We start from the raw sequence: 71,890 nt of genomic DNA on the forward strand, positions 1-71,890 counted from the left end.
GGAGGTAGCCTAAAACCCTCATAGGGTGGTATGTTACTATAAAGAGTGTCCTCATGCTCTGGGAGGAGATTTCAAGCAGCCATGACTTTAAGTTCTCACTTCCACGATGCCTGCAGCAAGACCCACTTAAGAGCGTCTTTGGAGCCATATGACAAATGTTGGGCTGCAATACAAACCTAAATATGTATAAGTTCACTTCAGGACTAAAACACCCACGGCTAAAGAAACTGTTCAAATTGTCAAACAATGGAAACGTAGAGGATGACAAGGCTGACCTCCTCAAGGAGTTGCCAATATTTTTGTGCCATGAAAGTTCAATTGCAGACAATATGGATTGTCTTCCAATTGATAACGGCCCGCCACTAGAGGATATTTCAGAGCTGACATCAGACATCAGGTCTAACATAATTGATGACGTTGAGGTCTTTTTGATCAAACATTTCATAGAACAGACAACTCACAGTTGTGGCTGTTCTCAGCTGCTGAGGGATGAGTCTGACAACTTGACCAGGCCGCACCACTACTTTCTTGTGTTAAAAGTGGGAAAACTCTCCGGAAACCTAATACTACTATCACATGTTGCCTTTAATTTCACTCAGCAACTAGAAAATCTCTTTCCTGCCGTAATAGAGAGTGTGGCGCATGTTCGAGTAGTGTGTTGTCTGCCTTGTATCACACAATTTCAGGACTGGGTAGTTTAACTTTGTTTAGAGTGCCACATATGATTTTAAAAATGTTTTGCCGAATACGCTTGTGTTGGCATGTTCGATTTCTTAACCGGAACTAGGACAAAATGTGGTTGCACTCTCCAGTGGCTGGTAAGCAACTAGAAAAGTTTAAGTGTGAATAGTGTATTAACGGAGGCTGTTGTTAAATCAAAAACAGAAAGTGCTTAGAAACTGAACGGTGCACCTCGCAGTCCACTTATTTATTTCCCTTATTTCCAATAAATGTGCATCACGGACCCCTTGCAAAACTATTTATCCAGTTTCTGCAGAATTTCTACAACAAATAATGTATAGAGGCAATAGATTCGAAAAAAAAAATGCATCCACTTTTGTCTCTACTGTCTATAGTTTTTAGCAGCTTTTTTTAGGCCATACTTCCTTTCTGATCAAATGTATTTCGGGGAATGTTTAGGGACGTTGAATCTTGTCAGATTTTGAATAGAGTTCTCATTGTTTGGTAATGGCTCTCCCACAGTTTGTTTCAGGCTATGCCGATTCGTGTGTTTTATATTAGCCGGGAATTAGGAATTTGTACTCTCCGCTCTATGTTTTGCTCTCTTATTATATTCCTATAACTTGTGATAATAGCGATGTCTTATTTATTTCTGCACTTACTTGCTGTGCCCGAGTCGTTGTGAAAGCGAAGGGATCACTCAGCATGTTCCCCGTGGAAAGTTTTTGTTAACTTGGTTCCGCTAAAATTCTATTACGAAGTGTACGATATGCCGAACTCCTTCATAGTCACTTATTTTTTTTTGTGAATATATTTTTCTTATAAGACATCCAGTGCGCCTGAAGTAAATCATGTATATACGAATGCGGTCCAATAAAATGTTTTCGAATCACTTTCTGTTGTTGACCCCAAAATGCTCCGCCAGTCAGGACTCAATGTGGAGATTGTGTAACCTCAATAGTAGAAAAAGCAAACAAACAAGATATACATCTCTGTTTTGTTCAGTAAAAATTTTGTTCGACACATTATGCACGTATTCTATTGTAAAAATTAAATAAAAACTGTGTCAACGTTAGAAGAAAAAAAAGAAGCGGCTGCAGTAGCCGAGTAGCTCCCGAGAGCCTAGCGAGGAGGGAGGCGAGGAGGAAAGAGAGAGAAAGAAAAGAGAAGAAGGGTACCGGAGAACCGGAGCAGAAATGCCCAAACCAAAACCGAAACTAACTTGACCGGAATCGGAAGCAGCTTATGCTTAATGCCGCCTGCTAGGAGCGCTAGCTGTCACTGGTCTATCTGGGCCGCTGGGGCCTATGGCAGTGTCCGCTCTTTAGCTTGTGTATATTACTCAATGGGGATGCCTTGTACCGTATGCTGCGATCAATCGTATGACGGTGCATGCGGGGTGTTTTCATCTCAATTCATGCGAGGTGTCTGGGGTCACATTTTTAATTGTGAGGAAAAAAAATGTTTCGGGATCATCGTTGAAATGAAAAAGAGCGCAAACGGCAAGCTTGGTGAATTCCTTTTTTTTGCGTTTTTGACTGTTTCATTACTGAAGTGGCCGGTACAACAACTGACGTTTCTCCCACCGGTTCGGTAAATTGAATGTTTGACAGCTCGTTAATCTCTCATTTAACAAAACAGGGCGCGAATACTTTTTGACGCGATAGTGTTTAGGAGGATGGGTCGGAAAAATATCCGACGTTGGCACCGGCGTCTGCGAGAAAAAAAATCCTATAATGCAACGCGCGCAGACACGGTTGACATCAAAGGTTGCTGTGACGCCATGAGCCTATTGACTGGCTAAATATTCCCGCTAAATGTAGCGGAAAGTTCTCTCGCCAAATTCGGTGGGAAAATTGCAATGACAACACGTGACATTTTGTGACGTCAAGTAAGACGTGACGCTACCGAGTTGACCACGCACACACGCTTGTACGGCTTGGGAACGAGCGCGGGTTTAGTAAAAAGGCTTTGCGAACGGGGCCCGGAAACGCCATCGCCATTCCACTCTGACAGGCGAATCTTTAGTGTCCTCCAAGTCTTCGTGGCACTCTTGAAGTTCATTTTATTAGGTTTAATAAATGTAGTGGTCTGTATTTGTAGTTTGTCCTTTTTGTCGTTCTTCATCTCGGATTAAAATCATTCGTAACGTTAACCAAATCGCCTGTTGATTGCCCTGTTCTTCTAAGAAATGAATGTTTTGGAAAAAAATTTGTTTTTTACTATACTGTTAAATTTGTTATATTTGTAATTTTGCCAAAGCTTGTTATTCCTCACGTGTTATGAGGCCGCTACCCGAAGCAGTATGGATGATAGAACCGTAAAACAAAAATATTATAAAGGCGATACGCGTAAAAATATAATTATTCGTCACTAAAAATAAGTCATGCAAGCCATAACAACGACTCCAAAAACGCGTAAAATCGACAGAAAATATAATATAAAAATAAAACCACTAACAAAAAGATTATCAAATATGAAAATGTTCAAAGCACGGTTGCGCAACCGTTGTTGACAGACTCGACTAACAAGACATTTTTTTTATTTTTTTTTTTTTTTTTTTTTATTTAGGGGCGGGGGGTCCATGGTCCGAGTGCTTTACCACCAGCGAGTGCAAATTGCTCCTCCAAATCCACATTCAGGGAGGGCGTCGAGGTATCGAATCTACCGATTGGTCAATTTTGATAAAGACGAACAAGGCGCTTCATCTTTCATGTTGAATTTTCAAGATGTCTTGACTGTTCGAAATTTCCATTCTTTCAAAATACCCGGATGCAATACAAACATTAATGCTGGACTCTATTCCTAAACTAAAAATATATATTAAGTATTCCTCGCAATGTCTCCTAAAAGTGGGAAATGCTTATACTCTTAGTGTATTATTTTTCACCATGGGAGCACACATCGAGGTGCGGTTACGTTGACTTCGGTTCACTCCGCCTTTATATTTCGTATGAGCAATTTATTACTCGGAGCTTAGGTTTAGAATGCACGGATTTACCTTGTTCATGCCAGTATAATGTTGGAAAGCATTTGCACCCTGCAAAACCTCTTTTCCGTCCATGTTTCTGCCTGACGCTAATTACATTTTGTTTTATAACCACTTTTAGAAGAATCAAGGAGATTAAACTTTAAAGTAGTTTTTTTGAACAGTGTATTTCCCACGACACGATATGTAGTTTAAGTATTAGTGTAGTACAAACAGACACACGAAAACAAAATCACACACCGTCACATGGGTGTATGCCGCCTCCGGCCACAGAGCCCGCGAATTATTTTGACCGCAAGCATAAAGATTACACGGAGATAAAACTAATTGTTTCAATGCTTGCTCTCATGCCCGAATCCCACTAGAGCGACAAAAATATACAAACGACAGCGACGAGCCTCGAATACATGCAGCACGCTCCCTCCGTGCCTTTGGAAGGCGTTTAGTCGTTCGGTGCTCATGAAGTAGCACGAGTGATTCGAAGCCTGCCAAAAATACCCGTGCGTGCATGATGCTTCGGTTCGAGCAGAGCCTACTTTATTCTACGAAGCCTGCCAATTCACAAAAGACTCCGGTTTGAGGCTTGTCGCTTTTGTTTATTTTTGTTTTTCGCTCTAGTGGGACTCGGGTATTACCATAAAAAAGACACGGTAGGATAAAATAAAAAATAAAACATACTTTTCCCATTTTCTTTTTTTTTTCACTTATAATCTTCATTTCTTTCTGAAAAAAATTTCAGTTTTTTACTTGTATTGCCGTGACATCTCAAAGCTTAAAGTTGGTGATTCCCAAAAATGGGCTGATTACGATGTCTCCCATCATTTCTACTTTTATTTACATCTGCTGTCTTCGTTCATTGCCACACCAAAGCCATATGGTGATTCGATTGACATAATTAGGCAAGAGTGCATTGGACATCTGCTAATTTAATTGGTGCGAAATTCCGCAGATAAAAAAGGACAGCAAGGGGGAAAAGCTGTAAGACGGAGAAAAGCCTCTCAGGCGGACGGCGACTGACGGATGCGATGATAGACAAGCTTCATATATCCTATGGCTTGGCTATCAGGAGGAATCTTGGAAGCCTGGAGAATATTGGGAAGGCTGTCTGGGCAACCTACTTTCACGTCTCATCCACATACAGCAATCCAAGTAATGGACTTCGTACAAAGCATGCTGCCGCCTGGCGCACCTTGAAAAGAAATGAGGTGAATGATGGAGCCTTCGCCTACAAGAAATCTCTCCCAGCGAATGTTTTTGAGGCCGTAAAACAAGTTTATCAGCAGATTTCGAAGCCCAAACGAATCATTCAGCAATGTTGTCTGGGAGCGTGCACCAGAAAATACGTTTCTGGGATTAAAGACACTTAGGATTCCCACCTCAGATGCCGTCCTTACATTTAATGATGAGGCCACCACCCGAGTGAATGTGCACCAGTCATTTGGCTTCTCTCCAAAGCGCTACAGTGTGCAATGACTAAGTGAAGTCGGCGGCCGTCGAATTTACTTTGCGGACAGAGCCTCACGGCAGAGGACATGAGAGGCTCGGAAAGCAAAACGGCAATCGGAAAGAAAAGTGACGGGTGATGACTACCTGCCATGTGGCTATTGATAGAGTGACTCTATGATCCTCGGTTTCGGAATAAATTTGTAGTAGAAGCATTTTCTAACTTTGAAGCCGACTATCTAAAAACACAATTGTTTGTTAGATTTGCACAGCTGTCTAAAAAAACTACAATTACTATAAACATTATTCCTGCCCCCCCCCCCCCCCCCCCCAGTGTTAAGTTTATACAATGAAAAGTATCGTGTGCTTGAAGTGAAAATAATGACACGTGGATTTTCATTATACATTTATTACTTCTTTTTACACTTCTTTTTTCTGAAAACATGTCGTGGGACTGCCACGTAAATCACGTTATCAGTAAGTTATCTTGTATCGTCGGGTTGGTTAATCGAAATCGCCCTGTCTTGCCAATTTCTGTGCGACTACTTATGTACAACTCCCTTTTCTACTCATACTTAAGTTATTGTCACCTCGTATGGGGCACGATCACGTCAACAAATTTAGGTAAGATATTTTTACTTCAAAAGAAAATAATCAGAATTGTATGTAACGCTTCGTATGACTCTCATACTGCAGACTTTTTTACGCGCTTTGCAATTATTACTGCACATAATTTATATAATTACAGGTTAAACGTTAGTTTTAAAAACGAAAAAAAAAGGAATTCTCGCTTTCTAGCTGAACTTTCAGCACTGACCAAAAATATTCAGGCGTATCCCACTCGTCACACTGAGTATTAGAAGATGATCCCTCACAGAACAAATTATGGTACGCAAATGCTCAAACACACCCTACCGTTCTTACTCAACAGCCTCACAAGTAATGATTTGGACCTTAGCTGAATACATGTGAAATTTGTACTGTCCTTATAAAAAATGTAATAATGAATGGCTGTCAAGCCACTGTATTTCAATCTTTATTTCCCTTCCCTGTTTTATAACTTGTTCGTTGTTCTGCTGCCGTCTGTCTTGCCACTGTAGGGGGCCGGAGACTCGTCAAGCTGTTCCTTTGCAGCTTTTTTCTTCGGCCTCCCCTTCATCATTGATGAGAAATAAAACTTATTATTTATTATAATATAATGCATAAAACAGTTAATATATTATAGCTTAATGAAATCGCTAAAATATATAGCTTTAATAAGTACACATCCGCCGTTCATTGTGTTACCTTCCTGCCAAAGCAAGAAGGCACCACCATTTATGGTTATCAGGCTATGATAAATGTTTACATAATTACACTTTGAGCAGCCTAGGCGTTTTCAAATTGTACTAAAGTTGTACAAAGCTAATTCTTACCTCGCGTAAAGTCTCTAGCGCACTGAAAATCGCATTTTCGTCAGAAATTGCTGCGTCTACTAAACATCAGTAGGGTAGATTGTTGGGCTAGTCGGTTTTGTAACTTGGAAAGCATTTTAGCGCTCAAAAACAAGGACAAAAAGACGAGAATCAGACACCACAGAACACTGTGGTGTCTGATTCTCGTCGTTTTGTCCTTGTTTTTGAGCGCTAAAGTGTTTTACAAGTTGCAATAAACACATATGAATCATACAAGATGTATAAAAAAATACAAGGGCCATATAAAATTATATAACGACTATATAACATATAAAACAACATATATGAACCATATAAGCAACTTGTGAAAAGTTTCTTATACGGTTCTTGTATAGCCTTATATATAAAATATAGCTCTTTTAAAATACTTATATGGTTCTTACACGGTTCTTATATGTTCTTATATATTTATTAAGGTTCATATGTGTTTGTTGCATACAGACATTTCTGATACAAATGAGATTTTTCGATAGGGTAATTATTAATCGATAGCAATTGAACCTGCCAAGCGTTTCTTGAGATCAGGGTGTGATGTTTCGAGTTGAATCCGGACAAAATTGTTTCTGACAAAACTCCCGGTGACAATTATCGCGGTCAATTTGATTCCGGAGAAAATAGTCTCGGAAAAAAATGTCAGAATTGAATTTTACGTCGTTTCCTTGTAAACTAAATATTTATTTTTAAAATCAAGTTAACGAGGGAGAATTTTTTAAATAACGGGTTAATAAAAAGTAACCATTTTAAGGTTTATCGGTTCAATGTAATATAATGTTAGCCAGTTGATGAACCAAGCAAAATAGTGAAACATTGGCTGTATGTTTGGTCATTGTGCCAAACGCGTTTAAATGTGGCCTTTATAGGGTGGGCGGTACACTTAGTCGGGACGATGCCGAAAAGCAGGGTGACCGTTACACCTTCAGTGCTTGGGGTGGGTGCTGTTTTTATTTCAGGCGGTGCGGAGGACAGGGTTGTGTATGGAAACAAATCACGTCACACGATTTTATCTTTTCAAAGTTACTTGATTATCCAGACTTGTACCGTACGCATTACAAGTAATCAAATTACTTGTAATCGATTACTTTTTGGAGTAATTTTGTAATGAGTTGATTACTTTTATTCGGCAGTAATCAGAAGAGTAATCTGATTACTTTTTGAAGTAATAAAATTACTAGTAACCGTTACAATTCGTCCACGGGATCCGCCCCCCCCCCCCCCCCCCCCCGGCACAAGCCTTTTTTTTATGAAATGACAAAAATAAAATTAGCTTTTTTTTTTTCGAACGAAAAAAAAGAAAAAAACATTTGCGGAGCTGTAGGAAACGAGGTCAATCTCTTTCTATGTACAGTTTCTGTGGAATGTCCGTTTTCTTCTTTTTTTTTTTTTCGAGCTGGGACTGGGAGTGGAGAGCCCCAGGAAAGCCACAGTGCGCGACAACGGCCGTTCAGGGTAAAGTTTGAGGAAGCAGAATGTAGCTTTGTGAGTCCGTTCAAACTAGCCCCCTCACGCACACACACACAGAAATAAAAAAAATAAAAAAGTCTTGCTTAGGGTACCTACTCGCAGTAGGAGAGCCAGAACCGAAGAATGCCTAAAGCGGATGCGAAATATAACAAAGGCAGTTGAAATATTTCCCAATTTCCCCTCGTAGTCTTTGTGACAAGCAATGTTTAGAGTTGAGAAGTGGTCGGGGCGATCTCTTCCGCTAATGGATACTTCACATGATCCGTTTCCAATCGTGGAACTGCTGCTCTTTTGTATAACGTGCGAGCTCATCCACATGTGAATAATAAAATGAGCGACGCAAACTTTGAGCGAAAACCCTTGCTCAAGCTTACCAGACTTGTTCGTAACGCGTTACAAGTAATTGATTACTTGTAATCAATTACAGTTAAGTGTAATTTTGTAACGCTTCAATTACATTTGTCAAGCTGTAACGCTTGGAGTAATTCAATTACTTTTTTTCTGTAATCAATTACAACATCAATTACACAATTACCAATTACATTTTTCATCCCACAATTTTTTTTCTCACAAAAACCAGCATAGTCACTCAGCCATGGAGCAAAAATGATTGACATTTTTTTAACATCTAAAAAAGTAAAACTAGGATTTTACGCCACGCTCTTCTACAAGCGCGCCACCAGCCTTGGCTGGGGAGTTCCGGATCTCGTTGCAGATTGCTGATAAAGTCGACGGGAAGCGGGAACTCGCAATTGACTTTTTAGTGGGCTTTGTTCCTTAGGTCGACGCGTCAGCTACACGACAAGGTCCGGGTCTGAAAACAAAAAAGGGAACAATAACCAAACAAAATTGTGTACGCAATATTTTACTGTGTATTTGTGTATTTCTGTCATCGCAATAAAAAGTAACGTGAAAGTAACTTGAAAAGTAATCAATTACTTTGCAGTAATTGTTCAATTACTTCTGGGAGGCAGTAATCAGTAACGGTAATCGGTTACTTTTTTGACTGTAGTAATTGTAATTGTAATCAGTTACTTTTTTTCAGTAACGTGTACAAGTCTGTGATTATCTCAGTTGAGGACTATTGGGGGAAGCTGTTATCCGCGCTTAATCCCGCCAGTCCGCCTTCCGTCGTTTCAATAGCTATTTAGATTTTCTTTGCAAAACTGTCTTGTATAGACTACGGTGAAACGTCACGTGGATGATGTGCTTTGAAATATATACTTATCCCCTATACTACGCGAAGTTACCATAAGAGCAGTCACTCCAAAACGGTGGGTAATCTGACGACGGGAGGCGAGCCGTAAAAGAAGGGGGGCGGGGGGAGGGGGGAGAAAAGAGGGGGGGGGGGGGGCACTGCTCGTACAAGTAGTGCGTATGGAGGACAGTTCCTGTACTGATCTAATTTAGTAGCATTGTCTCTTTGCGACGCTGCGCCCGCTTCCCTTCAGCGCCATCCGGATACAAAGCATTTGCGCTGAATTTTCTGGGTTACCGAGAACGAGAGAACGCGCTTTCCTGCCCTTTCAACACCTCCTCGTTCCGGACGCACCAAATGTTTCTGCTTCTCTTTTTCTTGCCCTTTCCTCCCCTCTACGCTCCCCGCGCTTTCTCGTACCACCTGAATTTGCTCCTCCCGTTTCTGCATGCTGGGCCCTTAGCTCAGTCAGCAGCGCACTCGGCTTCCATGTCGGTGACCGGGTTTCGACCCCTGGTGCCGGTTGTCCTTTGTTTTAAGATTGTTAGGCGGTTATGGACTGACCGACCTACACTTTTCAAGCTTACGCGGCTCCTGGTGTTTCTTGACTATCTAAAGCTCCCGCTCTAATCAATGCACATCTGTGCGCACTTGTAGCACTATTAGTGTGAAAATATGAAATATTCTGTAGCGTGATTTCACTACAGATTATCAGAAACTTGTAGTGCGTGTATAATTAAGGTGAAAACCCACTTTTGGATTCTTTGATTCTGAACCAACCAATGGCAATGGATTGCCTTCCAGACCTGTGAACGAACGCAATAGATCGTGTATGTTCACGCTTTGAAACAGTGTGGTATTCTTCTTTCTCCTGAAATCGAGATATCCCTAACCGTTCACTTGTTCCTCGATGCGCGAGCTTTTTGTGGAACGCAGCCACGCTGCGCTAGTTCACGTGTAAAGGGATCAGTTGTCTACGCTATGAGTTCGCGTATCCAGCAGATGTGGTGAAAACAAAACGCGAAAATTGTCCTGAGCTAATAGCGAGGCGCATGCATAAAATAAAACCGACGCGTCGAAAAATTGAGATCGCTGGTGTGCATTTATCATCCCGGGGATCTCGAGCTCTATTGCAGTTATTTCAACGTGGTGAGATAAGTATGACGTTTATGATGTTTTGACGTGTACGTGGTTCGCGCTTTACAGTTTTCCACAAAATCGTGACGATGTAATATACGTGGGTTTCCAGAATTTTAGCTTGAAGAATTGAATGCCTCTATAAGTAAAAAAAAAGGACAATTTTGTTTCGGTCAGGTGTATCATTTTAGGTAACTGCAATTTTCAATTTTGACCGCGAGTTTTGAAAACACAAGAAATGAGCTTCAGCTGTTGTAAGTTATCAGTTTGACAAACACAAAGTATGACTCTAACAAAATTCCTATGCTTAGAGCATGACAAGAGCAATGCCAATGTTAGAGCGTTATTCACATCATCAAATGACCAAACTTCATTTTAGCACTGAGTGCAGGGACAGCTAAAATGACTGCAACCTATCAATTATTTATATTTTATGGATAACTTTCACAAAGTTTAAGCAATGTAGCAATATTAGTTTGGTAATTTGTGCGGACCAATTACTTGTGTGCAAAATATATGAAAAAATATTCAGGGGGTGGAGTGTGACGTTTGGTCAAATATTGTGTACCTACGCATATCGCGCGTGCTGATGAAGACTGGTAAATAGCTACAATTTACACCCTTGAGCGCATCGAAAGCTGAAGCTTGCAGCTGTGTTGCTCATGCCTTAATGTTCGCATTTTCATAGTATTTTATTACACTCAGATGTAGTGTGAGCTGTTTTCCTGGTTGCTTGAAATAGAGCAATTGAAATCATTTAAACTCTGGTTGCTAAAAAAATCCACGTTCTGACGGTTGGCAATATACTCGGTCAAAGGCTTACGATAAAACGCGCGCAGACAGCGAACGTTCGCCACGTTGCTATAAAGCGTCGCAATCGCTCTTGCAAGACAGCTACGTTCACCCACGCGAGCGGCCACATGTGAACATTCTGTGTTTTTATTGTGGCACACGGGGCCAGTAGCGTAGGATTGTCTCTATTTGAGCTCAATCGCGCTGTAAACTATAAACAAAATCAATATCGGTAAACAAGCGTATGAGGACGCTAAGAGTGGTTGGAATTTCGCACTTGCAGATGGCAAGCCAAGTTTCACCGTAAGTGCAAGACAAGCGGAAACTAAACATGCGAGCATGCTGCCTCCAAACACTCGTTCGTAGCACAAATGCTAGTGTTCGGCAGTTGTCCATATAATGTTGTCGAAACACGTGTCGTGGACAACATTTCATGGACGCACGCTTCATTTAAATATTTGATGGACATATGTTTCGGCCACATTATAATGTTTCGTGGAAAAATGTTTCGTGAACACATGCAACAGCAACTTTTTTTTCGCTAAGTGTATTTTATTGAAAAAACGGCCTCATTTAGTTCGCCGTAAGGATACGGGAAGAAAAACAAATTCACTCAGGCGGATCATATATGCAAAATCAAATTCGCTAGTACTAATTATTTGTCTTCCAAACACTCAATACTACTCGCGAAAAACTTTCACACCACTCCCGGAAACCCATTCATCTCAGGTCCGAGTTTGCAGCAGTCTTTATCGAAACCGCCAAGGGTTCGGCAACAAACACCCATCCGGATACCGGCGACGGAGATAATGTGTGCGGACAAACGCTTTCGACGAAACACAGAAAGTTGTGCTCATAAAACACTCGCGGGAACATTTCAATAAAACGAACACATCAAACTCTCGTTTGATATGAGACCACACTGAATATAAATTTTGTCTCGATTTCTGTGACCCTGCGAAGAATATATCCAAACATACATCATTTATAAAACAAAGCAATCAAAATTTGCTGAGCGTTTTATCAACGTTGGCCTCCTGTACGGGTTCCCATGTAAGCCGGATCTGCACCTATTTTTAACAAGCAGAGCTGCTGCGCAGAGATTTCTACAACAAAGCGTTGCAAGGGCGTCCTATTCCTCTGCGCACAAACTCTTTTTCAAACAAAATAACGGTGTTGATGCTGCGTTCTTTGTCAACAGCTTTGGTGTATACAAACTATACCAAAAACAATATACACGTTTATTGCATAAAATGTATGTTACGACATCTGAAAAAATAAAGGGAACAATGACTCCCTAAAAGTGATGCAAATTTAAGTATAAAAAATTGAGCGTCTTGTGCGTAAGAATTTCCTATTTTCCCAATTGGTAATAATGTCGAATTACGGCCCATTTCAGTGTCATCACACGAACGACATAAAACGAACAAAAGAACAGCTTGGTATCATGGGTGTGCGTCGCTCGGCTAGAAGGCAAGTATTCTAGTAGGTCATAGCAGAAGCATCGCAGCGAGGCTCGGTTCCACACCATAATACACTGCACGAGGGTCGAGCTCTATGTGGTTCTTTGTTTCTCCCATTCCGAGACTCATCTGTAGTTACCACACTAACGTGACCCATATATGATCCTCCCGCGCCGCCGAGGCCGTCCCGGAAACGATGGCCTTTGCTTTTGAGGGACTCGATCAACACAGGGTCCATGCCTTCTTCAGCAGTAAGTGGGTCGCTGAAACAAAAATATACGCAGGTTTCCTTTAAATGGCGTGACAGGAGCAGTCTCTACCTCCAAACAACGTAATCCGCACTAAACCGTTCCTACACTAGTGACACCAGCACCTTTAATCGCACTTAGGTCTAACCTGAGTCATACATAGCTGCGGTTAAGGTGCTCGTTTAACTCGCGTATCAGCGGTCGATAGACTACGCTTAATTTAAACAGAACACAGCAGCTTCAGGCAAATATTGTTTACATTATCCTTTAAAGCGCAGCTCTCAGACACCCTTTCCGGCTTGAGCGGCGTCGGCGTCGGCGTCGGCGTCGGCGTAGGTGCGCACGTTTCATTATGGGACGTTTTCCCGCTAACTTTTGCCGGAATTTTTTCCACTAAACTTAGCGGGGAAAGTTTTTCACTAAATATAGCGGTAAAATTGTTCTGCTAAACTTAGCGTGGAATTTCTTTCGCTAAATTTAGCAAGAAATTTGTTGTGCTAAATGTAGCAGAATAATTTCCCTGGAATTTCCTTGAAATTTAGTGAAAATTTCCCGCTAGAATGGAGAAGGAGCAGAAGAAGAGGAGGGGAGGGTACGGAGGGGGAGTTCCATACCCTCCTTCTCCTCAAGTGCGGCGCTCTAATTCGGCATTACGGAGAATTGTAAACGTCTTTCATTTTTTGTCTTGGAACGAAAATAATGTGCCAAGTGCACAGGTTAAAAACTGTGCATTATACTTCACTTTCTTTTCATTGTGATTGAAATTTGGTAACAAATAGGTATTCATTTTCGCGAGTCATAATTCGTTATATTTTTATGAAAGACGCCGGGAGTGGGGATCCGCTGATCTCGCTCGCCAAGCCCGCGCTCTTCGAATCTGGCGCACCCGCCGACCGGCCCAACTGCTGGCCGAACATCAGTGCTACACCCTCATAATCATCAAAATAAACCAACTTGACATCATCTCAATCATGTTACTCCTCACTCCACCCAACTGTGAGATGATGTCAGCTCGGTGTAATGAGGTGATTTCAAGGATGAAGCACTGGTGATCAGTCAGCAGCCAGTTCAGTCGGCGGGTGCACAAGATTCGAAGAGCGCTGGCTTGACGAGCGCGATGAGCCGAGCCCCACGTCGTCTTCTTTACAAACAATATAATCTATTTATCACAGCTCGGGCATTGCAACTCGTTCAGAAATACGAGGTATTTTTTTTCAATTTCAATTTCAATTTCAATTTCAATCACAATGAAAAGAAAGTGAAGTATAATGCACAGTTTTTAACCTGTGCACTTGGCACATTATTTTCGTTCCAAGACAAAAAAATGAAAGACGTTTACAATTCTCCGTAATGCCGAAAGAGAAGCTTTTAAAAATTCAAACTTGAAATAAACGAATAATTATTCGGGGGTCGCGTGGCCGAGAAGGTCAGACATCAAGGTACGAAAAAGAATGATAATTAGCAATGTAATGGTGGAATATTCACGCATAAGCTTTTTTTAAAGATATTCGCTCGGTAAGGCGCGTTTAAAATTAAAAATATCTAAGCTCAAACTCCTGCTCTGTTGTAGCCGCTGTTGAAAGAGAGGACAGTAAATTTGTTTCTCATTTGGCGAAGTTAGTTTGACTATATTCCACTAATCGTTATACTAAAGGAAAAAGGCACCGAACGCTGATCGCCCGAGAAATAACCACAGTGTAGAGCGTCTTGACAATGATCACATAACCTTTAGATAATGCAACGCTGTCAGATCGCCTTACAACAACTCTATGACCACGCCCACTGCGCAGACGCGCGTCATTTCCGGGCGAGACTCCCGTCGCCCTTTCTTGTATTACTACAGCTACTAGTACTAATAATATCTTTGCTAGGTAAATTTTTGCTATAGATTGTATGGGCCCGTCAAAGCCACAGGGTTTTCCGAGTTGAAGCCCAGCAGTCGGTGTCTTGCTATTATGTTTTACCTCTTTTTATTTATTACTTATGCCTCATCATGCGGCAAAACGCAAAATAACATTGCGAACCACAGACGAAAAATGCACATGTTAAAGCCACTTAGGAATCCTTAATGATAATAATCTCTGGAGAAGAAGAACAAGGGTGACAGAAGACAAACATACATTTTGCAAACACAGCCAGGTCACTGCTTCGCGAACAAAAAGAGATCCGCCTAGTCCTGGTATCGAACCAGGGACCCCTCCATTTCCAGCGGAGCGCTCTACCCACTCAGTTAATCGGGAGTTAGACGCGAGTAGAGCAAACGTGTTTTAACAGCGACCACCAGACTACGTAACACCAACAAGAGTGAACGGCCTGCATTTTAAGGTTATGATGATAATGCAATCAATGCAAAGCTGCAAGCGAACTGGTTCGATGCCAGGAACAGTCGGATTCTTTTCAGACGCTTACCAATCACCTAGCTGAGTTTGGAGATGCATGTGACTTCGCCAACACCAGCATCTTGGCCGTTGAGACCAATCCCAGACAGACGTTTTATTGAATCCTGGCACTTACAAACGACGCTAGAAAACATAAATAGATCCCCTCTGCACTCTGCCGACCGTCTACGTGAACGGACATCGCCACCTCACCGATGCAAAACGATATACAAATCTGTAGAAGAAGAAATCGGAATACTGCTACTCAACGGCCATAGCAGCAGTCAACCCCTGAAGAAGAGACCGAGCAGGTCTCGAAACGCAGGGTTCCGCCTTTAAACGAGGATTTGATTGGTGTATATTTTATTTATTATTAAGACAAAATACACATCGCGCTTTCCAATTTCGCGTGCCTTTTCCTTATCTGTATCCTTTTCACTTTTTACCTTGCCCCAACTTCGTTCCCCTCGCAACTTAGGAGAGGGGAGTTCTAAGAGGATGATCTTCCATGCACAAAACGTAGGTGGTACGCCGGCCTTTAAGTTGACCGTACTTAATTAATTTTCTGTTGTCGCTCTATATACGTACTCTTACGTCCGCTGACATGTAGTAGGTTATACCGAAGGATTCGTTTGTGTATTTTCAAATTTATATTTATAAAAAGGAATCGCTCATTTGTGAAGCACCTTGTTTAAGGACAGACATAAGGTGACACTATATATCGCCACCCGAGAGGGCCAATAATTATATATATAGGTGTATCACGCGCTATACTACGCCAACATGAGGGTATATTGCCAAACCACGACCATAAACGGGCCGTTGTAGAATCTTACATGAAGAGACCAGGCCATGTTATTAAATAATGCCGTATTTGGCCCTTCTAAGGACGACCTCATTTTTCAGCTTTCGGCGCTGCCGCGACGGTTATTCGTATGTTCGCGTCCCGTGGGATTTGGTTTACCAGCCAATAGCTCGTGGGCAGCTTCTTTTCGTTCTTGTTAACTTTCCGCCAAGGACATTGCCAAAAGCTGGTGACAATTATAGTTACATTGATTCCACGCAATAGTATGGTTGAAGTTGTTATTCTGAAGCTTGCTGGTTTAGAGTCTAAATCGCTATGTTCGAAAGAACTTTTATTTTTCTGTACTTTTTGAGGGTGGGTGCTTACTTACATTCTTCAAAGATTTTTTTTCGAATTAAAAAAAAATCACTCAACAAAAAAAGTATTTACTAAAGTACGCCAGCCACTTCACTTCAAACGTTCAATGAGTATAACACAGGCAACTTACTTTTATTTTATTATAATTTTTTTTCCAACCGCCCCTTACCTAGTCGAATTAATGCGTAATACCTTACTCTTAAGGAATGTAGAAAGCAGTGCAGCGATATATTTTGAGAATAAACTTTTTGTTTGAAAATATAGATTTCTTCGAAAATCTCATTCTTACATCTTGCCAAAAAAGTATTTTTCACAGAGCGAACAGTAAAAACAATAATTATCTGTATGCTTAAGTGAATACCGAGGCAGGAAACGTGTAGAATAAGAGACGTCTAAGAACAACTGGACACGGATAATTTTTTTTTTCATTCTGGATTAGCGATTTGTCCGTACATAAAATATAATCGCCATATATCTAGATGAACTAAATTTAAATGAATAACAAAAACATAAAATCAAATATATACCAAATATAACCCTGCGATACCCCTGAAACTAATTACTCACTTTTTTTTTTCAAACTGCCATACACAGGGAGGGTCTACGTAATACGATAATTAAGAAAACATCTGATAATTTAACATTTCACTTTTATTTTTAGACTTCATACATCTAGAAAACATTCAAAAACAGAAGAAAATAAAAGTAGAGAGCGGTAAAAATTGATATATATTTAGGTCATGCACTTACTCGGGGTGCGTGGCAAGTTTCAAAGATCCAATTTTTATTCGTAGCTTGGAAACAGCTTCTTGAGGGTCAAGGCCAAGGTCGACAATGCCCAGGATTACCTTCGAAGAAAACGAAAAATGACAAATATTAAGACTTGTGCTCCCCTGCCAATTGAGAAGTTCCATGCACGTGTTTTACTGATTTAATTTATATGTCATATCAAAATATTTAATTTAGTGTGCACATCGTTAAACGATTTTTAAACTGAATAAAATATATTAGTACTAGCATGCAACCCTTCACATTACCTGCAGCAGAGCTTGCGGTGACATGCTTCCCCCTTGTGATCCCATAACGGCCAGCAGTCTTCCCGAACTGGAATCCGTGACGACAACAGGCATCAGAGTGTGGTACGGCTTCTTGCGTGGACCTACGCAGTTGGGGTGCCCCGGCAAGGTGTTGAATGCCGCACCTCGTGCCTGGAATAAACCTCTATGTAACTTGTAGAGAAACACAGTCAAACTGAGAGAAATATTAACAGGTAACAAATCTGCTTCTTTGGGTCAGAAGGTTACATCCTATTATTGGTTAGAAGGAGACTGGAACCCTTCCGTTGTCTAATTCAAGACATCAGCCTATATCCAGCGATCTTCGCTGGAACCAAATGCCAAATTTAAACGCCCTCATCGCATGGAAAGTAGGCTTCTCCTCCTGACATGGTCATAATGTCCGCTGACGACCGCCGTCGTGTATAAGGGCTATTTTCTTTTAGGTATTGATTAGCTTGCAGCTACGCATGGTTAATTTCAGTGCAGTTGCTGACCATGTCATCGTAGAGACAACCAAACCGAATTATTCAACCCCCAGGTCGAGTCGTGAGCCAGTATATGTAGGTATCTGTTACGTGGTTAAACTTTCTCACTTTCTTAGATCAGTTTCTTTCATCTTGGTTGTTAATATTACAGAGTTGTTTCTTAATAAAATGCGTGCTGTTTCTCTTAAGCTGAATGTAAGCCTTTTCTTATTTTTAATGTAGCTTGACAGTACGAAAGGACGCGTTCTTATCAGCATTATAAATCGTGGCGGATGTGAGGGCACGAGAGTGAGTGACAATTCGCAGATGTATTACGTAACATTTATAAAACACCTACGCACTATTTTATTACAACACGCCGTAGTACATCCTGTGGATGAGAGATATGTTGCAATCTAGATCTTTAAGCGCTTTATTGTGAACCAATTCTGGTTGTTCAGTGGATCATGTAAATTCTCAAATCATTTAATTTCGTTAGTTATTTGTTCAACGACACACATTACCTTATTGGAACACAGAATACAGAAAGGGTCCCCTGAGCAGGAATAAAAAATTCGAAAACTGTATGGTGTGTTAGTGAAAAAGAAAACTTTTTAAAACCTCTCCCCGGTTCAAAAGAAACATACGCGCCCAAAACTCGGATCACTAAAGTAAGGGTGGTTTAATGTAAAACACTTCCATTGGGGCTCTGTGTTGTTCAGTTCAGTTTATGATTCCTTAAGGGCACTTCTAATGATTTAAAATTCACAGCGAAGGATACAGTAAACATGATTAGCAGTAAGAGTTGCCAAATAGCAGTTTTGTTAATTATGAACAAGTACACATCACGCACAAATAAGGAAACCCATGTAAACATTGAATAAACTGTAAACGGATGCCCTTGAACATTGTGACTAGGAAAAGTAATCATTGATGTGGGCTTTCTAAACTATTCTTGTTCAGCGGGTTTCGTTTTACGGATTTGTCATATAATCTGCTACCTCAATGTCACTTGTCCATTTGAACTATACGTAACCCTCACTTGGTACATGCGAGAAGCGTTTGATTGTTTAATAATATAGCACGTTATAATTACACCAGTGCAATACAGAAGAATGATTGATATTCAAATGTCTCGTGCTGAATGTGTTGCCACCGACTTACGTGTACTGGAAACCCGTACTCTCTGACAACAGTGCAACCAAACGGTACGCTCGTGCTCCCTATGAGGCAGCAGGCGTTTCCTTGCGTGTCGGCCGCTGTCGCTGCAACGGTGCCTGTCTGATACAAGGAAGGAAGTCCCTCCGGAGCAGATGACGTCATTGCCCTGCCAAAAGAACAACTAGAGGTAAGTTCAGTATCCTATGTCGGATAATTTGAATGCAACTAACACGCTACAATGGTGGTCTACAAAGAGTACAGCAATCAAGACTACAATGCTTTCCTATTTAGAGACAGCCCCAGACTTGTTTTTTTTTTTACATTTCTTATGTTTATTTATAATGGACGGTTTGGTACGGTTACAACTAATAATTGAATATGGCTACCTGATAACTTTTCTGCGCAAATTAGATGTCCGACATTCAGTATTGCGCACAGTCGGCAATGTCCATGGGCAAGAAATAACGCTTGCAACAATAGTCTACATCACGAAGAGGGCAAACGAGAAACATTGTAAAAAAGTGAAATAAAATATAAATTAGATGTGTGTCTGCACGTGTAGTTTGTTAAACAAAAAATTGAATAAATAAGACCTAATAAGCCGTTTACAATTCCCTGTAATTCCGGATTAGAGCGCAGCTTCTTAGGAGGAGGATGGAAGGGTACCGAATGATAGGTGACTCCTTGAGTTCACGTGACCTCAGGGGGGGGGGGGGGGGGGGGCGTGTCACGTAAACTCAAAGCGGGGTCACGTGACCTCAGGGGTCACGTGACCTCAGGGGCGGGTCACGGAACCTCAGGGTTATGCCGACGGCGACGGTGACGCCGACACCGACGCCGCTCAAACCGGAAACGGCCGCCTAAGACCTGCGCTCTAAAAACTTCAAATAGACCCTTTTCAAAATTCAGTGCCATCTGGTGGTTCATAAGGAAGTCTAGGTTTTGCCATATCAATGGCGGAAATGAACTTGTATTGGCACCGTCACTTTCGGAAGTCAATGGCACGCGATGAATTGTTTAGTGTGAGTTCTTTCTCGATCACTTTCAGTTCGATGGTGACCAAGAACCTGCATTCAGAACAAAGCTCCAACCCTCTCAGATGCCTCGAGAAAATTCTATGCACCAAAGTGCTTTAAAGCCGATTGTGTACCGCCCCAGATTGACTGAATCTGAGTTATCATAAATAAACGCTTACGTAGCTCTTGTGTTCCATTCCCACGTCGCGTCGTACTGACCCCCACCCCCCAATGTACAGGCCTCGCAAGATCCCCTTAGGAGCATCTTCAACGTCTTCATTTATCAGTCACTAAAAGGCCGCCACTGGTGTGGCACAAATACCGTTCCACAGATGATGATAGTGATCAAAGTGGTCAGACTGAATTTCGGAAAGGGTCTATCCTATTGCAGCAGCGTTTTTCCAGGATAATGTCATGATATTTCTGACAAGCCTATCAACAGGCCCCTTTTTGCTTCGTTTGTTTTTAATCCGTAAACGGTTTGTCATACCTTCAACATAACTTTTTTTCAAAGCGATCGTTTGACAACTCAATAATTTTTAACGTTCATAAAAGGCCGATGGGAGAAAAAACGCGCTTGTAGCACTGGTATCGCCGTTCATTCAGCCCTTCCCCAAATACAGCGCTAGCTATCCTGACCAGGTGTTAACGTTTCAGGACTAAAGGCTTGGTTATACTCCGACGTTTAGAGCCGCGAACGTAGCGTCGCGCAGCACCTGGGTCTCTGATTGGCTAGCGAGCAGTAACTCAACATCTGCGACCAATCAATATCGGTGTCCGCTGCTCTACGCCGCGTTTACTAGGTTCGACGTCGGAGTAGAGTCCTTTGCAAAAGTCGCCTTCTGCACGCTGTCATATTTGTTTGCTGGGCTGTGGAACACCTGAGCGTGCGCTGTTTCTCTGGTGTGCGGTATATCAGACCCTGTGCATGCGCCCGCAGCTCAGTGACTCAGGCTTTTTCACCCTGGTGATGAGCGATGCAACTGCCTATAAGAGATCCTTAACTCTTATTTTATTAAAATGAACATACACCGGGTTGTTTTACGAAAGGTGGACAAATTCGATATTTCAATAACTACGTGTTGCAACCAAAAAGGATTGTGTCGTTTTGGTCCTAGGCCAATTTAGGAAAATTATTGAAGTTTGGGATAATTAAGTTGTTAATTATTTTGGCGCAATTAACTTTTTTAGTATTGCGTTTAAGGGCATTGTTTCAATTAGAACATTGCTGAGCATCATCGAAAAACACGAAATCAATAAATTGCAAAGCGCTAGAAGGCACGCACGGCATTTGACGACTTTCTGAAAAACCGCTGAACTTCCACAGGTTTTTGAGTTTCGGTTTGCAATCGGAGCGCTTCTCGGCACCGACGACACCGCGCACCGTGGAGAAATCGTGCAACCAACCTCTACGGGGCGCGGTGCGTCGGGGCCGAGCAGCGCTCCGATTGGAAACCGAAACTTAAAAACCCGTCGAAGTTCTGTGGGCGCGCGTGCCTTCTATCATTCTACAATTTAATCATTTAGTGTTTTTCGGTGATGCTCAGCAAGTTTCTAATAGACCTATTGCTATATTACCCAAGCATCAAGGAGAATGCAGGGATTGGTGTTCCACGCACCGCACGTGCTGGCGTCAGCAGTAGTAACTTTTCTAAAGCAAATGCCTAAAATAAATGGCATCTTGCACGCGCGTACGTCAACGCTTTATTTCGGTTATTTACTTCGAATCTGTTATACAAGGAAGGCGTGCGCGTGTGGCGCGTGGAACACCAATCGCTGCATTCTCCTTGATGCTTGGGTAATATAGCAATAGGCCTATTGAAATCAAGCCATTAAACTCACTAATAAAAAGTTGATTACGCGAAAATAATTAACAATCTAATTATCCCGGACGTTAATAATTTTCCTAAATAGGTGCCTAGCCAAGGATCAAAACAACATAATGTTTTTTTTTTTTTTTTTTTTTTTTTTGTTGCGACGCGTAGTTTTTGGAATATCGAATTTGCCCACCTTTCGTGGAACACCCTGTATATGTATATTTTGCAAATGCCTACCATTCGATGAAGACAGTCCAGCAGCGCCCAAAGTGCATAGTCAAGGCCCAAGTTGCTTATATGGGTTCGCTCTCCCTTTCCTAAACCAATCACGAACAGAAACAAAAGCGCAGGATCGTGGTGCATCCACTGCACGTGATCGGTATAATCAGTGATATCAAACACACAAAGGCGACAAGGGCTGTGAGCGCTGTTTGATTGGCTCCATCAGATACTAGCCTTGGCTGCGCTCGAACTTATGAGGGTGCCTTTCTGGTAGCCTTCGGTGTTCATCTGCATGTACGCACGGGCTTCATTGGCCACATTTTCTTTACAGCCAGTTTCCGAAGCTTACTTGTAACTTGTGACCTAGATAGCGGTAGACCCTGAAACATTCACATCCTGTTTCAACTGCTCTCGCTGCGTTTGGGTGAAGAGTAAAGATACGGCGATGCGTAGTTTGTTTTTTGCGATGAGATAAATGCGGCATTCGTTCCTCCCAAACAGGCTGCAGTGTACATGTGCGGGAAGCATCCGCTAGCTTATATATATATATATATATATATATATATATATATATATATATATATATATATATATATATATATTCGGTTTTTCCTTTTGCAAGGTTCAATGCACCGACACCATAATGACAACAAGTATCTGAAAATTCAGGCCATATTAAATATCTAAAATTATTCGACAAAAATATTCATTTTAGTCAGTAGTCATTTGTTTTCGTTTTGAATCGATTGAAACAACATCACGACATAATCAGTGGTTAAAAAAAAACAATACCCTATCATATAGCAAACAAATTATCTAGAAAAGAATTAAGATGTCGATGAGATGAACATGAGATGTGAATTTGGTGGGTATATTTTGTGATCCTTAGTGCTGGACAGCATCTCCAAATAAAGTAATAAATAAGTGAAAGTGTGCCGGTTGGTTTCTGGCCTCCAAATTATACTTGCGGTGATGACCTGAACCATTAGCGTGATATGAAGTACGAACTGTACTTTCAGTGTAAGAGCTCTATTCAAGCGAGAAACAGCAATGAATATTAGAAACCGGACAACGAAACATATCGGCAAAAATTGCGTTTATTTGAAGAAATTTTAGTCTATAACCCCTAGACTTTTTGTCTTTATTTTAATCAAACTCCCACTAACCCTCTACATACTCTGCACTGGAGGTGCATGTGTTTGATAAACTTCCCCTTGTAACCAATTCAGGGAGTAAATAAAACAAAGTTTTCGAATTTTCTTCAGCGGGTACATTAGAGAAGATTATTCACCTTTGGAGGTCGATGAAAGCTCGCCTTTGTCGGGCATGCTCCTTGCTGACCATAATGTCTGTTGACCCATATTCCGGGTCCGCAACGTATGACAGTCCGTCGACAAAGGCCAATCTTAGTGCTTCAATCATCAGATGATAAATCTCAACTGGCTTCAACGTGTAACCTGCGTCAAGGCACCTCAGCAAATTTATCAACGGGAACCACACAAACTCGTCGATTATAACTTTGATTCTACCGAATATGGTGCGTCTATATTCACTCAAATCATTTGTAAGAGCCACTCGATGCAATACACAGAAAAAGCATGGCGAAGTGAGTGGCTTAAATTGTTTATACCTAAAGCAAAACCTCCGCTGCAGCACCGAGCATGACGTAAGAACCTGAAACGTTACTGCCAAACCCAATACTATCGCAGCATATCTTGTTTCTTAGGTCTGAATATATTTTCAGCCTTGCTATTTGTTGGCTATCAGTAGATTTTGGTGACTCGGTGCCTGGCGGGAATACACACAATGTAATGTTTAGAGTGAAGTTTAGAGTGGAATAAAATATTCATGTTCAAGGTGTTTTTCTTGCCAATAAATTCAGCGATTCCTTCAAATCGTTCCATTTTCGTTAATCACACCCGAAAAAAGAATACTATTTCTCTTGAGTATTCTTACACCTAATTTTAAATTATAAGGTAAAATAAATTGGACTCGTTTAATCCTCTCACCCCTTTCCTCCAAAACAAAGTAGCAAACCGGGAGAAAATACGCCATGTTAGCTTATTTTGTCTCCCTTTCTGACCTTTCTTCCTTTCCTTCCTCAGCACTTCGTATAGTGTTTCTGTTGGGTGGGGGACAAAGCTTTTTTTTTTATTGTCTCTGGAACTCTTTTTGCATTTGGAAGTAGCGGCACCTCTGTCCACAAGTGCATGCGCCGGTGTACTGTCAATATTAACGGGCACTCGGTTACGGGTGGTGCCAAAAGTGATGTGAAGAGAATCTGGAGGTGATCCTTGGCATTCAGCCTCACCTCCTGAGGCTGCACAGTTCAGTTTTCCGAACGCCTTGAAATGACAGACGTCGACGAAAGCCGACGGGTAAAATGCGACAGAAATTGGCAGCGGGGTTGGAGACCGCGAGCGATGATTATGCGACAGGACATAGAATTTGTCGTCTTGAAGATTGCGGTGATTTGAAAAGGAAGGTTACTGACCATTGTAGGGCCGATGGTCAGAAGCTGTAAACGGATGTTGTGCGCTTTAGGTATTGCGGCAGTAGCGAGCGACACGGCCTGCCCTGCTGCAGTTGAAGCCGATAAGTCTGTTGTCAGGGGTGCGCCGCTCAGCAGGGTCTTGACGGCGGCGTGGAATAAACCCCGGTATATCAGCTGGTAAACCGAAGCTGTAGCAGTCGGCCGCATGGGAATGTGCCTCAGACGGATGAGTCACTACCCTCTCCACCCACATCAACTAGAATTCCGCCACGGGATGAGCACGCAAGACATTCTCCTTATGTTGCGCCACCAGGTCCTTGACGCCTACTCGAAAGTGCAGACGAGAACGGTGGTGGCGGTGGACGTTCGCAAGGCCTTCGACACCGTCCCTCACGAGGCAGTCATCCAGAGCGCAGAGCTTGCCGGAGTGTGCGGCCACCTTCTCAATTTCGTTAAGAGTTTCCTGAACGACAGAACGTACAAGATCAAAGCCGGGGACTACATTGGACCCGCTCAACCGAACAGGACCGGGGTACCGCAGGGCGCGGTCCTCTCGCCCACCCTCTTCAACCTGGTCATGGCAAGACTTCCCCCACTCCTTGAAGCGGTTCCGTCGCTGCACTTCGCCGTATACGCCGATGATGTCACCATCTGGGCAACGACGGGATCGGCGGGCGAACAGGAGCACACGCTTCAGCTTGGCCTCGACGTCATACAGGGCTTTCTTCGGAATGTGGGCATGACCGCCTCGGCCGAGAAGACCGAACACGTCGTGGTTTTGAACGGGCCCCACAGAAAGACCGAGGCGGTCCGCAACCAAATCGCCCTCAGCATGGCCGGCCAAAGGATACAGCGAAAACCCTCCCTTCGGATCCTGGGAGCCTACATAGATCAAGATGGCAAAGGCACCACGTGGGTGAGGAAAGTCGCCTTGCAGTGCAGACCCCTCCTCCGCCTCATCCGTAGAATCACACACCTCCAGTGGCTCACGCGGGAGAGAGAAACGCGCCAGCTCCTCACGGCGCTGCTTGAATCCCGTATCCTCTACGGCTATAACTATCACGTCCTCACGCCCAGGCAGGCGGAGCAACTCGAGAAACTCAATCGCGAAGCCATCCGCATTGTTACCGGACTGCCTAAGTATACGCCCCTCCGGGAGCTGTACGCGCACGGCGGCATGAACCTCCTGTCGGAACTCGCCGAACAGGCGCTCCTCGCCCAGAGAGACGGCCTCAGCAGCTCGACAGCTGGGCTTTCCATATTGGAAGAGCTCCGCGTGCCTCCCAGTCTGGACGTCCGCCCGGCAGACGCGCACTCGCCCCCTCCGTGGGCCGCCCCGGTCACGCTTACCGACGGAAAACCCCTCCCACGAAACATGGGACCTCGAACGAGCAACTTGGAGCGACGCAAACGCTTTGCCAAAGCGCACACACGTAGCGTCGCGCACAAATCACCGCCTACGCACACCATCATCTACACTGACATGGCGGAGACCTTGCTGTCGACTGCCGGCGACGACGGGGAAGGAGAGGACAACCCCCAAGCACTTCCAGGCGGTCGCGTGGGTCGACACCACCCATGGCATTCCGAACGCGGCTGCGCTTTCGACCACTGAAGACGTCGACACTACGCAAGCGGAACTCATGGCACTTCTCCGAGCATCCCAGTGGGTTCTTCAAACTTTTGCACCAACAGACATCCCACACAGTCTCCTACTGTTCACCGACTCGACTCGCGCGTACGAGACTTGCAGACGAGCGAGCGGGAGCCCCTCAATGTACACGGGAATAGTCGGCGAGTTGCTCGCCGCGTTCCTAGAACTTCGAAAGAAGCTCAACATCCAAGCTATTATTTCCTGGGTGCCTGCGCATGCGGGCATTGACGGCAACGAGTGGGCCCACTTCGAGGCGCGAGCAGCCGTTCGCCAGATGGCATCCGCGCCGAACGCATTCCACAACTCAGCCGGCGAGGCGGCCGGCCCGGCCAACCCGTCTGTCGTCAAGGAAAGTGCTAAACAGCGAAGGCGGAGAATCCTATGGCACTTTCGTGAGGAGCGGGAGGAACGCCCGGACGAGCAGTTGCGTCCCGTTCCTCCGATGCCGAATGACCTACCGAGGAGCACTCAGACCCTCGTCCGGCGCTTCGCGACCAACACTGTCCTATCCCCGGCGCTGCGCCATAAGTTCTTCGGCGACGATCCTGACGAGGGGGCGTGTCGCCGGTGCCGGAGTGCCGCGACGGCTGCCCATGTTGTCTGGGAGTGCGAGCGCCACGCTAGCCTTCGGAAAACAAAACTGGAGGAACTCCCAGACGAGATCCGTCCGGCGACGTATGTCGATTGGATTCTACCCACCAGTCGTGACAAGACGATCGTCTCCCTGCTGTGGACAAAGCTGGCGGAGTTCGTCTACGACGACGACGGCCCCGGTGGACGACTTTGCAGCAGCCGAAGGCGCTGGAACCAACACCCACCCACACCGGCATGACGGCAACGGCAGATCCTTAGGCCCGCGCCGATGCAGACGACAATGGTGCATTACATGGGTGTATGGTATATGTGTGTGTATATATGTATATATATTTATATATACATATATTATATATAACAGGGCAATAAAGAACGTTCTAACAACAACAACAACCGTGGGCTCTGGGCAGAGGCACAAAGCCTGTCCAACTCTTTCCTGACGACGCTTTGCACGGCAGTGATACACACAGCGGTCGTCGCCAAGTCGGAAGAAGTGGCAGCAGTGTTCGACGGTATCATAACTCCAAGTTCGCGGCGAAGAATTTTTTTCTATATTATAGTTGACATCTTGTCAGTATCCTCACGTTATGAATTCGAAAGGGTGTTAGGCAATCTCTCAAACGTGTGCGATTCCACAATGTGTTGCCGCCTCAAACCGACGACATTCCTTGAGCGCATTCTGAACAGTCCTAAAGTCCTTGATGATCAGAAGCTGAAAAGCACCATCCGCTATTCCCTTGAGTATATTTTCAATCTGGTCAAGCTGGTGCATTTCAGGATTATCTTAGGGCAGAGGGGGAGGACGTTTTAGATGTAGGTGACAGGATTCCGTGGATCTGAGCACTCTTGATGCCATTTTTTGCTTTTCAGAGAGCTGGCATCCAGTTGGAAGACCCAAAGGGGTCTTCCAATTTTGACTTGAAGACATTCCAAAATTTAAGCTCTTCTTTGTGGGCCTGGAATCATGTGAGAGCTGTATCTTTCAATTAGAATTGTACGTTTGCTAGCATGATTATGTTGTCGTAACGCTAGAGGCCCTCTCTCTCGTAGAGATCTTTCAATTTTTCTACTTCTTACTCGCCGGTGCAGGTGAAAATCCCAGGGTCGCTAGACTTGGCGAGGACCAAAAGTTGCCTCTGTACTGGGGGTGGGCTTGACCCAGAAGATACGCCTTCATGTGGGGTGCCGGACGCATTGGTCATGAAGGGCGCAGACAAAAGACGTTGCTTTCTCAGATCCAGGCCGGCAATCACTGTACGCCGCACCTCCAACAAAGAATGTTGCGCTGAAAGTGGGGCTTATTTACAGGTGATTGAGATGCTAGAAAGTCGAGATGACATTTTCCGTTGCAAGCAAAGAACCTACTAATCCTCTTCTTCTTCTCTCAATCATTGGGTTTTCTCTGCCAGACCACTTATTCTTTATCCTCGTAATAATATATTCATTCGAGGTTTCAATATCCTGATTACTAAAATAAACTATTTTAGCAGCTTGAACACCTATACATTCATATGGGAAAGGCTGAGATGGACTCGTGTGTACAGTATTCATTTCATTTTTTTTCTCGTATATCTTCAAATCAGTCTAATAAATGCCACAATGTGCCAAACATCTGTATATCAGGTAATTATAACACTGTTGTTGACTTATGACGCAGGTTGCCATAACAATTAATCATTACAAGAATTTATTTAGGGCGCAAACCGATCTTGCGAATGATTTCATGGATTGATAGACTTGTCTTTTAGAAACTATTTAGTTGAGTGCGATAATGACAAGAGCAAAACTCAACGACAGGCATGGTAACAAAAACAAAGCCTATAAAAGGCCTAAAGCAGATTTTACAAAAGATCAGTTATTTTTTTCATTTATTTCCGTGTCCAAGGACAGTAGAAGACAGGTACCTCGCCTACAGATGTTTCCTGCCTTGAACCCAATTCCGAAAACAGATGTCAATTTCATTCCGTGTCCAACACTAAATGAATACGTACTTGAGATGTCGTAACCTTCCAGAATGTTAAGCGCTTCGAGTAGTATGGCTCCTTGGCTCGGTAGGGGCGTCGTGTGAACTGTAGTTTTACGGTACGAAGTTGACACGGGAGGTAACATTCCCGGCTCCACAGAATTCATGTGAGATTGAAGGTCAGCCAGTGACATTATGCCACCGGCACTCGTCACGGCGTTTACAATGCCAGAAGCCACGGGGCCCTCATAAAATGCACCGATTCCTTCTGCTGCGATTTTCTGAAATGAAGAAGCATCCGTTACATATGGGGAACATTTTTCTAATGTAGATTAACAGTTCACGTAACAAAATATCTTGTTTTAGTTATCAAAAAATGTATTCGCGAAATTTTAACTTTCCAACTGTGCTTATGTATATGCCAAGCTAAAAGAGAGTTGTAATTGTGACGACTCAACAATAAAATATATATACAGGGTGTTCTTTTTTTTTTAAGCTTAACAGAATTTTTAAAAAGAAACCAAGCAAGCTAGATTAATGCGGTCTGTGAAGGTGAGTTAAACGGCCAGGGGGACATAATAGAGGAGGATAATCGTAACGATCAGTCGGCTAATTAGTTAAAATTCCTTAATTAACTTTTTAATTAATGAAAATAGCCATATAGTTTCAATTAGAAACGTGCTTGGCGTCATCGAAAACCCCTAAATCAGTCACTTTAATAAAGACTTTGAGCGCGTGAGAAGCGTAGTAGTGCACTAAAGTTAGCACTCGTGGAGCACGTACAAAGCTAGCGGTTGCGATAAGGCGCCCGCGCGATTTTTCCGTCTCTTATCTAGCCCCAGCCTTCTACCTGCTTCACGAGTGGTAACTTTAGTACAATACTATGGCTCGCACGCGCCGAAAGTCTTTTTGAAAATGACTTATTTAGTGGTTTTTGATGACGCTGAGCAAGTTTCTAATTGAACCTACATGTCTATTTTCATTAATTAAAAAGTTAATTAACGAATTTTAACTAATTTGCCGACTGATCGTTACGATTATCCTCCTCTATGATGTCCCCCTGGCCGTATAACTCGCCTGCACAGACCGCATTAATCTAGCTTTCATGGTTTCTTTTTAAAAATTCTGTTAAGCTTAAAAGAAAACACTATATATATATATATTGCTTTCATTTCGCTGCAGTTTTAGACTTATACAACCACATGAAATTCAGTCAAAGGTACTGAAGTTTCTGGCCTTAACATCAAGGTTCATATAGCAAAATTATCATTTCATAAAAGCCCGCCAAATTTTGAAGGCCTAAGTACAGTAGAGACAGAAATATCAAAACAATCATGAACCAAATAAACACATACATTCATAAAAGAACAAGTACCTTATTCCTCGATATAGAAAATGTCACCAATTGCACGGGCAAATGGAGCGTCAGGAGCTGCGATTGTAACATTCTAACAGCGCAGTAGTTACATCCAAATATCGGGAACAAACTAAACGGTACGGCGCAATCGGTACTTCCGGAAGATTTCAGCTCGAGTCCCCCCATTCTTAAGCGCTACACTCAGAATCCTGTTATCCATAGATAATAAGCAATTTAAGAAAGGAACATTGAAGTTAACAACGTGAAGGGAAGGCCGTATACTCGAATAAAGTTCCCGAAAAGAAATTGTTAGTTAGGAGTGACCTATCCATTAAATGGACAAATTATTTCCATATACGGAAATTAATCACGTTTCCACAAAACTTTTTTTTTAGTGATCAGGCAGTCCTTGACTTGGTAACTCGTAGTACACGACTTGCAGTTATCAGAGCTCACCCTAAGTAACCCCGCCAGTGGAACATTATTCCACACAGCTCCGTGAGCGGGAACTAATCCGTCTCTATCGAGAAATGTAGTTCCTCCGTGCATGTTCTGCAGCTTGGATTGACGAAGCGCCCATTCATTAGCGCTCCATTTACCAACCGGAAAACCCTTCTCGCCGTAGAGAATTGCAGCTTCAAACAAGTTGGCCATATCGAGCTGAAAAAGAAAACAGATATTAAAAAAAACACACACACACACAGACATCAAACTTTGGATGAATATCGTGACGTAAACTTCACGACAACGATAATTATTAAAAAAAAACGTTTCTAATTTTTAGCATTAACAAAAACTTTGTATATTCAACGCCATAGGGTTATAACTAAATATCTCATACTTTCGTAAAATCGAACTCATGTATATTGGTTCGATGTAGGTAGAATAATAATAGAAACGACACTCATCGCCCATCTTTCAAGCCTAGGAACGTTCGATGGAGAATGTAGTCACATATAACTCATCTCTACAGAAGCATGGATAATACATGTGTATGGTATACACGCTTTTAGTTTGAAATATATATTTTATGTAATTTTTAGAGACGCGCGTTGCTGTAGCGCCCCCAACACGTCCGGTCATCGCTTTTGTGAAACGATATAATCGTAGACGATTTCGACAGACTAGAAAACAAATTGTGCCTATTGTAGATAAATAGGGAACTACAGTTGCTCTATGTCTCTTTATAACATTACATTCAGCTGTCCTTAATTTCTTTGTTGCATTTCAAAATATTCCGAAGATTAGCACGAAGATTGCAGCAAACGTTAGCATTACAGTATTACCGGCATCATGGTATAGTATTTGTTTTGACTGAGACTAATTAGTTCAGAAAATAAACACCTCTTTGGAAAAAAAACATATAATAGGTAGCACCTTTTCTTACGGACTCAGCGTCTTAAAAAAGAATTCAAATTAAGTTTTCTTTAGTCTGTTTTGTAAAAAGTAGTCACATATTTTAAGCTGGTGCTGACAGGAGTCCCAAAATATTGTCGTCTCGGACAGATCTCAATATCTGTGAGACCGATATTTTTGCTTGGCTAATTTAAATGGGCATAAAAAATGTCTGTGACCTGACGAAATTTCCAAAATATATTTGAAAGGTTATGAAGAGTGGTTTTCAATTATTTTTGCTACTCATAACCCAAGTTTAGAAAGGCTTTCAGTACTTTTTAACTTGTTTTCAGCGATAGTAGCAGCATTCTATATATATATATACATGTGTGTGTGTGTGTTGGTTATCATTCATTTAAACATCATAGACCAATATCGCTTACTGCTCCATTAAGTAAGTTGCTGCAGAATATATTGTATCGAAAAGGTTGTGCAGTTCTCTTAACCATTCAAGAGTGTTTTGTCAACTAAGAGGACTAGAGAATCACTATCTATTGTATCATCTTTTTAATGTTTCATGAGTAGAGGGGAAATCACTGCGATTTGTTTAGATCTCTCAAAGGCTTTCGGCTGCGTGCCTCTTGCTCAGCGTGCCCAAATATTGCCACCATTGATGGTAATTCTCTGGAATAATATAAATAAATTTTAAGAACTGTAAGCGTATGTTTGAGAGTTCGCCAGAAATTTGCTTCGTGGTTTCTTTTATTATTATGTTATATGAACTATATATAAGAAATGAGGTCAAGTGTTCCTGTTCGCTTGTCCACACATGACTGCTTGCGGTACTCATATGTGTCTTGCCATGAAGACCAGGTGCCGTCATTTTCCTTTTTTGAGTTAGTGCAGAAGCGGTAAAGGTAATTATTAAAATAAAATTAGCGCCGACATTACAGTGCTGTTTGTTTCCACCCACGGAAAGAAAAAAGTTACCCTATTAGTTTACGCCTCCGGTAAAAGGCGAGACAGCACAGCGCTCTGTACTGCCTCGCCTTTACTTAATCCGTGTGGCGTTGCGCTGTTTTACCCCTAATCATTTACGAACCTTCTAGCCGCAACAAAGCTTCCCGCTATTAATTTAAAGTATTGAAAAAGTTCGTTAATATAAATACCTCGGCTTCCCCATATCCGCTTGGCTAAACTGGAGCATACATATCAACAACCTTTGCTCCACTGCCAAGACGAAGTTGTTTTTTTAACATAACCATAGATACGCCCCCTCCCCCCCCCCCCCCACACACACACACCCGCTCAAGAAAAGTATTTGATGGCAATACGTTAGAACGATTAAACCTGAGGGCATGCCGCCGTCGTATAAAATCGTTTGAGTGTGTGCTGGGATAAAAAAACTTCTCAAATTATCGCAGAGTTAAATCAGTACGGAATATGCTTACACCGCAGAATATACTGTTTTTTTTTTCATCGCCGAAAAATACCGTGTTTAAGAATCACGCTTATGCCAAAAAATGTATGTTACATTTTTTTTTTAAATTCGTGTTACAGCTATAAACGGCTCGCCTACCAAGGCTTCTTAGAAATGGCCGTTAAAGCCAGAATCTAATAGATAAAATAAAGAGTTATAGTTATATTCATCTTAATTCTTCCTCAGATCTATTGCCGATTTGACGCTCTGACAACATAAATAATAGACAACGACGACATTAATGTTTTCGAAAAGCGTTCTTAGCAGGTGTACAGTAAACGTTAGCTAACCCTCCGATTACGATTAATTTCGCTTACTTGTGTTTCCGTTCGTCTTGTGAAACACTAAATTTTTTACCTGCATTTCCACGCAAGCGAGGGATGTGCATATTCCGTGTGTTACCCTGACGACGTGTGCTGACGTTGGTCTTCCGGTACTACAGTTGCTTGTTATTTGCTGCTTGTGAGGTGCGCTTGAATGTTACTGATTTTTGTTTTCTATCTATGTGCACATTAATTCAGTCCTGTAACTCCCTCAAAAATACCAACACCATAAACAAATTAATAAAAGGAAGGGTTTCGTGCCGTCTCAATTCCCACTTTACCATCAGATGAAAGCTCAGATCTTTGATGAAAACAACCCTACCGAAAATACCAGTATAAACTGGGAGATGGAACAGAATATATGACTGGATTTCTTGCGGAAAACGTGAAATCTATTTTGCAGACAATTTAGGGAAGCAATAGAGTAACCACTACTCGCCGATGGCAGATGTGATTAAGGCTGTAAGGTCAGGTAAATAGACAAATATACACAAACAGGCTGCAGCCAATAACCACTTGAAGTGTGAACATGTTAAACGAGTGACCCTACAACGTCTTAAGGTGTCAGCCTGAAGCAGGAAGAATCATGCGATTTCCAGCCTCAGATAGTTTTGTTCAATCTTTCCTTCAAAGTAAAATAACAAGGAATAATAAGCTGACTATATCTTTATGTGTTCAAACGGAAATCCGGATCGGAGAGCCAATTTAATTACTGTGCTAATCAACAATCAGCATCTTTTGATAAAATTATGAAGAATTTGATTGATTTTAAGATAAAACTTGAAAACATTGAATAGAAAAGCTTCCGCTTTTCTATTAAATGTTTGTTTTGTCTACAGGTTGGAAGCGGATCCTGAATTTCGCCTTCGAGTCAACCTGTCCCAATACTCCATTAGTATTCGAGTGTTCTCCCTCACACCGGGAAGAGTTCAGTGAATTGTGCAGCCCCAAAAAATTGAGTGCAGTGGCAAATAAAACTTACAGGACAACACTTAAGACCGCTTACGTGTAGGAATACGAAATCATTCGTATACGTAACGTATTCCTACAAGCTGCGCGTCCCGCTATCATCCGCAGAGTCCGGCCGGGCAGCCTCTGTGGATGCCCGCCGGCCCGGCTCTGAGAGCGGAGGGGTGCGGCGGCGCGTGGGCCGAGCGCTAAGAGTGCCCTCCTCTTTGGGGTGGCGTTTCTCGGAACTATACGGTGCGTCGTAGTCAATCCGTCTCGTCGCACCTTAAGAGCCGTTCCGCGGAGGGAATTTTTCCGCCATTTTCTCGCGGTTACAAACAACACCGGCTCCACTGCATGCGACAGCAAACCTATCGCATTGGAATGACGGCGACAAACCAATCTGATCTCGCGAGTGTGATGCAACGCCAGATATTGAGAGTAAAAGTGGCAGGCCGTGTTTGTGCCAACAAAACAATGCTTCCGATATGGTATTCTTTACATTATCAGTGCCAGAACCACTCTGCCAAAATAATATGCGGAAGCCCTTTAACTTTGCCCACCTTGCCGCTTCCAAAATGTTTGACGATTTCGAACCAGGCCTTTACAGCTCCTGGAACAGTTGCTTGAAGGCCTTTGCACTCTGGCTTCAGTTTTCCATCTTTCATCCCCGACAGAAAACGATCCCGAGTCAACAGAGCCGGACTTCTTCCACTTAACAAAGGAATAGAAAGAATGCAATACACGTTTAACAAATGTAAGCATTTTCTAGGGCTGAGCGTCGATTAAATATTTTAACCCGATTGATCGCCAACTTTTAATCCCATAATTTGTGTCGTTCATTTTTATCCATAATAGTTCGAAAAAGTGGAAATAAAATGTTTTGCCTTTGCTCAGTATGTGCTAAACGGCGCACTGAAACAATATTAGATTTTAAACCAAACTCCAAGTGTAGTTGAGGGCAGTCAAAAGTCACCCACACACAAAATTATAACCTCAGCCGTAGAAGCAGAGGAACGTTAATGTTCTCCGGCAATGGCGAATTCCCTTGATTGTTCCCAACAGTCCTCCTGCTCTAAACGGACACTCGCGAGGCTTTGAAGTGGCTGGCATACGTATAACCTTATCCACTTGTCTGGAGTAACAAACCTCACCTTTCCTCTTTTCTTTAGGTAAAAAGTTCTCCTAAAAGCTTGCCTTCATACAGGAGCATTCGTCCAGGTCTGCTGGGTGAAAGCATTGCATTTTTTTTTGTTTTTCTGTTAGTCAAAGTTTAACCTATTAACTGGTCAAACAATGACTCGCGATTATATCATTATTTGATTAATCGAATCGTTCATTGATTACGTGTCCAAACCTAACCTTTATATAGATAAATACCCAGAAATATTCTGCGCTAAAGCATAAATCTGGGAAGATTTGTAATTGTTTTTTTTTTTAACCTATATATTCAAATTATGGCGTTTTCGCGTTCAGGACACCAGCCATTAAGCCGTAGTTCTTAATCTTCAATATTGGCCAATCTCGCGAAAGCTTGGCTAATGAACAAAAACAAAGTCTTGTAACGGTTTTAGATAAAACCTGCGGTGAAACTCTTGATAATCAATGGTCCTTAGCACAAGCTACAAGACGTAGCGCAATAAGTCTAATGAAAACAATGGCGTAATCCCAAATATTAAAATCGGGTTCTTGTGGCTTACCACATATATGAACTACGTGGCTAAAGATATTAATTCCTCCATATTCCTCACCTTGCACGCTACCGGTAAATGGGAATATAAAATTGCTTAGCGCATTAGCAGTAAAAACTTTGCAACTCCGTTCGATTGAATTTGAGTCACTTCGTTGGCTCGCACCACGTGACAGGAAGAGTAAAATATCACTCTTGAGAGAGGTGTGTAGCCTGAGGTTGCATTACTACTAATTCAAAAATGTAAGCATTTTCTAAGCACTTTTTTTTTGGAGTGGTTAGGATTGTTTTTTTCTGCTTGGTTGAGCTTCTAGGGCACGACTCAGTGCGCTTAAAAATTATGTTTCAGATTTTAGACCAATCAAATGGCTCTCCGAAAGGTTCTGCTCTGATTTTTTTTTTTTATTTTCTTAAGCTGAAGCGCAGCAAAATAGGCTTTTGGACATTATGCAGTAAATATTTCATCGCTCTTGAGAAACCTTAATGTTTTAGAAACCACCCACCAGCAGCTAAAACTCATTGAATATGAAATTCGACTGCAGCTTGTGTTTCGTTTAAATACCAGACTAACTCCCGTGTAGACAACGAAACCTAGTGTTTACACTACCTTAGAAGGTACGTCTGTAGAAAATGCATGTAGCTCTAAATTGTTAGTCTGGTTCGGTTCAACGTTTTCTGGGATTTGTTTGAGGTAAAGAGTAATCGCGGTTTTAACATATCATTCGCAATGTTTTTGTTTTTTTTGTGTGTGTTTTTTTGTGGTGGGACGAATATTGCCTTTTTTATTGCTGTTAAATTATTTAAATCACTTAATTTCTACATTCGTTTTCTTTTATATACATGATTTCTTTTTGCATTGGTTTTTTCTTCGTGTAATTCAGGTTTTTTTTTTGCTCTGATCGATAGTTACACTGACTGTACGTATCAAGTAATGCCCTAAATTGGGCATTTGAGATACCGTGAATAAATGAAGAAATAAATTAATTTTATGAACAGGTTATTTTGTTTTTTGTTGTTTGTGCTGGTGTGGCTGTTTTATGTTGAGTTTATTTTGGGTGTCTTCAAACGAGCTAAGTCTGTTTTTGCTTTTGATTCCTTGGATGTTGCAGGCCGTTCGCCGTCTGCCGAATTGGAAGGCTGCAGACACCTCTTCCTTTCAGAAGTTTTTCCCCTGCAGCCTGCGGCAGTGTCTGATCTAAACAAAATGATTAATTTATCGCATAACCTATTAGTTGATGGCTCTAAAATTTAAATAACCATTCTTGCCAGTGCCGTGCACAGATGGCACATGTAGTAAACCACAACCGAACACATTTATGTCTCCTCAGGCGAGCTTATTTTTATCACCTTTAAAACGAACCTTTCACTGAACCTGGTTAAAAATATCGTCATTGATTATGTCTTAGGAGCGGCTAAGTAGGAAAGAACGAACGTAAAAAAACAAAAATATGATAAAATGCGAAATTAAAGGGACGCCTTCAGTGTGATGTTGTCGGTGTCACGTGACCTCATCACGTGGACCGCGTAACGGGAAGCAACGTTCGCCTGCAAGTATAGCATACCTACGTGGGATTTTTCATGAAAGATAGGCAACCACTTCAGTGTTTAATTTTACTAAAAAAATAGCAAATAATGTTAACAAACACATTACAGACATGTGCAATGCAGACCGGTGAAAAGCATTACTTCCCCAACCTTTTGGTGATCCTTTCATGTTTCTCCACAAGTTACATACATATTGCCTGCACTTGTGAGCTGCCGTTTATTGTAAAACCTTGAACACAGCTACAACATCTTTAGAACGCTTAAATACACCAGACCTTTACAACTTATAGCCTATAGATCGGTGTTATGGTTTTGTGGAAGGAAAAACGTGAAGGACGAAGTCACGGGTGCGAAAGAGGTGCGTGAAGAGCACGAGCCGCGACGTTCGGCAGCCGCTGCAAGGATCTGACCGGCTGTGTCCCGGTATCGACGACCTGAACCAGAACCCGCCGCTACGCACGGTGTGAAGGGAACAGCGGAGGCATGAGGATCTACGCCACCTCAACACCGTCCCTGGACTGAGCGGCTACAGAAGCCAGGAACCGAGCCTCGTCACCACATATGCCGGTGAATCTCCAGGACGATCCCAAGCAGCACGTTGTGAATGGGCCATCGCTGGCAAGTGTACTATGGCCAACCAGATTTTCGATGGCCCAAGCTTGGCCAAAGTGCTCGGCAATAGCAGTGTTTTCGTCCTCGTCTGGTGACTTGCCATTCACTTTAGGCCAGTCGCTGGCCATTCACTTAAGGCCAGTGACTGGCCATTCACTTTAGGCCAGTGACTGGTCATTCACCTTTGTCCAGTGGCTAGCCATTCACTTTAGGCCAGAGACTGGCCATTCACCTGTGGCCATGACTGGCCATTCATATTTGGGCAGTGACTGGCCATTCACTTTAGGCCAGTGACTTGCCATTCACCTAAGGCCAGTCACTTTCGGCCAGCCACTGGCCATTCACGTTTGGCCAGCCACTAGCCATTGAATTCCGGCCAGTCACTGGCCGAAAGTGGCTGTAGTTATACACTTAATACATAATTTATCACAGACCGCCAGAAAATTTGGGTGTTGCTCAGAAGACTGTCAAGAGTTTCGGGAGGTCAAGTTTGAGAACTCAACCCCAGAAACTTTTACATAGTAATGACACGCGAAGCTGATGCAAGGCTGCTCAATATTTATTGGACTTTTTGAGTACTAAGTTTTACGACGCTGGTTGCGACCACCATTCCAGTCGTCGTGGGTTCAGGGATGGTATGTTGTCCCACCATTAAGATCCCCCGGTAGTGCAGCAGTAAAAAAAAATAAAAAGAAGTAACTTTAGGTGAAGGGACAGTGCAACAATAGAGAGTTTTAGTACATCGTTCCGATACATCCGATAGCCCCGATAACGGTACTATGGATGCCGAAGGGGGGCGGTAGCGGCGTATCGGGTATCGTTATCGGAGTCATGGGAGCGATCTACTAAAACTCTCTACTGTTCGGTTACAATACTTTTCACTTTACACAAGCTTACTGGCACTAATGGGAAAGAGAAGCCTTGAGTACACAGTAAAAGTTTTTACACACTTAAGGGTGTAAATCAGTTTGTCCCTGGGCTAACACCCTTATGGCGTTCAGGCAAGCACCCTTCATGAAGGGTGCTTGCTAACACCCTTGGTAAAGGGTGCTTGGCATGAAGTGAGCACCTGCTGGGGTGGCCCAGTGGATGCTGGGCCACCCCAGCCAATCTGGCGCCGGGAGGGTGTCATGCGACGTTTTGGTTATGTGGGGTACAAGGTCACATGACGCTCTCTCGACGCTGGATTGGCTGGTAGCGTCCGCCGCGCTCGGACGAAGGGTGAAATGAAGTATAGACCCCAGTGAACATGTCATTGGAATTTGTCCAATACACATATCAGAACTTGTAAATTGTACAAAAATCATATATGGTATTGCATATTCTTATATTATTATTACGTGATTAAAGCTTATCATGTTTACTGAACACATTTACACTTTTTTCACTTAGAGGGATTGCCACATCACCACATATGAGGCATGTGATAAAGAAATATTGAGTCACATTAAACACAACTCACTTCATGAAGTAATACAAAAGAGCTCCTTGCAAGCCACATCATAACCCCGTAGGCAATTGGGAAGTGCTACGGCACCCCCCTTTCTCGAACTCTGAGTGAACAAGCAATGGCCCCAAGCATCGCACTGCATGGCTGAACCATTGTGAACATCATGGTCTGCCACAAACGAAGCATGTAAAGCTTTCCTGTTGGGAGATCAAGTGACATGTTTTGTTTGTCTCAGAGGATTGCAGGCAACCCACGCTTCGCTTATCACTTGTCTCCTATGCGCATCTGGCTCAACACACAAATCGCGCATTGTACCAAACGGTCTAAGAACACGGAAAGGAAGGACTCTCCTTATTCTCGGACCCTCGTTCGTGCAACGGGAAACAGTCATTCTCCCCCTAGAAGATTAGCCCGTCGCTCAAAACTCGAACAAAAGTTGCTTTCCCCACCCCGTTCAGACCGAAGCTGACAGTGTTGTGGAAGCTACGTGCTCCTTGGGCCAGCCCACGTGGGCCAGCCACACGCTCGTCACGCCACGGGTACTTCGAACGGCTCGGTTGTAACGCGCTGACGCTATTGACACCACCACAACGCTGCCAGCGCCACCAAGGGCAAAGCTGATAACCACGCCTGCCTTGCTACTCCACGAACGCGGGGAATCTTTTCTTTCTGGTTTTGTTTGCGCCGGATATCCCATGACGCATCGCGCTCTCCGTTCGCTTCTCTTCGAGCGCTTGCTCGAGTGCACCGTTTGGAACAAAAAATATAACCAGTCGTTGAAAATACAAACGTGCGATTATCATTTACGGTTATTATCACTCATACTTGATTCACTTCCGAACGAAATTTGAATATTTGAATTTTTGTTTCCGTACCCCTTTAAAGAACACAACTGTGATGATGATTTAATTAATGATGATGATGAAATAATTTTGACTAAAGAGAGTGACCACAAGGGTATACTGAAAGAATCACTAACAATGATGAAACCTAGAAATCTATTAGTGCCTTCCCTGTGTTTTGCCATTGAGTGGAAGAAGTTTCTTGGCCTATATTTTTGTTAGAAACAAGTGTGATGCGTCTGTCCTTTTAAATCTTAATGTTGTGCATATTTTTTATTTCCTAGGTTGAAAGTTCAAGGCATTCCTTGTTGTTTGTTCAATCACATTTACCCAAATGTTAGTAGGTTGCTTTTTTATGTTTACTGCCCTTGGGTATGTCAGGGGTTGTGAACAGTAAAACGCTGTGAGGCACAGGAAGGAATTCCCTTTGTAAAGTGGTGGCAAGCAGAAGAGAAATTGTAAAGACTGACTTCATGTCTTCCCCTACGTTTTCTTTTCTGGGTCGCCTATTCATTTTTGCCCATTAATACTCAGCTGTGTTTGATACTTCTCTGCGTTTGTGTCATCCTTCAGAGAACCCGTCTTTAATAAATTATTTGTTTGCCTGTTTGGCTAGCTTGCACCCTCGTTTTTGTTTATTAATAAATGACTGTAGGATTCAACTGTAGGATGACTGCAGGATTCAAGCGCCGTGTTAATGCATACTAATAAATAGCAGCATAGTTTTATTGAGTAGTGCTGATGATTAGACTAGTTAGTAGCCAATTATTGAAAAGAAATCATGAAGAATATGGGAACAGAGGATATGAACACAACACAGCGCTGTGTTGATCTCCTCCTTCTTGTCCGTGTCATTCACATTCCATGTTTTTAATAACACATTTATTAATAATTTTCTGCATGGTATCATCTGTATAGGGGTTCGCTGGAACGACCCATGTGCTATTGCATTCATTTTAGGGCAGCTCCCCCTTCCTAATGGTGCCATCGTTCAGGAAGTGCAAGGCGGGTGTCACTCTCACTCTTGTGGTTCAGCTACCCAGGTTCCTATAGGTTTCAAGCTGCTAGCCAAACTGAGTCAGACCTTCCAGCCCTGCAGGAAATGTCAATTGCACTCTTTTAGACGTAGACACCCACATTTTGCGTGTACATGAAAGAAGCTCCAACAGAGAGGAAACAAAATGATGGGCCTTTTTTTAATGCATCCTTTTCTTTTGCTGAGAACATACATAAACGTTACACGCTATTGTACATTCAGTGGTGCGGCTTAATTTAGGAAGAGCACCTTTTTTCATATAACTTTTATATAAAGAAAAATCTCAATATAATGGGTCGGGCATAAATGGTTGCTATGAACTGCCCTATACATTTACACCATACCTGATATAACCAAAAGAGTAGAGTAGGGTAGGGCTGCACTGCACCAATTACGACTTTGTAACCAATTAATGGTTGGCATTTATTTGTTTATTACTATTGGCTATTATTCTTGGACAGAAAGAATAACCGGGCGAGTTGGTGCGGTGGTAGTCTTTGAACGCCATCAAATATTCAGGTTTGACATTAGTTAATTTTTTCCGCCTTTTTTCATGTTTTTGCTTTTTCTAGCTGCTCTGATTTTTGTAAGGGCTTTCGCCACTACTAATAAACGTGACATCTAAACTCCTTTTATTTTTTGCATCACACAATCGTAAACTTAAAAAGTGTGCCGGTTCGGTAAACGCGAAGAGACCTAATTTCCGAGGGTGAAACCTCTAAAAACAACGGACAACTAAAAGAAACAAACAACACAGGGCGTTGTTTGTCCTTTGTTTTTAGCGCGTTTACCCTCGGAAATATGACGAAGAGACCGCGCGTGTCAACGCACAGGCATTAGCATATGCAAAAAATCATGCTGCATGCTCGCTGTTGTAACGTTTTTCTCGCTCCCGCTTTATGAAACAAATCGGTGGCTAGCGGCTGTTAGGCCAAGACGTCAGAACTAGCGTGACCTGTGATTAACACTTTGGGACGGCGACTGAATGCTTGAACTGCCGTCAGACGGCACTTGAACGCTCCGCACAAGCGTCGTCGGACGAGCGCCGCACGACGGCGCCCAGAACATGCCCACGGTTCCGCCGCGCGGGAATCTTTCTCACACTGCGGAGTGAGCCACAGATTTTGAAGAAGATACGCTCTTTTCAAATAACGAAATAACACAGGGCAGAAGCATAATTAGAATCAAGCATAGCTTAGCAAGCGCACGGTACACGACAAAGTTTGAAACCGCAGCCCACTTCGCAGAAACAAAAGAAAGTTGCTAACCGGCGTTTGCACGAGTCGTGCATGGGCGGTTCTGAACTTACGGGCGTTGGCAAGAGGCAGCGTCTCTCAGCTCTCAGTCACCGATTGTTATTCTTGAACACGGTATTTGTAAGGTAGATATTTAAAATATCCACTAAAACGGCTAAAACGTAAAAAAAAGGAAATTTCCGAAGCCTCTGGAACTTCAACAATCATTCAACCGAGCCCAACGGAAGTTGATTGCGATAGCGATGGTCTTGCGCAGCCTTTAAGAGTCTCTTTTCCTTTTTATTTATTGTTAATTTTTTAAGAACGATACCAAGTGTCATGCCACGCTTAGGTGTGCATGACTGGTAGGTGTGCTATCAGTGGTTTTCAGAAGCGAGCTCAAGTGGTCACGAGGGTGAGGTTGATAGCGGATGGAACAGGCTGATAAAGAGCGGGAAAAAGCGTTTTTGGGTAGGTTGGATCCGGGCGTGGTGACGGAAGGTTGTATCTCGACACGACGGGAAGGAATAAATCATCTGAAGCTATTTGGACAAGTGTCTTCACTGGCGCAGTCGACAAAACGGAAAAGAATCGCGAGGAAACGCAGCATTCAAGCATACGTCGAAATGCCCACATCGGACCACCGGCCCACGGATCAGGACACCCGCGGAAACGCCAACTGAAGGGTTCACGCCGCAGAAAGTGGAAACCCGGCAAGCAACCCCGTGAAACTTCAACCAAACCGCCCATGCTGCAAAAAGTGGAAGCTGGGGATCTTTCGGCGAAACGTCACCGAAGCGCCTTCTTGAAAGTGGAGACTTCAACCGAGGCATCTACGCTGGAAAAAAAAAAAAAAAAAAACTGTGCAACGGCGACAGCTGACTGAGCAACGGCGACAGCCAGGAGACAAGGAAGAACTGCAAGGTGAACAGAGCGGCTGCCTACGAAACGTCACAGCCTGACTGAGCAACGGCGACAGCCAGGAGACAAGGAAGAACTGCAAAATCAAAAGAAGGGGGAGGGGCGGGGACAACGACTTGAAGAGGAGCAACGCGCAAGTGGTGAAGTGAAGAGGGCTGGTGAGGGGACATCTCGGGGTCGCATCTTGTTAGGACAGTGAACAGTACTCGCGAGTAGCACCTGAGGAACCCACCACGGCCGGAGCAACTGGTAGCAGAGTGTCCGAAAGCCTGGAGTGCAGCCTGCCGCCCGATTGGAGAGCGTCTGTGAAGGTAAGAGGCATTGAGTGGTGATTGAGGGTGTGGCTGATGATAACTCGTGCAAAGGCTAAAGCAGAACAAAAAATGAGTGACGACGATCTAGACGGGAAGGGGGCTGTCGGTGGGGCATTGGGGGACGAGAGAATGGACCCCCAATGACGTTAATTCCTGGACGGGAGAATGGACCCCCCCAGTGACGTTAAATCAAGGCGCAGAAAAATATCTCCTGGACCTGAGGAGGCAGATGATGAGTCTAGCAAAAATAGCGGACGAACGAGCACAGGGACAGCAACGGGCATATGCCACAGAGTACAACCTAAGGGCAGTGCCAAAGTCATTTCAAAAAGGAGAAGCGGTGCTAATGTTAAACACAGAAGCTACAAGCAAAATGGAGGCCAGGTGGGTGGGTCCGATAACGATTGTTGAACGGAAAAGGGACAACAGCTACGTTGTTGAGCTAAAGGGAGGACAGAGGAAGTGGGTACATGCAAACAAGTTGCGTCCCTACTATGCAAGAACAAACGCTGTGGGGGTGATTTTTGAAGATAGGAACTTTGGGAGCGTGGAGGAGACCCCATGTGACGAAAAAAAAGATAGCACGGTATGTCAGACGGGTATCCAGCTGACGAACTTGAGTGAGGGACAGAGGCAACAGGTACTCAACTTGATAAAAGAACGGAAAGCGGCATTTTCAAATACGCCAGGAAGGAGCGCGGTTGGACGGCACAAAATAACGCTGATCGAAAATGCTACAATGAAAAGGATCTATCCCTACCGGGTCCCCATGAAACTTCGAGAAGAAGTAGATTGTCAGATACAACAATTGATAGGTTGGGGTCTGATCTACCCAACAGAGTCCAGTTTTGCACATCCGGTTGTATGTGTCGCTAAGAAGGACGGGAAAGTTAGGTTGTGTATAGATTATAGACAATTAAACTCGGTAACTGAAACGGACGTCTTTCCAATGCAAAACGTAAAAGAACTGTTGTGGTGCGTAGCAAAAGCCCAATTCATCTCTCGTCTTGGACCTAACCAGAGGGTACTGGCAAATCAAAAGGGAAAAAAAGTCTCAGCACTGTACCGCGTTCGTAACCGATCAAGGCGAGTACGCGTGGACTGTAATGCCATATGGGCTTAAAAATTCAGCAGCGACGTTCCAAAGAACGATGAACGAGGTGTTAAGACCTTATGCAATGTATGCCTGCGCATACATTGATGACATCGCAGTTTTTTCTAGCAGTTGGCAAGAACATGTGGAACAGCTTGGCAAGGTGCTAGCCACATTAGAAGCTTGCGGGCTTACAATCAACCTGGCGAAATGTCGGTTCGGACAAGGCAGAGTAAAGTACCTAGGCCATGAAATAGGCTCTGGATTTCACGCACCAGACTCAGAAAGGGTTGCCGCGATTCAGAACTTAAGACGGCCAGAGAACAAAAACAGTTGAGGAGTCTCTTAGGATTGATTAACTATTATCGAGATTATATTGAAGGGTATTCAGAGATAGTGCTTCCACTGACAGTGTTGACGAGAAAGCAAGTACCGAATGCACTCCTATGGGGTGAAAAAGAACAAGACTCGTTTGAAACGGTGATGAGGAAATTGATAGAACTGCCGAAACTTGCAGCCCCATCGTTGACGCGGAGGTTTATTTTGTCGACAGACGCGTCGGAGAAAGCGGTCGCCGCATGCTTATCGCAGAAGAGCGACGGCGGGAAAGAACTGCCAGTTGCGTTCTTGAGCCGAAAGTTGATTGAGACACAGAGTAGGTGGTCAACAATCGAGAGAGAAGCATTTGCAATTGTATGGGCACTAGAACAGTTGGAAACTTGGTTGTTCGGATCGGAAATTTTGGTTCGCTCTGATCACAATCCATTGCGGTACGTAGGAACGTCGTCGCCAAACAGCGCACGATTAACACGCTGGGCATTGTCCCTGCAAAAGTATAATTTGCAGATAGAACATGTGAAGGGGACCAAAAATGTGCCGGCAGACGCCCTATCTCGACTGGGTCGGGCCTGAGCAAATTGGGGGTGTAGCGAGACGAAACAGTCGGGTTAACCAGTCCACACCTCTATCGTCACTCAATGCGCCTTGCTGAAAAAAAAAAAGAGTGCAAAGTGACGCGGTTTTTGTAACCATCGTTCATTTTTCCCGGCATTCGGGTCTCTGCTACGATATGTATTGTATTTGTGGAAAAAAAAAAGTGTAAAGCAATTTTGTTTTTGTAACTATTGTTTATTTTCCCGTCATTCGGGTGCCTTCTACTATGTATTGTAATTTGTGTTCATGCAAGGTATGTAGGCCTTTGTGATTATAAGGTGTAAAGAAAAAAAAAAGGGTTTCAGATGAAGGATAGACATGTCATGCCACGCTTAGGTGTGCATGACTGGTAGGTGTGCTATCAGTGGTTATCAGAAGCGAGCTCAAGTGGTCACGAGGGTGAGGTTGATAGCGGATGGAACAGGCTGATAAAGAGCGGGAAAAAGTGTTTTTGGGTAGGTTGGATCCGGGCGTGGTGACGGAAGGTTGTATCTCGACACGACGGGAAGGAATAAATCATCTGAAGCTATTTGGACAAGTGTCTTCACTCCAAGCAAAATATTATTATATTTGTAACAATAAGAATGTCACTAAAATAATAATGTAAAATATTACAAAAAGTGAGTAAATCTTAGGTTTTATTTAAACTTCAGGTTGTTTCTTTTTTTGTGTAAACCGAAACCGAAACTAACTTAAGTAACGTTTCCTTCGTCGTAATTGTTTGCGTGTGTATGTGTGTGTGTGTGCATGCCCGTGCGTGTGTTGGTGCGCGCGCGTGTGGATACGTCCCCGTGCATGCGCGTGTGCGTTTCTGGTTGTGCGTGCGTGTGCCTCTGCGCGCGGGCGTGGGATTGCGCGTGTGCATGCGTGTGTACGTGCGTGCGCGCGTATATGTGTGCGACTGCGAGCGCGCAGGCGTCTGTTTGTGCGTTCCATTGCACTGCGCCCGCAAGAAGAACAATTGGATGTCCTTGGACACTGTTAAAACACTAACTTATTGATTATTATTATTATTATTGTTGTTGTTATTATTGAAACATAGCCCTGAGACTTTGGACACAAGGCCCTAAACTTCTCTATAGCTGGCTGTAGCTGTACCTATAAATTTTTAAGGCCGACCATGCAAAGCTACAGGGGGTGATAGCCTCCCATTGAACTTCCCATTGACGACCACAGGCAATTTTTTGTGGGATGTCTCGGACTGGTTTATTATGGGATTTGCCTCTTTGTGTGTGTGAGTTTTTGTGCATGTCACGATATTCTCAAATGAATATTTTACTGGGGTTGACATGGTCATGGGACAGGTTCTAGCAGCATGTCATGAATATTTGTCAAACATTTTCACAATAATTTGATTTCATGTTGCCAGATATAAACTCGAGACTAACTGATTTTCTTACTGTACACTTCCATCAATAAATATTTGTAAAAAATGCTAGTATAGAGCATTTCACCCTACTTTCCGATTTCTGAGCATGGAGTGATTTGTAAGAAAATTAAATATAAACTCATATATAAAATTTTGTTTGCAAATATAAAAATTGTATGCAAAAGAGGCACTTTATTATCAGCTATTTGCATGAATTACAACTGACATTATAAGAAACTAGACTGCTAACAACTGTTGCTTTTCAAGCAGAAATCTTACCTGTACATTATGTACAGAGCCATGTATAAGCTTTTCAAAACCATTTCACATTATTTATTTAGCACCCTCCTCTACACCCTTCTCACATTCTCCACTAAATGTAGGGTGTAACACGAAACAGCAAATTTTCGGTAAAATATGAGGTTGTATTCCTACTTTTTAGGGTGTTAAAAGGGTGTAGCCGAGGGTGTAAGTTGCTACAACACCCCTGTTACACCCTTACACCACAAGGTGTAAAAACTTTTACTGTGTAGTACGGCCGAGCATCACTGGCGTCAACCACCACGATACTGTCGATAGCGTCACGGCGTTGCCCACCACCCGCCAACAACCTCGTTGTTAACAACAAAACCAGCGTCCTGCACATCTAGGTCGAGATGTTCATTTTCTTTTTCTTTTACGTGTGGTTCGATTTTGAACGTTTCCGTTGTGGTATTAACCGAAGCTGTTAGCTTTCCTTGGATCAGAAAATCAGTATCCTAGCACCTAATTAGAACATCACTGAGACTAGCTTAAGTTTAATCAATATATGAGGGACGTCTTGTTTCGGCTCTTCCAAAACACAAATCCTGAAATATCCAATCTTATCCTATTCAAGCACAAGCTGATCGGGGTGCGTGGCTAGCGTGGCGGTTTACTAAGCTGAGTGTATTTGATTGATTGATAACTTTTTATTTAAGACATAACTGTACAGAGATGTCCCAGGCGACATGGCAAAAGGCATAAATGCCTGACGGGGCCATGCCACCCTTTTGGCAGCAACGGTAGCAAAACAAATAAATAAGGAATGACACAATTTCACTCCAAACTAAGAATCTATACAAAACAAAACAAATACATCACAAAACATGACGTGAAAGGTCAATTTCTACTTATCATTCCAAGCATTTTGCTTAAAACACATACGGTTTTATTCCCCTATGAGTAGGTATTCTTTTACAATATTTTTATATTGATAGAGTGATCGTACGCACTCCAATGAAGCTAAAATATATGGGTATTGGTTTAAATAGTCTGGTATCAAAAAACTCAACCTCTGGTCTCCATAATTCGTTCGCGAACGCGATTTTATTTATATATGACGCCTTAAATTATACGGGCTATCTTTCGCGTGGTACTTAGCATAGAACACCAATTTATCGAGCTGAAATTGCCGCCAAATTTCAAGTGATAGTTTATATTGATGTAGATTTCTTACGTTGAGTATTTGATATGTCCTAAAATATGGTGTGGCACTTTTAAGAAGTTGTATGTTACCTATTGCTCGCAATACTCGCTTTTGTATGGATACAATATTGTCTAGATTTGTTTGGGATGTCGTTGACCACACTAAAAGGCAGAAACTTATGCGGGATTGCACAAGAGCGAAATAAATTTAACGTTTCACTTTTGTTGGAAGATAATATCTTAATCTATTTAAGACACCAACAGCTCGACAAAGACTTGTTCTCAAAGAATCAATATGTGGCGTCCATGATAGATTTTCATGGAATAAAACCCCCAAGAATCGAATGGTTGAAGATGGTTCAATATAAGAGTCCTGGAATTTTAATTGCAAATTGGAAGGTGGTATCGTTCCTTTTGGTCTAAACAGTAAGTACTTTGTTTTTTCTATGTTTAAATAAAGTTTATTAGATCTAAGCCATAAGTCTAATCCCCGCAACCACTGTTTTGCCTTTCCAAAGAGGTCGTCGATGTCCGAGGCAGAAAAGAAAATATTTGTGTCATCTGCATATAGGACTATATTTGAACTGCCATGTATGTTTACAATGTCATTAATATATAACAAAAATAATATAGGACCAAGAATAGACCCCTGAGGAACCCCATACTTTATGTACTGAACGTCTGACTTTACTCCATTTACTACTGTATATTGCGTTCTTGTAGTGAGGTAACTATTAATCAGTGATAAGGAAATACCGCGTATTCCGCAAAACGGAAGTTTCTGTAAAAGTATTTCATGGTGAACGCAATCAAAAGCCTTCTTGAGATCTAGAAATATACCAAGCGTGTATAATTTTTGTTCTATGTTCTCGAGAATTTGTTCTTTAATTCCAAGAAGTGCAACTTCTGGCGATTTATTTTTCTGAAAACCAAATTGTTCTTTTACTAAAATGCTATTGAAGGTCAAAAACTTAACGAGTCTTTTATTTGTAATATGTTCGGCTATCTTTGCAAAAACTGAAAGTACAGAAATAGGTCTATAGTTGTTTAAGTCACTAACTGGGCCACCTTTGTGTATAACCGTCACACGTGCATGCTTCATTTTGTCTGGAAATACACCCGTAGATAACATGAGGTTACAAACGTGCGCGAGTGGAATACTGATTCTGTCGCAAACGGCTTTTAACGGTTTTGGTTTAATGTCGTCTGGCCCGGAGGCGCAATCATTTTTTAATGCTAGAATTAACTCCATTATTTCACACTGGTCTGTTGGATATAGAAAGAGGGAATTAACACAGTTTGCCGAAATTAACTGCTCGCATGGTATTTCTGCACAGTTATTTAAAGGAGCACCAACAGTCACAAAATGCACATTGAACAAATTTGCTATTTGTTTATCCGTCAGCGCCTCATTGTAATATTGAACTTTTCTTGCCGAGGTATTTTTAGAAAGGATCTCGTTTACTGTTTGCCATATCATTCGGGGATCTCCCATAACCTCTGAAAAATTGTTCATATAATATTCGCATTTTGCTTTTTTAATATCAGAGTTTAGTTTATTTCGGACTTTTTTAAATATGCAAAGGTCAATTTCGCTTCTCGTTTTTAGAAATATTTAAAATAGCTTATTGCGGTTTTTAATTCTTGCATATAATTCATGAGATATCCATGGTTTTCGAGTTTTCTTATGTTTTTTTCGTGTCTTTAGGGGAAAAGAGGTTTTTAAGGTAGAGAAGGGGGCTTATGGCCGGTATACAGGTACACTGGCAGGGTAACGGAGGGTGCGTCTTCCTGGAAAGGGGAGCATGTGCGCCCGATGCACCCGACTACAACTTTTTTTTTTTCTTCGAGTGCAGTTGGGAAATAGATATGTGGAGCGCTAACCGAAAAATCGCGGATATGGCATTCGCGCTAAGAGTGCCGCGCAGCGACAGAGCGGTATTGTTAGCGCGAAGATGACGTCGGCGCTGCTTTCGTATTTTATTTTCATAGAACAACGACGGGCACAATATTATCCCACTTCTAGTAATGTTCCAAATGAACATATCGCACGGCAGTGCTAGTTAAGACAATAGCCTTTCAAGTCTAACGAAAAAAAACTGAATAAAACAATGATCGCTTGGTTGCGCTACAGTGTTCGCGCGATGCACGCACTAATATCCTGCCAACCACTCGCTCATGATGCTTCTCTCGCTGCCCGTCGTTATGCCAAAGTTTCGTCAACGCGATTAAAGTTTAGATTATGGGTGTCCCTGCGGCGAAACTGAAAATCAGCACTTTTGGCCGAACGCTTGTCGACCATGTTTATGTCCACTGCGGCCAAGCTGAGAATCAGCACTTCTGGCCAAACACTCGCCGGCCGTGTTTATGTTTCCGGCGGCCAAGCTGAAAATCAGCACTGCTGGCCAAACACTTGCCGGCCGTGTTTATGTCTCTGGCGGCCAAGCTGAAAATCAGCACTGCTGGCCAAACACTTGCCGGCCGTGTTTATGCCTCCGGCGGCCAAGCTGAAAATCAGCACCTGTTGCCAAACACTTGCCGGGCGTGTTTATGTCCCCGGCGGCCAAGCTGAAAATAAGCACTTCTGGCCAAACACTTGCGGCCGTGTTTATGTCCCCGGCGGCCAAGCTGAAAATCACCACTGCTGGCCAAACACTTGCCGGCCGTGTTTATGCCTCCGGCGGCCAAGCTGAAAATCAGCACCAGTGGCCAAACACTTGCCGGGCGTGTTTATGTCCCCGGCGGCCAAGCTGAAAATAAGCACTTCTGGCCAAACACTTGCGGCCGTGTTTATGTCCCCGGCGGCCAAGCTGAAAATCACCACTGCTGGCCAAACACTTGCCGGCCGTGTTTATGTCTCCGGCGGCCAAGCTGAAAATGAGCACTTTTGGCCAGGTGCTTGCCGGCAGTGTTTATGTGTCCGGCGGACAGGCTAAAAACAACTAGTTTGTGGCCGGACCCTTGCCGGCCTTGTTTATGCTTCCGGTGGCCAAGCACTTAAAGTGGCCAAGCTGTCCAGACACTGGCCAACCGTCGGCCGATCGAAATTCACTTTCTGGTGCTGCTTGGGATAGCCCCGTAGTTCGAACTGCTTATTTCTTTCTTGTGACTTTACTTGTAATCTTATTACATTTTTTTTTCTTCCGTACTGATATTTCTTTTGTGTGTTCAAATATATGCCCCGTTTTTTTTTCTAACTCTCTGCCTCCCGACCCTCTTCTTACGAACCCCGGACGAGCCTGTGACAATTTGGCGAGCCTTCCAGGATGGCGCGGCCCATTACATCCTAGTTCGTTTTCCGGGAGGTGAGAGAGGAGACGGAGATTTGTGACTGGTGCATTACCATGGAGCTCGATAGAATAATCGCGGCAGCTAAGGGGGGGAGGGGTAAGGCATACTGGGGACGAGTTAAAAAAATGGGTTGATGAGGAGAGAGCGCGTGGGAGAGCTGAGAGAGCTCAAGAGCGCGATAACGCTAGGGAGGACCGTGAGGCGGCTCAAAGAATGTTAGCGGCCGAAAGCGCTAAGTTGGATAAGGGACAAGAAGTCCTGCAGTTGAGGATTGCGGCTCGTGAAGGGCGAGGTGAAGGTGCCGCAAATTCGGAAAGCGGCCGCGGGGAAGAGTCAGGCCGAGGGAGTCACGGAAGTCCCCACAAACTGATTCCACAGTTCAATGAACGAAGGGACGATCTAGATGCCTATTTGCAGCGCTTCGAGCGTACCGCAACAGGGTTGGGTAGGAGAGGGGAGGAGTGGGCCACGACTTTAGGCTTATGTTTGACCGGAGAGGCGCTGACGGTGGTCGGCCGACTGACACCTGAAGATGCGCTAGACTACGCCAAGGTCAAGCTGGCGCTGTTCCAGCGATTTGGTTACACTACAGAAGGATACCGCGAAAGGTTTCGCGACGCCAAACCCGAGGACGGCGAAACGACGAGACAATTTGATGCTCGACTGGCAGGGTACTTTGATAGATGGCTCGAGATAGTGGGAGTTGAGAAAACGTTCGAATCACTGCGAGACAACATCCTAGTGGAACGATTTCTGTTGACATGCTCGAGCAAGCTGACGGTCTTCCTGAGAGAGCGCGACTGTCAGAGGTTGGATGACGTAGCAGCTAAAGCTGACCTCTTCTTGGAGGCCCAGGTGCAGCATAGCCCGGGTAAGCAAAAGCGAGACGAGGCGACAAACAGGCAAGACGCTGGAAACAAAGATAAACATGCAAGGAGTGGTCTCCGAAAGAGTATCCGCTGCTTCCTTTGTGGGAAGATTGGGCACAAGGCAGAAAACTGCAGAAGTAACGGCCAAGCTATGAGGTCACTGACATGTTGGAATTGCGGCCGTAATGGTCATAAGGCAGAGAACTGTAAGGGAAGGCAGAGCGAGAAACATCAGGCGTCGTGCTTGTACACGGTGCCAAAAGATAATTGCGAAAACGCCCATGATTCCTATGTCACCCTGGATAATGGTGACAAGATCCCGGTAGTGAATGCGGTCATGGGGAGAGCCCCGAAATTTCTGTCAGAGAACATGCCGGTAGTGGAAGGACGACTGGGAGAACACAAGATAACGGCGTTAAGGGACACCGGCTTCGACACCGTGGTTGTTCGCAAAGAACTAGTCCCTCAAGAGAACCTAAGTGGAAAGTCTAGTCCAGTGTTTTTATTAGATCGAACAGTTCGGTACCTGCCGGAGGCGGTTATTGTGATACGAACGCCCTACTACACGGGAAAGGCAACGGCGAAGTGCGTCAGTAACCCCCTATACGACTTGATACTGGGAAACATACCGCAAATGCGTGGGGCTAATGACCCTGACCCAGAATGGGAAAAGAACAATGAAGACAATCTCGGCGACTGCCTAGACAAGCCTAAGGAGAGATACGAAATGTGTTCGAACGACATCGGAGTCAACGTGGGCTGTCGCAGGGCAATGGAAGCAACCAAAAGCATCGACGAGCTACCGGATGAGAAACCAGCCGTAGCTGCGTCCGCGAGCGAAGGGAGAGAAGCTGGAAGACCAATAGGAAAACTAGAACGCCCTCTGAAAGTCGCGCAGGTGTCAGTAACCGACACAACAGCCGAGGAACTCGGAAAGCAGCAGAAAGAGGACGCTACTCTTACGAAGTGTTTCAACGATGTTGGGAAGACAACGAAGAAACACAATTCTACGACGAGGATTCAGTTTTTGCTGAAGAACGACCTCCTATACAGGAGCGTCGCATACTCATCCGGCAGAAGATTAGAACAACTGCTTCTCCCAAAAAGGTTCAGGGCCGCTTCTGTAACTATGGCACATGACAGCGCTATGTCCGGACACCAGGGGGCGAAGAACACCCTCAATCTGGTGGCGGAAGAATTCTTTCGGCCATGTATGCAAAGCGAAACCAAAAGGTACGTTCGTTCGTGTGACGCGTGCCAACGCACCGTACCCAAGGGCAAGGTGGGCAAGGCCCTCTTAGGAAGCATGCCAATCATCGAGACACCTTTTAAAAAAGTCGCGATAGATAGCATCGGTCCTATAGTGCCTGTCGCAAGCTCGAGGAATAGGTATATTCTCACAATGGTTGACATGGCCACGAGGTATCCTGACGCAGTAGCGTTGAAGAGCATTGGGTCCCGGCGGGTAGCCGAGGCGTTGGTTCAGATGTTCACGCGGTATGGAGTACCGGCAGAGATCCTTAGCGATCGCGGCACCAACTTTACCTCTGAGCTAATGAGAGAGGTAAGCCGACTTCTATCGATGAAGCAACTCTAAACCACTCCCTATCATCCCATCAGCAACGGCCTGGTCGAGAGGTTTAATGGCACCATCAAGCAGATGCTAAGGAGGATGTGCAAAGAAAGACCAAAGGATTGGGATAAATAACTCCCAGCTTTGCTTTTTCGCCTACAGAGAGGTGCCCCAGGCTAGTCTCAGGTTCTCGCCATTTGAACTGCTATACGGGAGAAGAGTACGAGGACCACTGGCCATCCTCAAGGAGTTGTGGTCGAACGAAGCCCTGAAGGAAGACATGAAGACGGCATATGGACACATCTCGGAGCTAAGGGAAAAACTAGAGGAAACATGCAAGTTGGCGCACGTATGCTGCATGAAGCAAGGGAGAAGGGATACTATAACAGGAAGAGCTGCAACCGAAATATGACGCAAGGAGAGCTGGCGCTCGTTCTGCTCCCCACCGATCTAAACAAGATGATTATGCAATGGAAGGGTCCCTTCCCCGTAGTCGCGAGAAAGAATGATGTGGATTACGAGTTGGACGTAGGAGGCAAGAAGAAGGGGTTTTCACATCAATATGCTGAAAAGATATGAAGAAAGACAAGGAAGTCAACAAGGTAGACAACATTGTAGTATGGCAATGGATTCTGAAGAGAAAGATTCAGTCGCAAGCGAGCTAAGTTTTGAAGATACTGAGGGAATTCCTACGCCAAGCTGGACGAGGCAGCAAGGATGGGAAGACGTTAACATAAACAAACACTTGGAATCCCAAAAGCTTGATGAGGTACGAGAGCTGATTGAGGACTTCATAGATATATTTTCGAATCTTCCAGGCAGGACGAGTCTGCTGACCTGTGACCTTCAACTGACCACGTCCCGACCAATACTTGTGAAGTAGTACCCACTGCCGCTGTCAGTTCAGGAAACAGTTGAGCAAGAAATCGACGAGATGTTGGAGCTGGACGTGATTGAGAGATGTACCTCATCATACAACGCGCCAGTGGTAATGGTAAAGAAGAAAGACGGATCAAACAGGTTTTGCATTGACTACAGCAGGCTCAATGACGTGACCAAGCCCGATGCGGAACCAATACCACGGATCGACGTCACGTTTGCTAAGGCGGGACAGAAGCGCTTCTTCTCGAAGCTCGATGCAGCGAAAGGGTACTGGCAGATACCTATGAAAGAAGAGGCCAAGGAAAAGACTGCCTTCTCTTCGACGAGTGGGCTTTACCAATTCAAGGTCATGCCCTTTGGTTTAAGAACGGCTTCTGCGACATTCACGAAACTGATGCGAAAATTGTTAGACGGCATCTCAGATGCACACCACTACATCGACGACATCCTGATCGCCACAAGCTCGCCTGCGATAGGCTAATATTACCGTAAAGCCAAAGAAATGTGAAGTGGGCTTTAAGGAGATCAGCTTTCTGGGACACGAGATCGGAATGGGAACGATATCACCGGACCCTAACATCATTGAACGGATTCAAGACGTACCAAGACCGCGAACAAAGCGACAAGTAAGATCGTTCCTTGGACTCACGGGGTTCTACCACGAGCTCGTAGAGGACTCTGCGGGTCTTGCCGCGCCGTTAGTAGACCTCACCAGAAAAGGAGCCCGCAATGAGGTTGAGTGGGGGCCGGAGCAAGAGGAGGCCTTCAATGAACTAAAGACCAAGCTGGGACTTCTTCCCATCTTGTTGGCGCCAGACCCCGAGAAGGAGTTCGTGCTAAGGACAGACGCGTCTGACGCGAGTCTGGGTGCAGTGATGCTTCAAGAAAAGGATGGAATGCTACATCCCGTGGCGTACACGAGTAGAAAGCTCAGCACCGCAGAAAGGAACTAGGCAACGATAGAAAAGGAATGTCTGGCATTGGTATGGGCCGTTGCCAGATTTAGGTTGCTTCTGTACGGCAGAACTTTTCGAGTTCAGACCGACCACCAACCACTGGAATTCCTAAACAAAGCTAAGCATACAAATAGGCAAGTGATGAGGTGGAGTATGGCTATGCAAGATCATAGCTTTCACGTGGAATACATAAAGGGCAGGGATAACGTGGGAGCAGACTTTCTTAGCCGCATTTAGACGTTTATTTTTCTTTTAAACTACGGTTTTTTGTTAGGGATAACTAGTCGAGACCCTGAAGAGGATGGGTTCCCTCAATGTATATGTCTTTTTGTGTTGTATGTGTGCCAATGTGTTTTGTCAAACTTAAGACGGGGCCTTTGCATATGTGTGTGGCTACAGTAAGTTCTCACAAAAGAAATCCTCGATTTGAATGTGGATGAAGAAGGCCCTCCGACCAAGTGTGGTGCGGTGCAACCGGACGTCGTTTCAAGGTCATCGAGAAGGTCGTGTCGTGAAAGTGTCGTGTAGGAGGATTGTGGGGGTGGCTTGTGCTCGGTGACGTCAGGAGGGAGTCCTCGGAAGTACCAGGCATCAAGAAAGAAAAGTTTATCTTATAAACTTCTTGAAGTTGGGAGGTGTCATGGTTTTGTGAAAGTAAGAGCGTGAAGGACGAAGTCACGGGTGCGAAAGAGGTGCGTGAAGAGCACGAGCCGCGACGTTCGGCAGCCGCTTGAAGGATCTGACCGGCTGTGTCCCGGTATCGACGACCTGAACCAGAACCCACCGCTACGCACGGTGTGAAGGGAACAGCGGAAGCATGAGCATCTACGCCACCTCAACACCGTCCCTGGACTGAGTGGCTAGAGAAGCCAGGAACCGAGCTTCGTCACGACATATGCCGGTGAATCTCTAGGACGATAGATCCGTAGTTCGAACTGCTTATGTCTTTCTTGTGACTTTACTTGTAGTCTTATTACATTTTTTTCTTCCATACTGATATTTATTTTGTGTGTGCAAATATATGCCCTGTTTTTTTTCTAACTCTCTGTCTCCCGACCCTTTTCCTACCAACCCCGGACGAGCCTGTGACAATCGGGTAGACAACAGACCAAATAGCACTTATTCGCACCTTTATTCGAAGCTTTCCCGACGCCATACCAGGTCATGCATTCAGAAATGAAGAAAGAAAATTATTCTCCCTGAATTCAGTTAGCATAATTTACGAACATTACAATATCGTGACCTCACAGTTTATGTATTCTTCCTCTTCTTCCGGTTCAGAGCCTCACTGTAAAGTAGCCTTTTCTGATATGAGCAATCTACCAGAACAAGTAGTACATCATTTGGGATCAGTTAATCCTGGACCCTCAGTTTAATTGCAGAAGTGCAGGACATTACCCATGGCAACAATTATGGGCATCCTGCATGTTTGGAGAATCATTTATGTTATAGTAGCTGACCGGCTGAGAATCAAAGAGCGTGACGTCTTACGAGTATTTTATTGTTGCAGGCAGTGAGATGGCCGCCTTAGCCAATGGGAATGCCGAAAAAAAAATTTCGGAGCAAGACGCGTGAGCATAACAACAACGGCCTGGGTATGTTAATCCGTAAGTAACGACAAATATTGGGAAGAAAAATTGTTGCATTCAGAATGTAACCGGCTGCTGTATTGAAACAAGCTTGAGGGAACTGGCCGGGTATGAAAGCGCCTCTCCGCTCGGAGCACGTGGGCGAAATCTGGCGCCGCAGAGCCCATGAATATTGGGCTCAATCTCCACCCCTGCCAGTTTCGGTCTGGGTGAGCGTCAAACCGGCATAAGGCCATGCATCAGTATTGCGTGGTGCAAGGCAAGGTAAAGATGCTAGGCTAGCAGTTGTACTGTACTCAAGAAAGTTCTCATATGCGTAAACCAGTGTCGCCATACATCAAACAGAGACCGATCTTAGTCTCTCGATGTAAAAACGTCCGCACTATAAAAAAGCTCGTGCGTCTACCTTCCCGCACGACACTCGGAGAGCCAATCACTGCACCTTACGAAGGCAGCTCAGCAAATGACGATGCCGAAACGTAAGGTTAGATCAAAGAACGCAAACTGAGTTGTGACCTTAAGCAATCCAAGTAGGACGTTTTGCACTTCTTAACGTCAAAGATCAGGGTGTGTTTTTACGGTGAAGCTGTTATGCGCTTGGGTCTGGAAAAATACTCATCCATGAATGTTAACCAAAACCTCCCGTCTAAACGGCGCTGCTTCGTTACGATTGGTCGTGGCAAGTATAAACAAAAAGAGGTGGCAACCTGCGTGAGTCAGCCTTCCCTGGCATTATTTGATAGTGAGGTCCTGTCCCTTGTTATTATCTACGGCCACCGACTTATCTCAGCTAAAAGTCTGCTGTGACGGGACTCAGGGCAGAATGCGCCGATCTAACTTTTTTCTTTCGCTTCCGCGATGTTGTTAAAGAGACTTGGGCTCAAAAAAAATGTCCTAGAGGTGTTCCTTGAAAGATCGAGTCAACCCAGTCGTGTACAGTACGTGCGTTTATTTATTTATTTGCAGAAACAACCTGCAGCGCTGAAGCATTATAGCAGGGAAACACAAAATAAAACACATACTCACGAACACTAATGCAATGGCAAAAATACAATAACTGCTGATAAATGAAGGAACACACACACTCTCTTGGATAACAAAAATTTTAGTATATTAAAAAATATATCTTACGTCATATGTAGTAAATTTGAGGCAGGCAATGAATTCCAGTCCGTTATTGTACGAGGGAAAAATTAGTATTTTTTATAATCAATTCGTCAAAATATTTCCTTAATCTTGCTAGAATTATCTATTCTGGTTGAAATATAGTTTGGTAATTCAAGATATTTATACTTATCAATTCTAGTTAAGTTTATAAATATAGAAAAGAAAAACTTTAGTCAAAATTTCTTTCTCTTTCGATGCCATAGTTCCCAACCAATCTCACGTTTAATTTCTGTCACACTGGACGTTCATTGCAATCATATGTAAATCGTATAGATGTCTTATATTGTCGTAAAACCAGAACCAGTTACGGTACACAATCATTAACCTGGCGAATCCCGAACCTCCTGAACCTTTACCTTGCCTTAGTCTAAACGATTGACAACAGCTTCTCGTTCTTCAGAAAAGCAGCAAGAATGTATTTCCTTCACCCGCTGTAATCTTGTTGTTCTTCTGCCCTTATCATCCATATAGATGTATATTTTAATTATGTTGCTGTTATACAATTTTTTTTGTAATTCTATGACCTCGTAGGTAGTATATATATATTTTTTTTTACTTTTCTTTCTTTCTGTTGTTTTTAGTGTATGTTTGCCTGCTGCCTGTGCTGTGAGTGTAGTCTGGTACTAGGGCCTAGTCAGGCGGCTTTATTGTCGCCTTTTTGAACCAGCCCCATGGCAGTCTTTGTGTAGTCAAAAAGTCCATATAAATAAAGAAAATAAAAGTTGCCGTTAAGTTTTCATAAATATAACAGCTTCCCTGGTGCTCCATCTTCACGTGAAGTGGATGGGCTGTACAATTTTTATTAGTAAAGGTATGTTTCGGGGATTATTATATAAGGCAGGCGAGCTGGTTAAATTTAACCATGTCTAAGCCCATATGTTTTATATGTTTCGGCATCGTCATTCGCTGAGCTACCTTCGTACGTTGCGGCGATTCGCTCTTTGAGTGTTGTGCTGAAAAGTAGACACGCTGGCTTTGTTTGAGTGTAATTTGCTTTTTGGCGAACAAGTACACGGCCTGTCCATTCTCTAAGTTCGTACCACGGTATATTTTAACGCGGTTCATACCATGGGGTTCCGCATACCACGGTTCATACTACAAGGATCGGCTTTAAAGAGCGAGAAGATTCTTCCTGTAAATACGGAAAAGACCCACAAAGCCGGAATAAATCGGCTCCAGTACTTGATCAGTTCAAAGTTACCTGCCGTCAACGCAGCGTACCTCCCGCTTAGTCGCGTCATAAAAAGTGGCGAAGCAGTCTCTCCCGACTCCACATGACATGGTCTGAACCATCTGGAGGGTCGCTGCCATGGCTACGGCAGCATCTGCGGCGTTACCTCCTCGTCTCAGCGTGTCTGAATAACAAAGGGCGATCTATCAGGAATAAGCTCAGCTCGCAATAGTTAGCTGTAGTTTGACATTAAGGTCATCTTATGATTCATCTTTTAGGCACCAGCAAGAAGAGCAACAGAATTAATTTTTAAAGTCAGTATCTTGTGTCTGGAACGAATACAGAGATACCTTGTTGCAAAGACGAACAAAAAAACCTTCCGGGAACATCACTGTTGCCACCAACATTTTCTTTAGAAATTTACCTTCTTATCAGCCAAGACTTCGAAGAGGACCCGCAGAGCTAAGTCACTGAAGGGCGTTTACAGACTTGCGCTCACTTATATAGGACCGAGTTCTTGCAATATCTTACGACTAAATAACACACTGGCGCGCCGGCGTCACCTATGCTGTTACAACGAAAAGGCATTTCCCTAAAACTAAGATCTTGCGACATTTACAAGGTCAAATGCGTGTACTATTTATGGAAAAAGATCCGTTGTAACATTTAAAAAAGTATTTTTAGCAAAATAAAGAAAATTACAGCAAAATAAAAAAGAAAAATACGAAAACTGCAAGTGTTCCATGACTTCCCGATATCCAGGGTCTGTCGAAAAAGTATCGGGACTACATTAGTAAAAACAAAGTACTGCGCATATCGTAACATGAGCTAAAATTCCTCAAAATAACATCCTTCTGCGTCAAGACGACACTGCCAGGGCTTCTTCCGCGCATGGTAGGCCCCCTGGAAGTGTGAAAACGGAATCTGCTTCAGGCAGTGCGTCGAAGCCGCTTGTACTCTTTCCGCCATCCCATAAAGTTGTCCTTTCGGGCGTTGCTTTATCCCAGGGAAGAGAAAGAAGTCGGGAGGGGTGCATATCGTTAGAGCGCAGGTGAAAGACCCCTAGCAACGGCGCTCCCGCCGGATTGGCTGGCTCGTGGAGATGCACTCTGCCGCCGTCAACATAGGCGACGGTTACAACGAGTTTCCGAAGCAATCGCGTAGCTTAGTGCTGATATGTCTGCCTCATACGTAGATGACTCCCGTTCAATCCACAGTGGTGCCTAACTTTTTTTTTCTATCGAACACTTTTGTTTGTCGCGGCATTTGGCGACATTTGCGACATCTCCTTTTTACGATTAACACTGAAAAAAAAAGTGAAAGCCGTTTACAACTCCCTGTAACGCCGAATTAGAGCGCAGCTCTTGAGGAGGAGGGAAGGGTACTGGGGGGGGGGGGTCAAGTGACCTTGGGTGGGGGTCACGTGGCCTAGGGGGGTCACGTGACGATGCCGATGACGTCATCAGTAACGATGACGATGCGGATACCGATGACGTCATCAGTGATGATGACAATGACGATGCGGATACCGATGACGTCACCAGTGGTGATGACGATGACGATGCGGATGCCGGTGACGTCATCAGTGACGTCACATGTGACGTCATCAGCGATGATGACGATGACGATGCTGATGCCGGTGACGTCATCAGTGACGTCACTGATGACGTCATCAGCGATGATGACAATGACGATGCAGATGCCGGTGATGTCATCAGTGATGATGACGATGACGATGCGGATGCCGGTGACGTCATCAGGGACGCCACTGATGACGTCATCAGTGATGATGACAATGACGATGCGGATGCCGGTGACGTCATCAGTGATGATGACGATGACGATGGGGATGCCGGTGACGTCATCAGTGACGTCACTGATGACGTCATTAGTGATGATGACGATGACGGTGCGGATGCCGATGACGTCATCAGTGACGTCACATGATGTCATCAGCGATGATAACGATGCGAATGCCGGTGACGTCACCAGTGATGATGACGATGACGATGCGGATGCCGGTGACGTCATCAGTGACGTCACTGATGACGTCATCAGTGACGATGACAATGACGATGCGGATGCCGGTGACGTTATCAGTGACGTCAGTGATGACGTCGTCGGGGGTCACGTGACCCCGGGGGTCACGTGACTTTGGGAGCCACGTGACTATGGGTGTCAAGTGACCTTGGGGAAGGGGTCACGTGACCTTGGGGTGACCTTGGGGTGACCTTGGGGTCACGTGACCTTGGGATGATCTTGGTTACGCCGACGGCGACGCCGACGGCGACGGCGACGCCGCTCAAGCCGGGAACGGGCCCCTAAGAGCTGCGCTCTAAAATGAAAGCTGTTTACAACTCCCTGTAACACCGAATTGGAGCGCAGCTCTTGAGGAGGAGGAGGGAAGGGTACAGAGGGCTACCTGTTCTCGGGACGGGTGGGGGGGAGGGTCATGTGACCTTGGGGGGTCACGTGACCCCCCCCCCAAAAAATTTTCGCTAGATTTAGCGGGGAATTTTTAGAGTGCAGCTCTTAGGGGCCCGTTCCCGGCTTGAGCGGCATCGGCGTCGCCGGCGTCGGCGTAACCAAGGTCATCCTAAGGTCACGTGACCCCTCCCAGGGTCATCTCAAGGTCACGTGACCCCCTGAAGGTCACGTGACCCCAAGGTCACGTGATCTTGGGGGTCACGTGGGGTCATGTTGGGATCACGTGACCCCAAAGGTCACGTGACCCCTCGAAGTCACGTGACCCCTCCCAATGTCATCTCAAGATCACGTGACCCCAACATGACCCCACGTGACCCTTTGAAGGTCACGTGACCCCCAAGTCACGTGACCCCTCTGAGGTCACGTGACCCCCGAGGTCATGTGACCCCCGAGGTCACGTGGTCTCCTCCCCAAGCTCACGTGACCCCCGAGGTCACGTGACCCCTGCCAAGGTCATCTCAAGGTCACGTGACCCCAAGGTGACCCCCACGTGACCCCCCCGGTCACGTGACCCCTCTGAGGTCATGTGACCCCCCCGAGGTCACGTGACGCCACCAGGTCACGTGACCCCCTGAGGTCACGTGGGGGTCACCTTGGGGGTCACGTGACCTTGTGGTGACCCCCATGTGACACCCAAGGTCACGTGACCCCCAGGTCACGCCTCCCCGAGGTCACGTGACCCCCCTCCCCGAAGTCACGTGACCCCCCCCCCCGCTCCCCCCGAGGTTACGTGACCCCCCCCCCCCGGAGCATATTAAAGAATGAGGGAAGGAGGAGGAGGAGGAGGGGTCTACCCTCCTTTCAGTACCCTTCCCTCCTCCTCCTCAAGAGCTGCGCTCCAATTCGGCGTTACAGGGATTTGTAAACGGCTTTCACTTTTTTCCGCTAGATTTAGCGGGAAAATGTTTCCGCGAGGTTTAACGGGAAAATTTTTCCGCTAGACTTAGTGGGAATTTTTTCCGCTAAATCTAGCGGGGAATTTTTTCCGGTAGATTTAGCGGGTTAGTTTTTCCGCTAGATTTAGCAGGGCATTTTTCCTGCTAGATTTAGCGGAGAACTTTTTCCACTACATTTAGCGGAGAAATTTTTTCGCTAGATTTAGCGGAGAAATTTTTCCGCTAGATTTAGCGGGAAAATTTTTCCGCTAAATTTAGCGGGGAATGTTTTCCGCTAAATCTAGCGGGAAAAATTTTTCCGCTAGATTTAGCGGGGAAATTTTTCCGGTAGTTTTGCGGGGAATATTTTCCGCTAGATATAGCGGGGAAATGTTTCCACTAGATTTAGCGGGGAATTTATTCCGCTAGATTTTTCCACTGGATTCAGCGGAGAAATTTTTCCGCTAGACTTAGCGGGGAAATTTTCCGCTGCATTTAGCGGGGAATTTTTCCCGCTAGATTTAGCAGGGAAATTTTTCCGCTAGATTTAGCGGGGAATTTTTTCCGCTAAATCTAGCGGGGAAAATTTTTACGCTAGACAGGGGAAACATTTTCCCGCTAAATCTAGCGGGGAAATTTTTTCGCTAAATTTAGCTGGGAAATTTACCCATAATGCACCGCGCGGTTACGCCGACGGCGACGGCGACGCCGACGCCGACGCCGCTCAAGCCGGAAACGGGCCCCTAAGAGCTGCGCTCTAAAATGCTGTCGACGAAACTTCGTTGAATTAAAAGGTATGGGACTCCCTTTCCGGAGGTGCAATGGAGGAGAGCAAGGCTTGGGTTCCCCGTGTGCGGAGGGCGAAGTGGGTTTATAGTTCTGTATTGAGCAGCCACAAAGTGCAGCTGCGAAGTGACGTGGAGACAAGCGGGGGGCTGGCTTAAGACACTCGCCAGTGACACACGTGCCGTCCGAATCCGAAATTCAACTTTCCGCGCGCTACTATGTGTGACCACGACAGCGTTTATCTCCACGAGCAGCCAATCCGGCGTGAGCGCCGTTGCTAGGAATTCTAACGCCTGCGCCGTAAAAACATGCGGGCGGGGCCGGGTCTGGTCTGTAGGTAGGCTTAGGCAGTGTTGCCACTTTGTGCTTTGCCAGAAACTTCCTTACGCATTGCGACGCGATTGTCGGTTCATTTGGCCAATTCGGCCCACACATTCTTCGGCTGTAAATCATCTGAAAATAATTGAATGGACGTTGGCTCTGTGTATATTTTTTTCTTGTAGTGATTTGTACATTTGAAGGTCAATCAAAATTCAAAATTTCTATTTTAGTTTTGCAACATTTTTTTTTTTATTTCGACTTGACGATTGACTTTCGGCATTTTCCCCTCCTCAACTTCCTACTTTCTTTCTTTAAACGTCTTCTGCCACTCGAAAACTCGTCTTTTTGACATGGAATCCTTTTTGTAGGTATCACGGAATGTGGCATGAGTCTCAGCAACGCAATTGCTCATTTTCACGCAAAAACTTGATCGCATACCGTTGTTCTATCATACCCCGCGTCGTTAATTCCCGACACACAACATAACAGCTGCTCACTCAGCACGCGATACGCACTGTGCAAGGGCTGAGATGTAACTGAGCCGGATCAAGTCGTATGCCCTAGAATCCACCTCCAGTGACCACGCATAGAGAGTCCACCATGCAGCCAGTCCCCTTTGCTAGCGAAAATCAGTCCCGATATTTTTTCAGGAAAACTTTGAATAACACCACATCAGTGCATTCTCACGTTCGCTGTAAGAGGGAAGGAACACGGTCTGAAGAGGTGGCAAGAGTGTGGAACCGCCCCCTCTCCCTTTAGCCTCCCTCTATCCTCCTATACGATAACTGACACGAACTTCCAGGTGGTTCATATTTAATATGAGCATGGACCTTCTTATAAGGTTGATAATTTACACACTCCTGTCGCGGCAGGTCAGCCTGCGCAAGGCAAAGCACTAAGGGTCTCTACACAGGCACTAGTGAGATCTAATCAAAGTTATGGCGTGGACCCAAAGGTACCGCTACACTGAAGAAGATCGTGAAATTTACAAAAAAGCTAAACGTTTAAAAAAGAAATAAGAGACGAACACAGACGGGAATCATAATTTAAATCGCATTTGTCGGCAGCAATGTGAGCTTCAGAGAACAGCTCTCTCTTGTGAACACTTTGTTTCTGTCCGCTACTCTTATCTCAGTCCCAGGTCTTCTTCGAATAGGGAACGATATGGCCAATCATTTAGATAGTGACCAAACGATCGCACCTCTCGACACTAACTTTAGACCCTATATATTCACGCGAAGACCAAGAACTGAGCAGCAACCTATTACTTTTGTTCCACAGAACATTCATATATTTGAAATAAAACTTGCATACCCTCCTCCAAACAAGTTTGTTTCCTGCATTATGAGTAAGCAACCTACGGTACATGAGCCGGACATAGAGGCATTATTTCACCCTGCACACAACCTATTTGAGGTGAGAATTCGTTATGTACGTGTTCTTCGTGAGCTTAATTTTTTTCATATTATAGGCACCTTTCTATAACTGACCGTTGCCCACTACACACAGAGGTTAGTTTTGTCGTAAGAACAAAATATTTTACAAATTTGGTTTATTATCAGAAGACCGGCTTTCTACAATTTGCGCATTTATAAAAGGTTCCCTATCCTTCTCATATTAAACTGGACATCTGTAAAATATTTTATTTTTCAACCTACCTGTAAGTAAGATTGTTCTAAATATAATAAAGTTAACGATTAAGCCCCATCTTAGGTGGCATATTGTTTTCCTTGAAACTAAGAAGCTTCTGTGGCAGGGCACGTCTGCTTGGAAAGAATATTTTGTTCGCCGCTGCAAAAGGTTCACAACATTTGCCCCACACATTCGCATGCCAGCGCCTTACAAATAATGTTCGTAGCTACGAAGGCTTTTTTTTTTTCTGAGAGAGTGTTTCTTTCAGGCATTATTTAAAAATAAATATTAGGGTAACCTGATCTCCATTGTCTGTACTAGAATGGCCCACCTGCATACAACCTACCAACAAACCACCCAATCATGAAAGCCCCTGTCTTGGGAGCGTGCCATTGACGAGAGGAGTTAGATTTGCCCAACCCGACACGTACCCAGTCCAGAAGCCGTCGCCAGTTGTTCTTCAGATACAGCAGCGCCGTTGATACCAAGAATCGGAAACACGCAAGACTTCCGTCCGACGAAGTTAGCGTCCCATAGCTTGTTCACGATCTGAGAACATTGTGTTTTAAGCTTAGCGCCTAAACTCGTAAAATTGGAGACGGTACTCAGCGTCAATCGATATCGGAGCATGACTTCTCTCCTGTAAAACTTGTGCGATGTGATGAGAGTGATCCATGCGCTGAACCCACGTAGCAGCTGTGCAAGGCACTCTCAAACACAGAGCGTGTACCGGTGTTTTGCTTTTTCGGTCGCAATATATAAAGATTTACAATCTAAGTACTAACGACCATAAAAAATGAAAAATAAAGCTTTTGAACGAAGTTGTTATTTTTGTGCGAACTCAGCGGGTTAACAGCTGCAGCATCATGACTCGAAACGTGGTTAGACATCTCGCCCCGTTCCTCTATACTCTGGCCACCTAAAATCAATACATCGTTCCTCATGTAATACAAGATATGTAAATAAACAGTTTTATTGAAATATTTCATCCTCGAGTACTACGCTCCGTTTCAGCTTCTGATGTACGTATATGACGCTTAAAGCCGTCCAAGTCAATCTAAAACCGTTCGAGTGTCGCGTGACCTTCGGCGCGGCGCTTCGACGCGCGCAGTACGTGTCGAGGAAGTCAGGTGCGAAGATCACAGCACTGTGTTGGATGGAATGCCTTGTCCCGTTCGCTACGGTCAATGTAGGACGGTGCACGCGGTAACGGCGTTTTCACTTGAATTCATGCGCGGATTTCGTGTCACAATTGAATTTTGAAGAAATATGTTTTGAGGGAGCATCGCTGAAATAAAAAAGAGCGGACGCGGCAAGCTTGGCCGATATGATTTTCTTTTTTCGAGCGTTTGACTGTTGAAGTGGCCGGGTCAAAATTTGACGTTTCTCCCACCCGTCCGGGTAGTGAATGTTTGACAATTAGGCTATTTTCTCACCTTACAAAATAAAGCACCGGCACTTTGTAACGCAATGGCATTGAGGAGCTCGTGTCGCAAAAAATCCGGTGTTGGAATCGGGAGAACCAAAAATCCCGTAATGCAACGCGCGCAGCCACACGTCACGTCTCAGGCGGATGCGACGTCATGACCCTATCGGCCCTCTAAATGTTTCCGCTATATTTAGCGACAACTTGCCCGACAAATTTGGCCGAAAAATTCCGATAAAAACACGCGATGTCACGAGACGTCGCATGACATGTGACGCTACCGACTTGACCACGTACACACGCTTGTACGGCTCGTGAACGAACGTGGGTTTAATGGACAGTTTTAGTATAGCGTTTTTGGTTCTTAGGTGCGGAATACGGAGTAGTATAGCATATGCTAAAACGACCTGCCAGGACCGATTTTAGTTATTCGTTAAGTTGCCGAGCCAACATCTCGCATGACATTTTTTATCGAATTTACCAGAGCTCTAGAATTCCACGTGCCTATAGCGCCACAATGCTCCTGAAAAGAAACACTGAAAATGATAACTTTCCTACTAATCTGATTTCAAATTTTACCAAGCCGCAGCTGCCTGGTCAAGGGCGCTTTTCTGAGGGGTACCGAGTTTCCAAGTTCGAGTTCGTATCCAAATTCGGTCACGAAGCTTCCGTTAATCGTCCCGTGAAAACGGCACCATTTATCGATACTCTCGCGGGAAGAAATTCATGAGCTACTGATGTCCAGTGCATAGCGACAACTTCGGCCATTTCTTGAGGAGTCGTTCGTTCATCGGCGATGAGCTGCGCGAAGAGGCTTAACTTTGAGCACATCGCAGCTTTCAAGCACATTGCCGGGCGGCGAACATTTTAACTCCTTCAGCTGCACGGTGTGTTTTATCTAGTTAGAGGAACGATGTCCACGGTGTAAAAATATGGAAAATCGCGTTTACTTAGCAGATATGTACAAAGCTCACCGCTGCCTCGATCGTCTCGAAGTCCTCTGTCCTCGCGCCTTTTTTCGGCCTTCCTCGTCTTCAGTCCTTTCTCGCGCGCACGTTCCTCCTCTTCGTCTACAATATTTAACACGGTGATCTGATTCGAGCGTGGTAGGTCGCGGAAAGAAATGCCCAGCTGAACAACACGCAATTTCAAGTACAACTCAACTTCGCGAGCACCACGTAACCCTTGCTACGCCAGTTAAGGTAACCGCCATCTTGAAACTGGTGCTGTCGCTGGGCCCGAGATCTGTCGAGAGTTTCCCGCCAAAAACGCTAGCCCGCAACGCCAAACCTCCCGCGCTGAGTGCCTACGCAATAAGCTAGCGTTTCTATTGCGTTTGTCGCTTGCTCACTCTCGGTGCGCTATTTCTTTGCGTACGCAAAGCTTTAGCGAACGGTCCACTGAAACAGACTGAGCAGAAAGCATTGTTGGCGGGGCCCGATAACGCAAATTCGCTCCATTCTTTAGCGTCCCCCAAGTTTTTGTGTCACTCTCCAAGTAGATTTCTGAAGCCTAAGGAATTGAGACGTGTGCCTTTGCCGCTTGTCCCCTTTGTCGTCCGTCGTTTCCGGTTAGAATCATGCGTAAGGTTAACCAACTCGCCTTTTTAGAGCGCAGCTCTTAGGCGCCCGTTTCCGGCTTGAGCGGCGTCGGCATAGCCGCGAGGACCTCGGAACGATCTCGGGTTGGTTCGGGAGGACCTCGGGTACCTTTGGTGACCTCAAGGAGGGGGGGTCACGAGACCCCTCCCCGAGGTCACGTGACCCCCTCCCCCGAGGTCACGGGACCGCCCGAGGTCACGTGGCCCCCCTCCCCGAAATCATATGTTTGCCCCCGGGTCACGTGACCCTCCTCCCCAAGGTCACGTAACCCCCCCCCCCTCCCTGGGTCCACGCGACCCCCCCCTCCCCGAGGTCACGTGACCCCCCACCTCCTCAGTACCCTTCCCTCCTCCTCCTCAAAAGCTGCGCTTTAATTCAGCGTTACAGGGAGTTGTAAACGGCTTTCACTTTTTTTCTTGTTTTCTAAGAAAGTAATGTTTGGAAAAAAAAAGTTTTTCTATTCTTGAATGTGTTATACTTGTGATAATGGCAAAGTTTGATATTTCTCACGTGTTATGAGGTCGTGGCCTGGACAGCACGGTTGAGGGAACATTAAAATATACATATACTATATAAAAGAAAACTGCAAGAGCGCCACGCGTAAAACAACAAAATATTCATCACTAAAAGAAGGCAAACAACAACGTAGAAACCCGTAAAATTGGACAGAAAAATAGCATAAAAAACAGCAAATTGAATAATAATCAAAGTTAAAATATTCAAAGCACGGTTGCTCTGCCGTTGTCGACACAGATTTGTACACGTTGCTAAAAAAAAAGTAAGGAATTTTATTTACAATTATTGAAGGCTGAGTTTGTAACTAATTACAGTTACAATTACCCTTTCATAAAAGTATTTGACAGTTACCTCGAAACGTAATCCGCTACTTTCCCGGCGTTACTTTTTACTTTATTGTCTTAGGGTAGGACACGAAACACCAGAGTGTTATGGAAGTGTTTATTGTCGGCACCAGTCACACTTTTGGGACCTTGTACAACAGGGCTCTTGAAAGCCTCGTCGGACGTCTTGCTTCGTTCCTAAGTGAAGCTGTCTGCCGCCGCGCTGAACACCCTTCCAAATGAGGCACTCACAAATACCTGGTGCTCTGCATTGCGTGCTTCTTCGGAAAAATGGAACAGTTCTCCGCCCTGGTGAAAGCGCAAAGCTTCGTTGTAATACAGGTAATTAAATACAGAATAAAATCAAGGAATGTGAATATATTATATAAATATATTTTAGCCGACAAAAGTGCCAAATGGTTTTACTGTAAAATAGCAAGGCACGGTATTTACACATAACAATTAAATATGTAGAAGTATTAAGTGGAAATTTGTATTCGTACTTGTAACTGGTGATTTCTGCTTGATTTGTATGAACATGGTCTTTTCACTATCATTCCGTTATTTTTATCCTATAACTCCAATGTATCCGAAATTATACAGAACATAAAAATGTTCGGCGTAAAACCCTTAACCGCGATTTGCTCGGTATTTACCTATGGTATGACGGCCATTTCTAAAATATTTGTACGTCAAATATATCCTTTTTGGTTCAAAGCTTAAGTTAAACTCTGTTATACTGGTAGCCTTCCTTTGTTTTCCATTCAAAGCGGATGTTCAATTAAAATATACTGCGTACTGAGCCGCTGACTGCGAAACGTAAATCTCATTAAACGGGAGAGGAAGCTGATAGTAATATATATTTAACAACGTTTCAAAACGTGATTAGCACCCCTTAACACAGAGAGTTGTAATTACAATGAGACACAAGATTCGATTGGTTCCTATTCTTTATGATCAAAAATTCTTACGTCCAGAAACGTATGAGCCATAATCTCGTTTCGAATAGAAATATTCCTTGCTGGCTTGCCTTATTTTTGTGTGGTCCAGCTCCCGTGGAAGCTTTTCTCGAAATTTGTCACAATTGAATAAAGCGTAGTACGCAAATAAACCTTTCGCCATTGTAGAAGTGACGTAAAAAGATGGGCGTTAAATGCGTCTGAAATGATCGTCAGAAAGTACATCCGAGTCAAAATGTCGAAGGCGTGAATCGATCTATCGAGGCAGAACAGGTTCTTAAATAAAACAGAGCTAAGCGAGGGAAACAAAAATAATTCACGGGAAGCTAATCAGAGGAGGTGGTGACAGTGAACACGTTTCACAAGACGACAGAAGGTTTGCTTGTATCTTGATTTAGGTCTCTGGGGTTTCTCCCCACCTGACCAGAAAGATGGAAACCTTGAGCTTCCATCACAGGAAGAAAACGACAGGCTGTCCTCTCCGTGTACAAAGAAACAAAAAAACTAGGGCTGGGCGTCGATTAAAAATCTTAACCCGATTAATCGATCCCCTTTCATCGATTAATTAATCCAATAATCGGTTGCGTTGATTTTTATAAATAATATATTAAAAAGAATGCAATAACTCGTCTTGCCTTTGAAGACCTATTTTACCCTCTGTTACTCGGCGCAAAGGACATTTACAATT

At 44.1% G+C, this 71,890-nt stretch overlaps 1 protein-coding gene and 1 pseudogene across 1 annotated transcript; both read right to left on the bottom strand.

The window, feature by feature from the left end:
* Positions 1 to 12,637: 12,637 nt before the first annotated feature.
* On the bottom strand, positions 12,638 to 60,683 carry LOC8025741 (glutathione hydrolase-like YwrD proenzyme). The gene is made up of 10 exons (XM_040212025.1): positions 60,653 to 60,683; positions 60,307 to 60,460; positions 34,856 to 35,006; positions 30,663 to 30,866; positions 28,878 to 29,130; positions 23,436 to 23,601; positions 19,093 to 19,255; positions 17,444 to 17,614; positions 17,157 to 17,254; positions 12,638 to 12,881 (listed from the first exon to the last, which is right to left on the bottom strand). Exons 1-10 carry the CDS (start codon positions 60,681 to 60,683, stop codon positions 12,638 to 12,640), a joined length of 1,635 nt encoding a protein of 544 aa, XP_040067959.1.
* LOC115314767 lies at positions 25,698 to 26,326 on the bottom strand (annotated as a pseudogene).
* Positions 60,684 to 71,890: the final 11,207 nt, after the last annotated feature.

The sequence above is a fragment of the Ixodes scapularis genome, unplaced genomic scaffold, assembly GCF_016920785.2.
Source record: "Ixodes scapularis isolate PalLabHiFi unplaced genomic scaffold, ASM1692078v2 PGA_scaffold1__304_contigs__length_218370807, whole genome shotgun sequence".
In the NCBI taxonomy this organism is placed as follows: domain Eukaryota; kingdom Metazoa; phylum Arthropoda; class Arachnida; order Ixodida; family Ixodidae; genus Ixodes; species Ixodes scapularis.

What these genes read in the sequence shown, in the direction of transcription:
- LOC8025741 (XM_040212025.1), bottom strand. Translation starts at nt 60,683, where the DNA reads ATGTTGGTGGCAACAGTGATGTTCCCGGAAG. An exon ending in AACAGTGATGTTCCCGGAAG is followed by an intron (nt 60,461 to 60,652) that starts GTTTTTTTGTTC and finishes TTTGTTATTCAG; the next exon opens with ACACGCTGAGACGAGGAGGT. An exon ending in GTACGCTGCGTTGACGGCAG is followed by an intron (nt 35,007 to 60,306) that starts GTAACTTTGAAC and finishes TCCTTTGTTAAG; the next exon opens with TGGAAGAAGTCCGGCTCTGT.